The sequence below is a fragment of the Schistosoma mansoni genome, chromosome 6 (genome assembly GCF_000237925.1).
Source record: "Schistosoma mansoni strain Puerto Rico chromosome 6, complete genome".
Lineage (NCBI taxonomy): Eukaryota > Metazoa > Platyhelminthes > Trematoda > Strigeidida > Schistosomatidae > Schistosoma > Schistosoma mansoni.
Genome location: NC_031500.1, coordinates 13,043,669 through 13,115,757, shown reverse-complemented (window position 1 = coordinate 13,115,757; position 72,089 = coordinate 13,043,669). Strand labels below are relative to the sequence as shown.

Below are 72,089 nucleotides of genomic sequence, written 5' to 3'. Positions count from 1 at the left end.
AGATAAGCTGCTGCACCCGGTATGCCAGTTAGCATTGTATCTATTATTTGCTGAAAGATGGCAGGTGCGGTCTTGATGCCGAATGGTAGGCGGGTGTATTGAAATAACCCTCTATGAGTGTTGATAGTCAGAAGCTCTCTACTATCGTCATCTACCTCTACTTGCAAATAGGCATCCGAAAAGTCTATTTTCGCGAAACATGTACCACCATTTAGTTTAGCAAACAGGTCTTCAGGAACTGGTAACGGATATTGATATTCATCCAATGCAGCATTTAAACCCGTTGAGAAATCAGCACATATGCGGATAGTCCCATTGGGATTTCTAATCACTACAATCGGCGCGGCCCATGCAGAGTAATTAACCGGTTGGATAACACCAGCTTGCTGCAAACGATTAAGTTCCTGATCGACTAATTCAAGAGCAGCATATGGCACAGGACGTCTCGGGCGAAAAATCGGTTTGGCATCTGCTTTCAGGGGTAAATGAACTTTCACTTTAGTGCAGTGACCAAGGCTATTCTGGAAGACAGCGGCGAATTTTCCCTTCAGATTTTCTAGAACTTTTTCATCTGTCTTTTTTGCATATGAAGTGGTGTCTGATGATGGACACGATACGTTACACACGCTGTTGATGGGTATATCCATTAATCCAAGCTTTTCTAACATATCTAGACCAAGTAGATCAAGGTTCGGTCGTTCTGTTAGATAACATACCCCTTTACAGTTATTTCCATTGAAGGAAAATTCACACTGTAATTCACCAACTAGTTTCAGTACACCTCCAGATGCGTTTTTAGCCGTTTTCTTGGATGGCTTCATTGGCGGTTTTCCCAGCAAGTTATAAGTCTCTCTAGACACTAGAGTAATATCGGATGCTGTGTCAATTTGAAGACGAACCGCTATATCATTAATCTGGATCGTAACATACTTTCTCCGAATGTCATAGTCTGTTTGAAAGGCTGCTACCAGAGAAAGTGATTTAGATTCGGCTGACTTTATGTGTCGAGGACGTTTGTGCTTCTGCTTAGGCTGGGACGTACGATTTGGAGGACAATGACCTTCTTTATGCCCACGTTTGTTACACATCTGACATTTATGTTTCTTGAATGGGCAGAATCGTACATAATGCCAATCACCACATAACCAACATGCAGTCGTTGGTTTGCTTCCACTTGTTTTCGGTTCCTGAACTTTTAACCTCGTAATAGCATTGACACTACTGCAGGTTAAATTAGGATTTACCTGTTCAATCAACTGATTGTCGTGTCTGATGTTCTGTAGCCGCTTACACTCATCTGTTAACGTTCTGAGTGTGATGTTAGGATCTTGATCCAAACGAGTTAGAAGTCTGGTTCTAATCTCAGCATCTCGTGGTGACTGGAGAGCTTTGATGAATATAAGGCATTTAAATTGATCTTCTGTCAACGAGCGTAACTTGAACTTTTCACATTCTCTGTTGACGATGTCTGCTAGAACACCATATTCATCGGCTTCACGTTTCACCAAATTCAGACACTGATATCTAATACTAAACAATGAGGAAGATTCGCCGAATATCTCTGACAACTGCGTTACTGTCTCCTCGAAACTGAGCTCTCGAGGTAACCTTGGTAATATATGATCAGCATAACGTGCATGCTCATTGCTTCCCAACTTACGCATCAACAACCGAGTCTTCCATGCGTCATCTTGTTGACAGAATTCTATTCTAAATGTATCTTCCCGACGCTTGAACCACGTGAGAAATGTATTGCCACATTCGGGGTCATAATAGAATTCTGGGATGCTGCTGGCAACTGCATCACAAGAAGAAGTACTTGTAGTAGCATGTGAACTCGAGTAGTGTATGTTAAGCTGTTGCGTCAAAGTTTCTAACAGGCGCATTTGTGCGTCAAGTTGTGCTTGCTGTTGCTGTAGTATTCGGCTGAGCTGGTCATCTGATATAGGCATATTGAATGAATTTTCCTTTTTCTCCGTCGCCACTGTTATAATTGTATTTTTTGCTATATAAACGACCCAGCTATTCCTATTGCTTAGTATTCTTATACGATGACACTCGACAAGACCCCAAAATCAGAACACGTTGAACAGGAATGAAATTGTATTCAAAATAATAATGATAAGTGAACAGCAATCAGCAATCAATAGTTTAAATATCGTTCATATATTTATAGTATATGCATAAGAAGCTTATAGATTTTTCTGCAATAATATGCCCGGGCTGATCGGTTTAAAATTAACCAATCAGCGCGCAGCAACACCATCATGCATAAAACATGCTTAATCCAATCTATATCCCACTAACAAGTGATAAATGTGATATTTATCTGATCCTTGAGTTCTTTTCGTATGGTTCGAAATTTGCTTATAACCCAATGTGAACCTATTCATAAAATACGTAATTAAGACGTCAATCATTGGAACATATTCTTAAAAGCGTTTATATAACAAATAAATTTAGACATAATCCATGTATTAAATAGTTTTAATGGTAATAGATAAGATTATGGATCTAGGAAACAATTTGAGAAGAAAATATGAGTTAGTGAAATGGTAAAAAAGATTTATGAGGAATTTAGAAACTTAGGATCTAACGTTAGATAAAGATTCAATGCACCTAAACCATTGGGAGCGATTTTGAACCATGTTACCCAAAGTCTCTAACCACTGATTACGATAATCACCTGGACCCCAATCAAGAAGTATTCGCTTACCTACATAGCTCATTCCAATAGTCATTGTCGTCGTAGACTGATCCCATGTCTTGGTTTAGGCATCCCGAACTTTCTTCCAACCTACTATCGCACCAGCTATGATCGCGTGTCAAGTTATTCGGTGAATGAACATACGTAATACATGTCATGATCATTTCAGTTGATAAAAATTTACTACCTCGTCAATTGACTTGCCATTGTTACTGAATACTCTGCGTCTAACCTCAGAATTACTAATTTGATTAGATTGTATCAATAATATCGAATTATTGTATTGTGTGTTATATTTACAATGTTAATTTGCTTAACTTTTGGTGACCATCTACGTTTATCTTATTTTAAACATAAAATGAAAATAATGCACCATAGGTTCATTGGGATGGAAAAGAAATCAAACTTCAGGAAGAAAAATCTCTTCACCTGGGAATTTTAACAATCGATATCCTGGTAAATTGAATTATTGATATGTCATTGCGGTTTTTTTATCCTTTGGAATGAGTGATATATATATGTCAGATCCTTTGATGAATTTCAACAGAGTAAAAGCAACAAGGTTTGTAGAATAAAATGAATCCATCATTCTAGTTTACGACACCTTATTAGCTATTAAAACAGCTGGAGTAATATAATCAATAAATGAAGGTTTAATATACATTGATTAGTGAAGTTGAGATAGAGTTTTTTAACTTTAAAGGAACCGAAATTTATGATAATAAGAATAAGATACAAAATATGTAATCATACAGTGACAATTGACTCATCTAATTTGCTCCTCAACTTGTAGCTGGTTTGTTCTCTGTCAGAGTAGGATTATTGCCCATAGAGTCTCTTGAACGGATTTGGAGTATTTTGCGTGGACAACTGTTTATAAATACTTATAAATTCGTTCTTGATGATGGTTTTGGTAGTACTTTAAGTTTAAGTTCCATACAGTAAAACCGTTTTAATATTTATATGTGAAAATTGTATTTGAAATAATCCCAGCGATTGGAACTTAAATAATTCCAACGTAAACAACATTTTGGAGAGCATCAAGCATCAACAAAGGAAATAGAGTTCAACGACCATAAACTACTGTTTTTCTAATGTTTAGTTGAACGAAGACGTAATAACAATAAGTTTGAAATAAATGTATTCAGGAAATCAGCTCATCCCGAGAGATACTTAGATTACGGTTTGACTCATACATATTGTACGAAAGTCACACTGGTTAAAAACTTAATAAACTGGACTATTAATCTCATTACAGATGAGGAAGATCAACAAGTTGAACTGAATGGAACTTTGTCTACTCTTAGGGCTAACAATTACCCCAAAGAGTTTTTAAAGATTATTTGAAACGAAAGAAAACCTGAACTAAAATATACACCGAAAGACTGGTAGTCCGCTGCGGTCATCCCATACCGTAGTGAAACATCGGAAGAAAACATACTATAAGAGTGCATTTTTGGGCTAGTGACACCACAAGATCGACATTAGTGAAAGTTGAGGATAGGTTTCCAAGGGAAGAACAACATGATGTCTATGAGGTCAACTGTTATGATTGTAATACAGCGTATGTGGGAGAGACTTCAAAACAATTGGATGTGACGTTGAAGGAACACGAACAATGTGTGAAAATTTTTTTCAAACCCTCGGTTGATCTGCAAAAACTTGAGAACAGGTCGGCGATAGCGTTACATTCATTGGAAACAGGACACAAGATCACTTTTGAAGGAACCAAAATACTTCAGAAAGGTTTTAGCGCACATAAAGAAAAATTGACAGTAGAAGCGCTGTATATATGGGCTAATAAGTACAGCCTGAACAGAATGGATAGTATTCAACTAGCTACCACTGGACAAATGTTCATTAACAAGTAATTGAACCAATTATCTATCCAACCTGTTTATTTCACATGCATCGTTATTCTGACTAAAATTGATCTGGGTTACTTCAGCAACATAATCATGTGTTTGATTATTCTCATTTTGCATACACACTGATGATTTAAAAACAATTTTTAAGCCTTCAACTTGCACATTTATTTTTCATTTTTACTTTAATATCCTTTACTTTAATAACTCAATCTTGCACATACACACACAACCGCTCATTCATTTATTTTCACATGATTCGCATATAATTGACTCATGTTATTCTAATTACCAAAGTCAATATCTGGATATGATTAGATAAGTACAGTAAAGATCTGATTTGATTTGACTGTTAAACGCTTTATATTTCATTGATGATTTTGATTATTACCCTGAAGAAGTCTAGACACGTTTACTGGACGAAACGTTGAAATCATTTAAATTTCAATCGCTGAGATAATTTCATATATAATTTTCACATATAATGACTTCTCTATACTTGGCGTCCAACTTTTGTCAAACTATTCGTTCTAATATTGACGAATATTCGTATGTTTTAATGTTTGTGTTGAAAATTCTGATTTCGGTCCTGAGTGACAGTTATTTGGAATTCCAGATAATCATTCTATTGTAGAAATATCCGTTTTGCTCTGCCGATTTGTGCTTCCATATCTGCATCAGATTCTTGTTAACCAATGATACTTTTGAGGTATTTAAAGGCCTTTACCATCTAAGTGTGACTTAGTTAATGCTTACTGTGTTGTATTTCAGGATCCTGCTTTTTACCTTGTAAATGTTCAGGCCTACTTTTGGGAAATTCACTGTAACACTAGTTGGCCTCTTCTGCATTTGTTTCTGTATATGTGATAGGATGGTCATGCCATTTACAAAGTCAAAGTCATTCGGCCAAGGTGTCCACTTTATTTCATACCTTCCTTGAGATTTTAGGATCTTCATTATTCAGTCAACAACCAGAATGAAGAGAAATGGAGAGAGTAAGCAGCCTTATTTGACACCAGTCTTCACTTGAAATGCATCTTTCTGTGCATGACTTTACTATTTAGTCTCTCGTAGGAGTTCTGTATGGTAGTGAAAATCTTCTCAAGTACTCCGTAATATCGAGGAAGGTTCCATGAGGTGCTCCTATTCGCGTTGTCGAATGCCTTATCATAGTCAAGGAAGTTGATGTATAGCGATAAGTTCCATTCGACTGACTGTTCGGCAACGATCCGCAGTATCGCAATTTGGTCGGTACACGATTTATCATTACAAAGTCCGGCTTGTTTGCCTCGAAGCTGGGTGTCTATTAAATCCTTCATTCTGTTTAACAACATTGTTGAAAACTTTGCCTGGCACTGACAGCAGTACGATCTCTCTGTGGTTCTTAAAATAAGTAAAATCTCCTTCGATAGTCTGATCAAAAATTTTTTCTGGTCTGTCATTACTTGTTCTTCTTCTCAAGTCTTTCGAAAGAGAGTGTAGAGCATCTTCTCAGTTACTTCTGTATCTGACTTCAGCACTTTTGCACGTATGCCATATGGTTCTGCTACTTTGGTACTTTTTGTTCATTTGATGACCTTGCAGGTTTCCGTTATTGTTGGTAGAGTAACATCTATAGGGATGTCTGTGTATATTGCTTGTACAGTGAAACCAGTCGAGCCTCAGCAACGCTTCTCTTCAGTACCACTCTGATTCGTCCATCAATTTTTCATGAAATCTCATCTCTTTTGAACGGAAAACGAATGAAAACAGGCTTTTTCCAAACAATCAGTTATATGTGATTTTTAGGATGCTCTTTTTCATATTTCTTAAGGAATTTCTTTGATTATCCATTTTTTATAAGGTTCTTTTCAATAACTGTCTGTCCACCACTTATTTTCTTTGTTTGAGCATAGCATTCTAGTTAGATTAAAAAGAGTTTCAACGCATATATATATATATATATATATAATTGTATAGCTTGATGATAATTATGTGTTATACTATTTGTATTACATATCTAGTAAATTACTTCAGTAATCGAAACTCTTCATTCATTATATCTACTACTACTACTACTACTACTACTACTGCTACATCAAATAGTGTGCTTCCTGTCGTCACGTATATTTCATCATCTATAACCACCACAACCATCACAACAACAACAACAACTCCAACAGTAGTGAATTCATCAAACATTGATCAAATGAGTATCACCACTGTAACCATAAATAATCAATCCAATTTGCAGAGTTCAAATGTGATTGATTTTAAAACGAATACTTCAGTACCCTTACTATTGTCATCATCCTCAGAGGGTCGTATACAACAGAAAGTTTCTTCTTCTCTTCCTGAATCCAATTCTATTTTTAAAATTGATATTTACAACTCTTCGACTGTAACGAATTCAATAATAAATTCACAAAAATTGGAAATAAAAACAGAGGATGTTGATAAAGTTTCAGGTAACTATTTTTATCATTAATTTAACTTGTAATGGTTTGGAATTATCCTTTTATATTGATGTTTTTGTGACTGAAATCTGAATAATTTTGATTGAAATATGTTCACATCCTGTATAGATTGCCTTGATTTAGCCAGTATGATAGATGAAATGTGATTAGTAGTAAAATAGAGGTGTTAGCGGGAAATAAACCGGGTTAAGGCACGTTATATGCATGGTCGTGACGGCGCACGCTGATTGGCTAATTCTAAACCAATCAGCTCTGGCAGATTATTGGAGAAGCATCTAGAAGCTTCTTATGCATATACTATAAATATATAAACGTTTTTCGAACGATTGATTGCTGTTCACCTACCCTTGTTATTTTGAATACAATTTCGTTCCTGTTCAACGTGTTCTGATTTTTGGGGTATTGTCAAGTGTCATTTGTCTAAGAATACTAAGTAATAGGAGTAGCTGGTTCGTTTATTAGCAAAACAATTATAACAACAGGATACAAGTTAATTTTGGGGTGTAGCTACATCCACCTGAGCAGTCCCAAATAGAACGAAACGTACGTCCTGGGTTTCGTTGCTAGCCACCATCCATTGTTGTTATTTTATCACTTTGATTATTGTAAACAATATTCTTATTTTATGATATTGGCATCTTATTTATTCTAAACTCGTTATCAAGTATTAGCAAGTATTATAAATATATGATGCTCCTCTTCAGTAAAAAAAGATTTGTGTTATAACGTGTGGCCTGTGTGCCCTGTTAATATACGACGTGACGATGCCGCCAATTAGAGAGCAGTGATTTCTTGATCGGCCCAGTGACACATAAAACCTGTACGAGCAGTCTTGAGTACTTCTCAGTCCTGCTATCTGCCTTGCCCAACTAGTTAAGTCCAGAACACCAATAACAACCCTTGCAATATGAATCATTCTCAAGCATACTGGGTTTATATACCAAACAAACTGATCACATCGTACCATAAAATAAGAAATAACATTTGTACAAGATTTGGCCAAATGTGCTTGTGAATAGGGGGAACAGTAATTAACGGACTAAGGATAACTGAAGAATGATAAACCGTATAATAATAGTCCATCGGTCAAAATAAAGCTCATAATAAAAGAAACATGAATATGAATAGTTAAGTTACTTAGCAACTATACAATAGAAAATATACATATCACATTGGTCCATAAATAGTCCTCAAAGTTACCATTCATAATTTTCTTCGGGATATAACAAATTTAAAACAGTTGAACAGTTGGGATATGCTTTAGTGATTCAAACATTCATCTTCATATACTTACTAATGACTGATTTCTAGAAGGGATTCTTGGAGTTCCACTCAGAAGTCGTGAACCCAATGAAGTTCAACCATCTTTGAAAGTCGTGAACCCAATGAAGTTCAACCATCTTTGAATGTGAGACGGTTGCCCATCAACGATATTAAAAGAGGATTCTGTGACATCACGAATTGATTGAGATCAGAAAAATAGAAAGCATTATATAACAACTCAATGGTCTGAAAGTTCTGTGTCAAACCTCGATGATGTCATAGATGCTCACTACTGAGGGGCCCTAGACTAGGACAAAATAGCTGTTCAATCCTTCCTGGTTTCCGATGATTACCTAACTCAGACCAGTCCGTAATATAGATTGTAGACTATAAAATCCAACAATCTTCACAATATCCTTATAATAAGTTATTCATCCGCTTAGTTTAGATGAAACCGATGCATTATCTCCAGCTACCACCATTTAACAAGCATCGCTGGTAAATTGTACATAGATATCTGTACATGATCATTGACAATAATTTCAGTACTCGGTAAAGTGAACACCAGGTAGTTACGCTTACGAAGTATACGAACCTAATGGTATCTACTTAAAATATACGTGCAACACGGTTTCTTTTGCTCACTCCTAAATTTTCTGCATCCACTCCACTGGCTTATATAAATAAATAAGTAAAATGCCTTATAAGTGTGATTTGGTCTGTAACATGTATCAAGTCATTCAGCTCATTAGTGAAGAAAATCACTGAATGAACTGTATCCAATATATGCTTTCCTATGACACTACTGAGTAGTTTGGAGCCATTTACGATAGGACTGTTCGGCTTGTGTTCCTAAATCCTAGGTAATACCTTTTTCACTGTACCCCAAAATATTTGTTGTCCTTGCTTTGCGAAAACATCAACAGTGGCGAAATCAACGATTGTATTAACGTATCACTAATCATAATCTATTGTTCAGAATCATCTATAAACAAACTTATTTACTTATTTTTCTCTTTGTATTCTCCTCGTTCCTCGTCACCTTTCAAATATGAATAACGTTTATTTTACCATTTTTCTACCTAACAATTATTAAAAATAAGTTTTAAATTTGTATTAATACTAGCCAAGGGGTAATAATGTTTCCATCCCCTTCCTCATTTAATGTGTAGAAGTTTCCAATTATTCATTTATTCATTGTTCTAGATACGAAAATTCATGTTAACAACAACTGTGTTGTTATAGCACAAAAACATTTGTCTGATTTACACCTTACCAGTGGTGATAATAACAATACAATTGATAAGTTGAAAGAAGATATTCCAATTGATGAATCGACGAAAAATTCATGTATTACTTTATCCAATTCATCATTATTATTATTGCCTGAAGAAGAAAGAACATTAACCATTGCATCAATTTTGAAAGTTGATCAAGAAATTGGAAGTTCTATTAGCTGTGGAAAAGTTGAAGAAGGTTAGTAAATAACTATAATTTGTCTTTGTTTACTCATATTATGTTTTTGATGGAGTTTTGTTCTCTGAGCTGAAATAAGACAAACTATAGTACCACTAACTCAACTGATGAAGGGCAACAACTAACTGACTTCACAAGAACAAACAGCTTTGAAGAAACTCGGAACTAGAAAAGATATTGTCATCGTTCCAGCGGACAAAGGGTGCACCAAAGTGATTATGGACAAAGAAGAATATATCAAGAAAGCCGATAAACTACTCGAGGACAAAAGCACATACAAACCGATGGACTTAAATCCAGTCAAAAAGCTAGACAATCGTATTTCAAAGACTTTAAACAAGCTCGTCAAAGCAAGATCGAGGGAGAATGAAATCCAATGGACCAGTACGCCGAAGATACACAAACCAAACATCCCACTACGTCCAATTGTAGCTCTACCGGGAACACCAACGTACAATTTGTCAAGAGAAATCTCACGAATACTGAAACATTCAGTGGATTCGTCGAACCATTCCATCAAATCCGCCACACAATTCCTTGATCAGATTAAGAACATTCAAATCAACGACGACGAGCTAATGATATCCTTCGATGTAACGGCGCTATTCACTTCAATTGAACTAAGCTTAGCAAAAGAAACTCTATCCTTGCTTCTAATCAGTGACAAAAATCTCGCAAAATACACGAAGCTTCAAAGTCAAAATTTACTAGAACTCATAGATTAATGCCTAACAACATATTTCCGATTCAAAAACAAAATCTGCGAACAAACAAAAGGGACACCGATGAGATCACCAATATCAAAATTGGCGCAGAAGCAGTAATGCAGAGACTAGAAACCGCGATCTTACCAGTGATCAAGCCAAAAATTTGGGTGCGTTATGTAGACGACACATTCGTCATCGTCAAAAAGGATGAACTAGAAAACACCTACAGGCTGATCAACAACGTCTTCAATGACATCAAGTTCACCACTGAACAAGAGCCGAACGACAAGCTATCATTCTTGGATATACTAATCACCAGAACCGACACAGGTGAACTGGAGACTCAAGTGTACAAGAAGCCGACCCACACTGATCAAATTCTCAACTACAATAGCAACAACTCAAGAGCTCACAAAATCAACTGTATACAAACTTTGTTCAAGAGGGCGAGGACACACTGCAAAACAAATACAGCACGGAAAAATGAAGAAAAATACCTGAAAACCATTCTCCAAAAGAATGGCTATCCAATCAATTTCATCAAAAAATACCAGCCACACCCATCATCAGAAACGAAGTAAAGTACAGAAATCAACAAAAGGATCACCTTACCATACATAAAAGGTATATCGGAAACGACAAAATCCAGCTCAGAGAACAAAACTCTATCAAAATCATCCACCTGAGCTATAAATCTTCTCCACCATCTCAAACTCATAATATGTTTTTCAATATATAAGTTAATAATATGAACTAAATCAGATTGTTACCAATAATATTTACTCAGACATTGACAACAGCTTGAAGAACGATTGCTAACCAGAGTTAATTAAGTTCAGGTTTTCATGTTATAACGAGCTAATCAAGATTAAGAAAGGGACCTCGAGACCATTCTCCGTGTAATAGTTAATTTTAATGAACACAACATCATCACTTATATAATTGACTGTAGATTGTTAATAAAAACGCTCATTTATGAATTCGAAGATGAAATGATTATCAACAAATTTAGTGAAGTACGAGATGATATAATATGTCGCTTCAGTGTTTGGTAAAAGCAGACTATGGTACATATAAACTGACCGTAAACATCTAAAATACTGTAGCGAACTTTTTTTCATTAATTATGTTAAAACAAGTTATTCATTGATTTCATATTTTAATTAATTAATTCACTCATATTGACCGCTTTCTGATTGGTTGAAAGCTTCTCAAGTTCGACATTATAATTATAGTCATTTTTTTATAGTTTAGAACTATCTAGTCAGTAAAATCAACTACACACAATCAAACTGCTGAGGAGTCCCATACGAGGACGAAACTGTCGTACAGTGCTTTTAGATTTTCACTGACGGTATAACATCTATCGATTCATGATCTCAATCCAAAACTAAGGATCTTTAAGTTTTGCCCCTAAATATTTATTATATTTACAAGTTTTTTGTATACTAGGTTTAAAGCGACATTTACATTTTGAAGATATTACTGTACTCTCACTATTTAAAGAAAATTAGTCATTAAAAATCTATCTGCGAATAAGAATTAAATGAATAGTTATATAACAATACTAAGTTCAGCGATGGGATATCTTTCTCAACAAATTTGTTACCAAGCTGTTCAATCGTATATAAAAATAGTTTGAAAGCGTGAGTCAATTGAAGCTAGACCACCAAGAAAGACCTGGAAGCACTGGACGGCTGTTTCGTCCTATTGTGGGACTCCTCAGCAGTGCGCATGCACGACCTAGCCTCGAGTGATTCGAACCTAGTACCTACCAGGTTTTCCATGATGGTCTAGCTTCAATTGACTCACGCTTTCAACTATGAAAATACTAAATTTCCACAAAACCCCTTCTGTATATAAAAATGTTTGTTAAAGTATTATTTCCGTGAGGGCATGTGAACAAGCAATAAATATGATGATGTAATAGAAAGATTATAATACTAGATTATGTGATGTGAGTAAAAATAATAAGAGATAGCAAGCCTTGTAAACTTCATAAGTTAGCAACGGGTTGTAATATAAATGAAGCAAAATGATTAGAATGTTTTTGTTACAATAATCCAAGGCAATATAGGGATAAAAATTAAATGAAGTGATATCGGAAACAATTATGACTAAAATCATAAGGATATGAGACCTAATTAAATGGAGAGGGAGATATCTTCAAGTACGAGATGAAATAATAATAATGATAACAGTAATAATAATGGTTTAGGGCCTAGGTAACAATAAGGATAAAACGTACTTCTTTTGTATTCACAGTTGTGACTCCATATATGTGCCTGGTCCTACGTTGTAGCTGACTGACTGACTGACTGTGACTTCAACTCATGGATGACAAGAGCTTCTGCTGTTTATTGAGGAGTTGGGTAGGAATAAATCTAGGTAGATTTGTACGAATTGTATAAACAACCTTATAATTTGATCAACCTTCTAATTCAACGCTAGATTTGGTTCTGTTATAACGGTCCGTTTTCCTTTTTACACGAATGAGACGTTAATTTACCTTAGACGAATATCTACACTAGATTCCCTCCCAGTGTCTACTCTACAGGACTTCAACGCAACTCAGATCAGGAAGACGTGATTAGCCTGACAAGAACGTAAATATATTTCCACACCAAAAGCCGACACAATCCAGCAACAAACGGACAATCAATAATAATAGGGACAGGAGAATATATAACTTATTTGACACCTGTCACATTATCTACAAGTCTGATTAGACAAAACAACCAATCATTATCATTCTCGCCCACACACCAGGTCCCTAAGCTTTTCGATTAACCCCCAGGCTAAATCTACACAGCGACTTGAACGTGAGAGAAAACGAGCTAAGTATGAGAGAAATAATTTACTCCAAGGTTCGTTTATGTATAGAAAATCTAGGGTTTTTATAGTATTTTATATGGCCTTGTGTTCCCGGAATATTCTGGAACTCTACTAAACATAGTAGCAGTTGTCATAGATAATCAGCCCCCAACCCTGCAAGACTACCACGTATCGAGACTAGGACCATCACGAAATATAGGTTACGAGATGCTGCTAGCTAATTAACCTGAAGATAATGAACTTGCTGTGGGATGTAGAGGTCGTGGGCTCGAAATAGTGTAGCACACTCCCGAAGGACCCTATATAGGGACGAAATAACTGCTCAGTGCTCTGTGGTTTCCATTAGCTGCCTAGTTAAAGCCACCACATAATATAAACCATAAACCGAACGTTACTTCTTACATTTTTGCTGACCCATTGCTAAAAGAATCTGTCCAAATAAACTTTCAACCAAGTTTCTTAAAATTAATCACTACCTGTTTCCAATAAAATCTTGAAATGGCTTTCCTTTTACACCCATATGTTGTATATTTAACAAACCGTATTTTCATTGGTATTTTTTTGGACTGTGATGTTTTTTTTTCGCAGTTACAATTTATTTTGTATGCTATATATAATTGTCTTCGTATAGTCCTAAACACATGCAGCTATTTTTTCCCAATATAGGTGAGTGCTACTGGACTCCGGATCCTCCAGCCTCTCCTGAAAATAACACTACCCCACATCATGAAAATTATTCCAGTAGTTATCATTCAACTAGTGTATCTCCAAGTCCTCCACAACTATCAGTTTCATTACCATGCTCAAAAGATTTGCACACTACTGCCTATCATCCACCGCTTAGTATTCGCACAGAATTATCTTCAATGCTTGATTTTCGTCGATTCAATCAACCCAGAGATTCTCCGCTTATCTCATCATCTAGGTTAGAAAGCCTCAATGATGTCGATTAAAAGTTTAATAAGAATTTTTTTTTCTATTGTCTATTATAATCACCAATATTTAATTGCCTCCAGGTTTTCTTTATTTCAAAGAACTAAAACCCTCCTTACTTTTATTTTCGTTTTGACAAACCGGTGGGTTCCGTTGAACTTACACTTACGCTTGTCACATTTTTTTCTTATACTGCATTAAACTGTTTTAGTCTCTTATTTATCTAATCTATTTACTTATATAATTATACAAGAAAATCTATGATTTGAGACTGTATAATAATATTGTTTAGTTATTCATATAACTTATTATTTAATCGAGTTTAGCATTTGTTTGTTTGTTATTTTTTAATTGCAAAATTGATCAATTATCGTTTATTGATTTTGTTTTAACTACTGATATTATTTGTTAGTAATATATAATCTTTTATCTCATTTTATTTTGACCCAATACTTTATTTTTATCACATTCATTCAAAGGGATTAATAATATAAGTTGGTAAATTTATTGATTAGTGTTATTATTCTATTTAGGTATCTTTTTTTTGCTACCAAACTGTATGTTTATTTATGTTGTCATGTGCATTTTTCAGGTTTTTTTCCCCCTCCTCACAGCCTCAACTTGAAACTTTTCTGTGCTATTATGGATAATTCCCATAGTAGTATTAGTATTAGTATTGTTTATTCTAACTTATTTGTTATTTGACTGATTTTTCATGTTCTAATTTTATAATAATACATTTCAGAGCAGAGGTTTTTTACTTTGTTATTTTACTGTTGACATAGTGGAGAATAATAGAGCTACTGTTCATGCTGGTTGGAGTATTAAATTGCCATTCAGTGAGTAACGGGCTTAGATTGAGCTCCACGTAATTCGGTTTGAGCAGTGAGTTAGTACTAGTTGCTTTTACATGGATGTAGTTTAAAGTCTGGTATATGAGCTCATATTAGATTACTGGGTTTATTAACAGAACTCTTTAATTCAGTCCAGTATTTGTGAATGAAGTTATAGTTAGGGCATTGTAATATGTAATGCTCCAAAATATTTCAATATATAGGGTCGGAATATTCCATCTCTTAAAATTTTGGTGGCTCTATATCATCGGAAAACTCCAACTATCTATTTAACTCATTACCTACATTGTAGTGTTTTACTTATACACTTCGATTTATTCTAATGAGCATTGTATATTTACTTAGGCATCCTAATGTATCTGGATTAGTTTTCTTCGTGCAACATGGCAACCGGTTACTCTTTACCTGAATGTGTATTTCACCTATTTCAATAATTTGAACATTACTTCAACCTTATAGAAGTTATCATTTTCCTTAAATGTTATAAATTGTGATAAAAAATGAACATAGTACACGCGATGTCGAGTCACCTGGACTAATGGCCTCATTGCAACTTGATCGATAGAATTCGATCAACACGAGGGAGGACTTAACATACATAACATTGATCACTACCTAGTGATCAGTCAATTTTAAATACATCTCAGTCCCACAGGGGTTAAGTCGTAGCCTGGATAGCTCACTAGTAACGTCTCTCACTGTGATGCTTGGTGACACTGGATCAAGCCCACCAGGGAGAATCATTTTCCTCAGGACTACCGGCTTTAATTTGCTGACAAGTGGTCAACAGCATGAAATCTAGGTTTAGAGCCTCCTTCCGATTATCTCTAATCAGTACTTTACATGGAGCTTTCGCTACTTGTACCGGAATTATAATAACACTGGCATTAGAATTACCACTAATTACTATAGCATGGAAATACTCCGGGACTTTAGTGTAATCAAGTGTATCCAGGATTAAACTAGATAGACCTGATCTGAATTTTAGTGAAATATGTCCGAATTGTCAAATAACTAAAGTGTCGAATATTAATAAATCAGAGGAATAACAGAATAAGTTTAATAGACAGACAGATAAAGGCCTAATAGAAAGATATCCAGATGAGTGTTTAGAATTGATTGCGTAACTGGGCATAAAAACGCCAACTTAGTTGGTTTAATACATTAAACAGTAACATGATTGATAATATCTTGTATCCCAACATAGATATACAATTATTTGAACCTCGTATACCTTTATTAATCATCGAACTGCAGTCAGATAAGGGGAAAATTTGTCATAATGTATCAGTTAATGGATATTTTAATCAAACTTCATAAATATAGTTAACTGTTGGTGTTTTTACATTATTTCACTACATGAATTTTTTGTACAAAGATCTGGGTAGTCTGATGTATGCTAGGTTATGAGCGGGAGAGTCCAATTACTGCAAATCTCTAAATCCTATAGGCTTGTTCTGTACCTTCAAACATTTAGACCACAGTTCCTTTATATCCCTAGGCAATATATACTGTTGCCTTGTGATAGTCCATAATCTAACCAGTCACTTAGGATGTTAATTCACCTGGTTATCACGAAAGCGTAATCCAGGATAAATACTAATTGCGAAAAGTGTCTTCGACCTAATTTAGGAGGTTAAGTCATTCCCGTCCAACTCGAGTGGACTGCAATCATCAATGTATATCACCTACTTTGGTGGTGTGCAACAGTTTTCTAAATAGTTCTTTAAGTTCACAAACAGTCTGAAAATCTCGATCCAATATTTTACTTAAAAGTCTAAAATGTAATATTTATTCATTATTCCATCGGCATCAATCATAATATAAGTTTTCACATTAAACCAATAGATTAAATGATACACTCTTGAGATGTACCAGTAAATTACATAGCAGTATTTAACGACAGATTAATAAACCACAAAAGCTTAAGCGATATTTCGATTTGTAAAGTCAGCACACATGAAAATTTACTGTTAAACAAGTCCTCTGTTATTTGTGACAAACTTACCTACTTACTTACTTATACCAGGTACCTCTCGTGGAGGAGCATAGGCCGCACACCAGCCATTACCCATCCAACCCTATTCTAGGCAATCCTTCCCAGTTCTTTCCAGTTGTTATTCATCCTCTCTACATCTGCTTTTATTTTTCCAGGCGCAATGTGTTCTTTGGCCTTCCTCTGTTCTATTTTTCTTTCAGGATTCCAAGTTAGCACTTGCCTCGTGATGCAGTTTGATGATTTCTTCAATGTTTGTCTTACCCACTTCCAATGTCTTTTCTAATTTCCTCTTCAGATGGAAGCTGGTTTGTTCTCTCACACACTAGACTGTTGCTGATGGTTTCCGGTGAACGGATATTGAGTATCTTGCACACACAACTGTTTACAAATACTTGTACCTTCTTGACGATGTTTGTAGTAGTTCTCCACGTTTCAGCCACGTACAGTAGAACTGTTTTGATGTTCGTAATGATGATTGTGACTTTGATATTGGTTCGCAGACAGTTATTTTGAGTTCCATATGTTCTTCAATTTTGGGAATGCTGCCCTTCTTTCGCCGATCCTCCTTGTTCATCGATGATTCTGTCCATGTACGTGAATGTTTCCACATCTCCCAGAATTTCGCCATCAAGTGTGATTGTCTTGGTGTTCTCCGTGTTGTATTTGAGAATCTTGCTTTTTCCATTGTGTATGTTGCGGCCTATTGATGCAGAGGCTACTGCTACATTAGTTGTCTTCGTCTGTATTTGTCGGCGTGTATGGGATAGGAGAGCTAGGTCATCTGAGAAGTGCAAATCGTCCAGCTGGATCCAACGTGTTCATTGTATTCCTGTCAGCCGTCCTCCATGCATCACTTTGCACTGTAGTCTATCAGATGAATTCCGGATGCTGCTGACGATTTTCTCAGTACACCATGGTATCAAAGAATTTTACATGAGGTCATCCTGTCCACACTTCTCATAATCAAGGAAGTTGATGTAAAGTGACGTGTTCCACTCAACTGATTTTTCAAAAATGATCATCAGTGTGGCGATTCGGTCTGTGCATGATCGCTCCTTACGGAACCCAGCCTGTTGATCCCGAAGTTGGGCGTCTACTGAGTCTTACATCCGGCTCAGTAATACTTTGTTGAAAACGTTTCCTGGTACTGACGACAGTTTGATTCCTCTGTAGTTCTCACATTTTCTCAGATCTCCTTTCTTTGATATGTTGATGAGGTGTCCTTCTTTCCAGTCTGTCGGTGGCACTGGTTCTTCCTCCCAAATCTTATAAGAATGGAATGTGGGGCATGTTTGCAGTTGCTTCAATGTCTGACTTTAGTGCTTCAGCTAGTATATTGTTAGGCGCTGCTGCTTTCCCACTCTTGATTTGTCTGATGGCTGGCCATCCTGATTTCTTCCGTCGTTGGTAAAGTGACGTCTATAGGAATGTCTGTGTGTGCTGCTTCGACGTCCGTTGGATTTAATGGGATAGGTCTATTTAAGGGTTCCTCTAAGTGTTCCACCCATCTGTTTCTCTGTCCTAGAATTTCAGTGATTGTCTTGCCTTCTTTGTTTTTGAGCGGTCACTCTGGTCTACTATATTTGCCGACTAGTTTCTTAGTTATGTCATATAGTTGTTTTATATTTCCCTCTCTTGCATTTTTATCCGCTAATCGTTGTTAGGTCTTCCACATATTTTAGGTTGTCGGCCCCAATGTTCTTCACTTGATTGTTCGCTTCTATATATATTCAGTTTATGCTTTGACTTTTTCTGTTCTTGTTCGACTGTTGTTAATGTATGTCTTCCCGATCTCCTTTTCTTGAGTCTTGTCCAGGGTTTTGATAACTATCCATTCATTATGGTGATGTTTGTTGAAGCCCAGAACTTATTTACGCGTTGAGTTTAGTGCTTCTTTGATCCCTTTCCAGTTGTCATCAATAGTAATTTCTTGTTCTTTCAGTAGTTGTTGTAAGGCTTGGAACGTGTTGTTGAGAGTTATCTTGGATTGGTTGAGTTTGTTATTGTCTGAAACGAAGACTGTATTGAACCTTTGTAATGCTGTTTTACTAGTTGTCCACACATTGTGTAGTCATATGGGAATTAGTTAATATTTAGTTGTTTTAACGATAATAGTGCTTTCGTATTCAAACGTGACTACTGTTTTAAGTACATAAGAATTAATATAGATGATCTGTTGTGATCTGATAATGCGTACTAAATCACAATATCTGTTAGACTGAATCGTCTGCTTCCTATCTAAGTAATGTCGAACCTAATACAAGAAGGGTCATACTGACTGGTAGCAGTGATGTTCACTCAACATATTCTTCTGTATTAGACATCAATATAGAACCAAATACTCCCATTTTGAAACTAACCAAAAGGTGTTTGAGGTACGTTTTCGTAGTCAGCTGATCTCACTCGAATTTAGATAAATGTGCTGCGAGCGTGAATCTTTCATTTCAACTTCGTATATTACCTAGGCTAACCGCGTGTTTTGATGGAGGTAATAAGAAGCCAAATAAGGGTTGCGTTGGAGAGATTTATTTCAAGCATTTGTTTATCTAGACAGACATTCAGAAGGAGAAGTGGGAAAACGAAGCAGAGCGGGAAAGGCTAGTTAGACAACTAGATTTGTTCAAGTGTGACTCAATATTTATAGTCAAAGAAAAACAAGTTACAGATATGTGATAAGTAGGATAATCAACGCACACACATACACCCATATAAGAAAAGTTAGGTCAAAATGTGACTTGAAAAGAATAAATAAATCGATCTGTTCAGATCTAGGAAGATATACTCAGACGATACTATAAACAAGGAACTAGAGGTTGTTCATAATATGTTGGTTGAGATGGGTTATCCACAAGGTTTCCTGAAGAAACACTTGCAAGTAACAAACAGGAATGTAACAACGTCAAACACTAGTAAGGAACCTCTCATCCTGAAGCTGCAATTCAGTGGAGATATAGCTAGGGATGTGCTACGGGATAGATTGACTAGAGCAGTGAAGAGAAAATTTAATGCAACTAACCTCTGTCTACCATTCTCGATCCAATCTATGGTAATCCCTCAATTAAAGGATAAGTTACGTGGTTCTGCCACATCCATGTGTATCTACGAATTCAGCCGCTCGTATGGAGAAAGCTATATTGGGTACAACTAGACAACTGAGCTGACGAGTTAGTGAACTCCTCCATTCGTGGTTCAGAAGGGGTAAGCAGCTCTGTTTTATCATACTTGATCGATAGTGGTCATGTAGTAGACAGAAATATGTTGTTTAAAGCGATCCATCGTATTCCTACTTGTTTTCTTTATGCGGTTAGGTCTCGTCTCTTAAACATAGCAGAAACTGTAGGAATTTGATCTAACAATCCAAATATAAGCTTAATTGTCCACTTATCTGAACATTTCTTATTACATAGTCTTACGATTTTTATGGATGTTATTTCAGCATTCATATTTTTTTTAAGTCATTGACCTCTTTCTTACTATGAAACAGAGTCAAGTCTGTTACCACACTATCAATTTGTACTCTTTATTTATTATTTTTACTTGTGTAATCTATTCCATTAATATTACTGATCCATAAACTGCCTTGATTAGTTTATTAATTTCGTATATGCATTTAAATATCACTGTATATTAGAGTAAAGTCTGATGAGGATCTGATTGAAAACAACGTTGTTCGTCGACGTATGTTGTTCTAATAATTCGAATGATTGCAACTAGTCAGTGTTGTTTGGTATTCAATCATTAGAACAAATATTCACACAGAAACATTTGATCACACAAAATATTAGCTGAATATGTAGTTTTTGACTGAAATAATTTATCTTTCTCTATACTTACTTATATATATATATATATATCTAATAGTTGAAATCATGAGTCAATTGAAGCTAGACCACCATGGAACACCTAGAAGCACTGGACGGCTGTTTCGTCATATAGTGGGACTCCTCAGCAGTGTGCATCCACGATCCCGCCTCGCGAGACTCGAACCCAGGAACTATCATTCTCGCTCACGAGCACTTAAGCACTCGACCACTGATACGGCATCCAACGATGTTAATGTCTAACTTCAACTGATTCACCAAATTGAGCAACCGTCCATCATTTGTTTTCAGTCAGTTGATATCTCACAACAGACCTGGTTGTACTCCACTGGTCACTGCTTCTCACTAGAACTCCAGGAAATATCTCTTGAAGCCAGTCATGATTTCAACTATGAAATTACTGAAATCTCCACAAACTTCCTCCTGATATATATATATATATAACGATTGCGTCACATCCCACTGTGTTTACCAACTTAAATCTATGTGTGATCACACATACATAACGAGGATTAATCGTGATCTCAAAATCAGGGTGTGCAAAAATGTCACAAAATGGTTTGAGAAACAAATAGAATCAAATGATCCAATAAGAGTAGAGGATAAACATCCATCATCCTCTATTCACAAAGATATAATCGAAACAGGCCATAAGATTGATCTAAACTCGGCTTTTGTGGTGTTGTACAAAAGCGTAAAATAGCGCATATTAAATTCACTTATTATTATTTGTTTGAATCTTCCCATTGATGTTTAGGACTGAAATTGATCAGTCTCTTATTGGCATATATGAAGCGAACGGTACTGGATTTGAGTCCCAGAGTGAACATCAACTCTGAGATGCAACTACATCCAGCTAACGAGTCCCAGATAGGACGAAACGTACGTCTTGTATTCCACTGCTAGCCACTATCCATCTTTGCTTATAAAGCGTATACTAAGGTTTATTGAAAACTTAGCAATTCGATAATGAAACCCTCTTTCTGTATTTAAAACCAATCTGTTAACATGCTTACAGAAAGACAACATACTATACAATATTGTATCCATTTCATAAAAAACACATGACATAAGCAGTCATATAAAACATGTAAACCATCCAAGATTATTTGTTTGCTTTCCATACATAATAAAGTAAACAGATTCCTTATTGTGTACTTATTAAATAATCATGTTGATCAACGAATTCATTTATAAATGTATAAATTGAATCATTGTAAACAGTTTAAAACTAAACTATCAACTCAACATGTTTTATACCATACAAGTCAATTTTATTATTTTCTTGGTGCTAGGATACATTTACGAAAATCTAGCCTATAGATGGTATACACAAAACTCTGAATTATTAGCTTTACACAATGCATATAGAAGGAATATAAAATATGGTAATGTTCGTGATCAACCACAAGCGATGAGTATGCTTAAACTAGTGAGTAATTAGTTAGCAAAAAATTGTTTATGTTAGACATGGAGTCATAAATTGGCTGAAATGGCTCAGGAGTGGGCATTACAATGTGTGCCAAGACGAAGTAACATGACTATGAGGAAAGGTTCGAAATGGACATATGTTGGTCAGAGTATCGCTTTCGTTCCTAAAGTTAGACAGTAAGTTTATTTTAATAATTGCATATTGTTGATAACCAGTAAACAACTTGTTATCATTTGTGATAGTGTACAATTCTGTAAATGTATAATCTATGAATTCTATGTGACATTGAACTGTATTTTCTATTTCTCCTTCTGTATGTTCACTTTTTGATTCGTATTTGCAGAGCAGCATCTGTATGGTTTGAACAACACAAGAATTACAATTTCGAAAACAATACTTGTGAGGCAAATAAAACTTGTGCAGATTACAAACAAGTGAGTGTCGAACAAATATCATTTTGATTATTGTAAAGAAAAGAAATAATTATAACGAGTGTGGGACTCCTCAGCAGTGTGCATCCACGATCTCACCTGAGGGACTCGAATTTAGTCATTAACACTGTTGGATAACTGCTCAATGGTCTAGAGGTCAAACGTTCGCGCAAGACCGATAGGTCCTGGGTTCGAATCACACATATGAACACATTACAAAATAACTTATTATATAATTTAAAAATATAAAACAATATAGTGTATATGAAGATCTGTTCTTCCACACATGATAAACAACATTCAATTAAGAAGGAGGAATTATATTAGTATACAACAAAAAGAACGATTATTTTGATGAATCTGTTGTACCTGATCCGTTCACGAAATGTTTTATTGACCACCTTACTCATTGTTCTCCCATGAACAGAATTTTCTTTGTTAACGGATGTCTCTGATAGTATGAATTAAGACATTAGGAATTAAATGTTGAACATAATTAAATCTTTTGAATTCATGAGTTGAATACATTTGGAACTGAATAAAATTATAATCGACATAAAAGTTCATTTCTTTAACATTGTACAATTCTGGTTAACATTTCTTTAGCGAGTTAGATTTTCTACGGGATGAGGTCGCTAACCTCATGCCCAACCCTCCTCCTTTACCCGGGCTTGGGACCGGCAGTAACTCTAGGAGAGCTACAGGAGGAGTTATTGTACAATTCACTCATAACTTATCTATGTCAATTATTTACTTTGGTCATTATAATATAATAAATAAAAATACATAAATATAAAGCTTAGTGTTTGGTTAAATCACTTAAATGTAAATCGTTAGTTATTACATTGTCACTCCATCCAAATAGTTTGAAATGGAATAGTTTTATGTAGTGACAGTTATATTCTAATCGGTCTAACTCATATACCAAATAAAATTCTGTAGATAGTGAAATGTAGTTGATTTGTTGTATATAAATGGTGAATCGTGAGAAACGAACCTTATCACACGTCATTGTTTTGATTCAATCGAACGGATTAAATTGAGAGGACAAACCAGCTTCCAGCTGGTGAGGAAATTAGGAGAAGACATTGGAAGTGGATCGGATATACATTAAGAAAATCACCAAACTGCATCACGAGGCAAGTGCTAACTTGGAATCCTGAAGGGATGCAAAAACACGAAGGCCAGAGAACACATTACACCGGGAAATAGAGACAAATGTGGAGAGGATGAATGTTAGCTGGAAAGAACTTGGAAGGATTACCTAGGATAATGTTGGATGGAGAGTGTTGGTGCGTGGTCTGTGCTCTTCCACGAGAGGTAACAGGTGTAAGTAAGTAAGTAACCGACTAAATTAGTTAAAGTATTTTGAAGTATCAAACCTCAAAATTATTTCCTAACCATATTTATGCTGAAAATATTTTATATTAATCTATCTTTTACAGTTAGCATTCGCCGATACCACACATATTGGATGTGGTTATGCAATGTGTTTTAATCTAACAGGACTAGATAAAGTTTTTGTTGTTTGCAACTATGGACCAGGGTATGTAATTTCATGAAACATTTTGTACAGTTTTCACCGATTTATGTGATCTTCGGAAACTTTTCTCAATGTCAGAACTGTGTGAATGTGATAATATTAGGATACTATGTTTTTCATTGTTGTTGCCTTAGAGCTTTACATAACGGAATAAATTTGAATAGATAAAAATGACAACAGAAAGCATTTATTTGGGTTCCGTGCTAACATGACACTGCTCATTGTCGTTCATCTAAAACCCCATCGTAGAATAAACTTAGAATATATAGGTTAATCAGAGAGCACATCAAATTCTTATGAGAACGCATTTCCAAATTTACCAAGTTCGCTATACTGTACGACCACTATACTTTTCTGCTAATCATAACTAATTGAGGCTCGAAATAATTGAACTTTACTAGTCACGCTATCTAGGTAGAATTCGTGGAATACTTATCGAACATAGTCATCATGATGATAGAAAACCTTCAATGCATTAGTAAAAGCAATTCGGACTGGGTCAGTCAATTACTGATAACAGAGAGATATAACGGTCTTATTCAATGAAGTACACTGAGTTCCGCAATGAATGGATCACTTCAATCGGTCTTTTTATTTTTAAAGAACATGCTTTTCACAAATACACAGCGTTTATAATTGAAAACAAGTGTAGTATAAAACGTATTTCTATTGAATTCCATTTGTGCATAAACAAATGATTCATTATATTCTTGTTTTTACTTCTCTAGGGGTAAATATGCCAATAGACAACCCTATGATCCTATATATCCTGAAGATCCATACTACCTCCCATGAATTTAACCTGTTAATATAACTGATGATCATTTATACAAATCAGAATAATGTTTGAATGAAATTTCATATAAATATTTAATCTTTTTAACACAATATGGTTCGAGTTCATGATCTGAAAAAAGGGGGATTTTAGGGAAGATTTTAGTCATTTTATATAGTTGAATTCATGAGTCAAACAAAACTAGATCACCATTGAACATTTGGAAGCATTTGACGATCGTTTTGTCCTAGTATATGATTCCTCTGCAGTGGATATTTACGATCTCACTACATATGGGATTTGAACCTAGGACATATCGGATCTACCGGTATTCAATTTTTACAAGCGAAAATATCAAATTTATTTGTTTGACAAAATAAATCTAAGAAATTTTTTCACAATATTTATACAACAGGGGGTTGTTTGAAATGTTTATCATATTTAGCATGTGCTCACTAGTGACTGGTTCCACGAGGTATTTCCTGGAGTTCTAGTGAGAAGCAGTAAGAGGTGGAGTTCAACCAGGTCTGTTGGGAGATTTCAACTCAACTTCGTGAATTAGTTGAAGTTAGACATTAACACCGTTGGATGCTGGCCGGCTGAGTGGTCTATCGGTTAAGTGCTCTGGCGCGAGACTGGTATGATCTGTGCTCGGATCTGGCGAGGCAATATCGTGGCCGCGCACTGCTGAAAAGTCACACAATATGACGAAGTGACAGTCCAGTGCATCTAGGTTTTCCATGGTGGTCTAGATTCGATTGACTCATGACTTCAATTATACAATAGTTTATAATAAGAGTTATTGTTATGTGAATGTTTTAATTAGTAAAAGTTATGTGTATGATGTGAATATGTAAAATTTACTTGTATCAAGTTAACCTCAGTTTAAAATTGATTCAGTACAGGATGAGAGTCTATGAAAACACTTAGTTGATAGAGAATATAACTTGTTAAACCAAACATTATTTTCCACTGTCACAACATTATGATTGAAGTGTTGTCATTCCTGTTGACTAAATGAGTAACGATGGTTATGATATAATATGATTCGTAATTTATTTTCGTTCGAAACACTCAGTCAAACTTCACTGGATAACAATCATAATAAGAATGAAATTTGTAGTGCTCTAACAGAATTCAATTTAGACAACTAGTCAGACGATAGGAATATCAACTCGCTGAAATAACTTTGTGCTTCAGGTTATATATGAATATAGACAAAGGATAATATGAACAAATAAAGATAGACAAGAATTCATGCAGCATAGTCTACAACATTACAAATATACATGAAGAGGTTAGATAAGTTCGAACAGTAGATTGTATCAAGCTGCTTAATTAGTTAACGATAGGACTGTAACTTTGATTCAGTTCAAAGGATTCATTTATGACATGCTATATCAACATTATTCGTTAATGATAAAATTCAGCTTGATATATAAGGAGTAAACAGAGTTTTGATGTGTGGTTTACTTAGTCCTGCACCTTTATTCAGTGCTCTATTCTAATTTTCAAATTTGTATTTTGCATGTAGGTAATTCTAATCTATTTTTACTTCTCTAAGTAAAGATAACAATAGTTTATAATGATTACGACCTAATTAACTATTTAAGGCCATGTTGAGAAAGTAAGCTGAAGATACGACTAGTATTCTAGTTTGACAACTATTAACCAGTAACACCTATATTCGAATCGTTCCCCACTGGGCTAAAATCAAAATTCAGATGCGAAGAGGTAGGAAAGGTATATTTGATGCGTTATCAATATATCGAGAAGCGGTTACTCTAATCTGGCTAGTGAACACAAGAGCTGTCTCCCACGTTGAGTCGTAACGTTATCTGGTTCGGATGCATGACCGTATGCCTTCAGTAAACAAGTCCACTTGAAACAATGTGGTCAGCATCCAATGTCGAACACTTACAAAGCTATTGATTTCGGGGAATTATATACAGCTACAAGCGATTGAACAAACGAAATTTTTAACGATAAATGTTGTTTGAAATGTTCTAGTATCTGTTGATTTAATCACGCATAGTAGATGGAGACTTACAAAGCAGGAGCACTTCATTGAAAACGTGTATGAGATGCCGGTCTATGAACAAAAATAATGTAGACAATAATCATAGCTGTTTTACTGATGAACACATACCTAATATGAACTCACACATTTAGCCATATTCCAGTATATCTACACTTACTAGAAAATAATTCATCTTCTGTTCATTGCAATTCAACTGTCTGTCTCTCTGACAACTCATCCCATACATTATGTAAACATATAATCATTATCTAAGATAGACTTTGGTAAATCATTAGTGGTATAAACTCAAATTTATCCATCATACAAAATAAGAATACGTTCAATTTAGTAAACAGAAAATCGGTTTCTGTGTCATTACAAGTTTGTCACAAGTATCGAAAAATATCTCTGAATTGTTGCTTTGTCACACATGATAATCAACCAACGTGTGTTTTGAAATGATTAGTTTTGGATTTGTCATATATTTCATACACCATATTCAATTTGAAATATGAATTCGTACGTATGACTCTTTCAAATTCAGTATAACGACTTCTTTCTTTATTTCCATGACGAATGGTTATTCTGACATATGTCTACTATCTCTACATTTTGTTTGATTAATATATTTCCATGGTTTCCAGGTTTTCCATACTGGTCTAGCTTCAATCGATTCATGATCTCAACCATTAAGATTACTATAATATCCACAAAAATACCTTCTGATAATATATTTTTCTCGTGAAACTACTGTTGAAATTCTGAAGACACATTTCATCATACAGGAAACAGCTGTTGTGTTTGATAGTCATCTGCTTAAACACACTGAAAAGCTTTGCTTTTATAGAGTCTTGACACTCAGTGATACACAGTCATTACAGACGCAGCGTCGTTTATGAGAATACGAACAAACTGCGTACAATATGCAACCTCTCGTACATTAAGGAGTTCAAGAGAGTTGATGTAAGAGATATGACATCTGTCATCCGACGATAATGCACGGCGAAATTGAATTAGTGAACTCGTTCAACATCCTTCCGTACAAAATAAAACATTGCTGTTAATACTTAAACAATCTCTAATCGATATCCATTGCCTAATTTTCACGGTGGCGACACAATACGTTTATCCGTCGACGAACGCAAGCGTCAACGTACACTGACTTCGCATTTCATGATCATTATCAATAGCAGCACAGCAATGAATATCAACCGTTGGTGCAGTCATCATCGTACGACTGGATTATTTTTTATCCCACATGAACTCCAGGCATGTAAATTCTAATCTACTAATCGCTGATCGACGCTATTTACTTTACTGCGGCTTATCGGAACATATTTCTCTGTTCTTTATCCTCATGTTCAATCGGTACCACAGACCAATTTCTATTATATTCTACATTACTTATTTCCACGATTTATTCCGCTGTCATACCCATAAACGATTTATTACTCTATTTTCACGATATTTCGAATCGCTCATATGAACCTGTTATTTTATCATCCCGACAGTCACGACATAAACGCATGTTACATTTTTTCGTATGCTTACTAATGTACTCATAATCACATGGTAACATTTGCATTTCTGTCCTCATTTTGAGAATACTCATGTACCTTTTTACATAAGTATGACACTTTTGTGTAATACACTCACCCCTCATTTGACAGGTATTGTACTATTTTTTTCCCTACATGTTAACACTATTTACATACCGCTTCAGTGTTATTTTTCGAAAACAGACATTTTTTAATAAATGTGCTATTTTCTACAGGGGGGCTATGTAGTATCGGTTTATTTGTCAAGCCCATCTACTTTATTCTAGCTACTGGCCAAGCCAATTCACCTGTACATTGAGTCATCTTTTGATCTTGTTAATCATTCGCTTATTAACCTTGAGTACTTTTTATATGAGCGTATATGTGTGCACACTTCGTATCTTATTCATCATATGTCTGTCACTCATTTTTGTCCGACTATAAATGTTGATTAACGCTTGCTTAAATCGAGTTGGCTTCCCAGCCATCTCCAATACGCATTATCTTTCGCTTCGCTCTCGAGTTGGCTTACCAGCCATCTCCACTGCATGTCATTTCCGCCTCGTTCGCTTCCTTCGCTTATTCGCCTGTTCACTCTCTCGTTACTATTCGCTCAGGTGTTGTTAACTTTCTGACCTGAGTTATTCGACAATAAACTGTAGTTGCTGCTATCCTTTGTCTTCTGATTTTACGCGCCGTTAAGATTAGAATTATATCGACTATCGAAACGAACGATTAACGAATCGCGGCACTACAATATAAACAAATAAAGATAGACAAGAATTCATGCAGCATAGTCTACAACATTACAAATATACATGAAGAGGTTAGATAAGCTCGGACAGTAGATTGTATCAAGCTGCTTAATTAGTTAACGATAGGACTGTAACTTTGATTCAGTTCAAAGGATTCATTTATGACATGTTATATCAACATTATTCGTTAATGATAAAATTCAGCTTGATATATAAGGAGTAAACAGAGTTTTGATTTGTCGTTATTTAGTCCAGCACCTTTATTCAGTGCTCTATTCTAATTTTCAAATTTGTATTTCGCATGTAGGTAAATCTATTTTACCATTACTTCTTTACGGATAAATAGGTCGACAGACTACCCTACAATAATAAATATGGCTAAATTTGAAAAAATTGTATAGTGCCGAATGAAACTAAAGTTTAATAGTTGAATTCATGAGTAAATTAAAGCTCGACCACCGTTGTAGACCTGGAAGCACTGGGCCTCACATTCGTCCTAGTATGGGACTCCTCAACAGTGAGCATCCACTAAACTTAACATTATTGAGAAGAATAGTTTAAAATGATTACGATCTTATCAAATATTGAAGGCCATGTTGAGAAAGTAAGCGATTGAGCAAAGAAGATTTTTAAAGACAAACGTTGTTTGTTCTAGTATCTGTTGATTTAATCACGCATAGTAGATGGAGACTTACAAAGCAGGAGCACTTCATTGAAAACGTGTATGAGATGCCGGTCTATGAACAAAAATAATGTAGACAATAATCATAGCTATTTTACTGATGAACACATACCTAATATGAATACACACATTTAGCCATATTCCAGTATATCTACACTTACTAGAAAATAATTCATCTCCTGTTCATTGCAATTCAACTGTCTGTCTCTCTGACAACCCATCCCATACATTATGTAAACATATAATCATTATCTAAGATAGACTTTAGTGATATAAATTCAAATTTATCCATCAACGAAATAAGAATACGTTCAATTTAGTAAACAGAAAATCGGTTTCTGTGTCATTACAAGTTTGTCACAAGTATCGAAAAATATCTCTGAATTGTTGCTTTGTCACACATGATAATCAACCAACGTGTGTTTTGAAATGGTTAGTTTGTTTATTTTCGATGTAGAAAAGTGCTTCAGATTCCATTCTGTATATCAAACAATGTGAATTATTCGCGTGTAACGTTACCTTCATCTGGATTCAGTTCATTGACATCATGTTATATGACTAGTATTAGCGAAATCCATTCTTTATTTTGGCGTCCATAAGACTCAGATATGAATATTGACTGGACTTTATATGTATCGGTACAATACTAAAACTAACTTTCATATCAAACACGTTAAACATACATCACTGTTCTAGTCCACTTCTCTGAAATGACATGCATTATTGACTGTGATCGTCTAATCTGTGCATTTCAAATGCCTTATAGTGTCGTACGATCAAGTATAATTGATCGACTGCTCGTTATTTGTATAGTTAACGGTTTCTTACTGTACAGTTTGCTCCAAGATGGACACTGAGAAAATCATACTAAATTGGAAACCTACATTCCACCGAAATGTATGACGAACAAACTCACAACCATAATCATCATACACTCAAGCAGAAGGTGTCACATTCAGATCCACAAAACCATCCTGTTTATTGGCATTATTCCACACACGTTTCCACTAGTCGTAATAACCAGACAACATTCCGTTCACATTTTAAAGAGAGAAAGAAAACAGTACATTTGCGGGTAGCATTGTCTTTAATGTTGGGGATAAAAGGAAGTTTCAAGTATGTGGTGTTTGTTAGATGTGAACACGGTTTCAATTGTGATGATGTGTGAAGAATTTATGTGTGTTTTTATTGCATCACACTTTTTGTTTATTCGGGCAGAGGTATTGTTTTATGAGTTTGTACCTCTTCTTTTGAATTGCAGGTGTCCGATTTAGTTGTCTTTCGTTTGTATGATTACACCTTTGTTTCACGTATACGGGACGACATCTTCTTCCGTATCTCCAGCTATACCATTTTCTGCCATACTTTATAGTCCATTGTCTGTATAGACCCTTTACACTATACGGAAATTGGCGTGGGCATCCACCTCTGAGATGAGATGAGGAAAAAAGATGAACATTTTGCAATTTCAACAACGAATGGATAGTGGTCTCACAAGTCAATAGATGATTTGCAAACAGCATCAATCTGTTTTATGCACAAACACAACCTCTGTTTGTCACTCACACCATTTACTACTTCCCTCTCTCATGGACACGCATATGAATACTTATTATTATTATTATTACTATAATTATTAGGTTTATTCAATATTATATTTTCGGTATAATACAGAATTCTCAGCACAAAATCTTTCAACAAGTTTCTGTTTTTTATTTCTTGATCTATCCTGACGATAAATATTGAGTGATCGTCAGATGGAAGTTAGCAGTCCAGTCAATCGACATCTAAGTATTGCGAATAATGGACATAATGATGTATTGAGACAAACAAAATTAGATGAGTTTTCGAAGTATCTAGATGGAAGGAACAAGTAGCCCAGATATTCAAGCGGGCTGTCTAATACATGAGTTTATACAACAAATTTCGACTATCAGACTGTGATGTGGACTACATGAGATCGTTGATCTGTTACTATTTTAAGCGAAATAGGCACAAGCCCATGATTAAGACACCTGAATGATTTACTATTTGTAAATTTCCCAAATAGAAGTCCGTAAAAATTATACAGTCACTCAGTAAACCGGTTTTATCAGTGCACATTGACAAACTTCGGTTGATAGATTACTCCACTCGAACATTGTCAGAGTCCCGACTAGAGGAGAAGTGCTTTGATTTCCATGATTCCGTAACATTACCAACCTCTTTGATAGACACCTACTCACATTCAAATCTCTGACTATCAAACCGGACTAAACTGTTTGCATGTGTGGCACTGATGCACTGGAAAGAGGGACACCTCATCAAGATACCAAAGAAAGGAGATCTGAGCAATTGTGAGAACAACAAAGGCATCACACTACTGTCAGTACCAGGAAACGTTTTCAATAGGGCGTTGCTGAACCGGATGAAAGACGCTGTAGACGCCTGACTTCGATATCAACAGACTGGATTCCATAAGGATCAGTCGTGCACAGGCCGAATCGCGGCAATACGGATCATCATCGAACAATCAGTTGAGTGGAACTCGTCGCTATACATCACATTCATCGAATATGAGAAGGCGTTTGACAGTGTGGACAGGATAACATTATGGAACATTCTTCAACACTATGGAGTTCCTGAGAAGATTGTTAACATTATCCAGAACTCATACGACAGACTATAGTGCAAGGTCGTGCATGGAGTTCAGCTGACAGCTGCATTTTGCAGTAAGGACCGGAGTCAGATAAGGCTGTATACTCTCGCTCTTCTTCTTTCTTCTGGTGATTGACTTGATCATGAAGACTTCGACATCTGAGCGTGAGCACAGAAAACAACGTACAGCCCAGAATAAATTGGACGATTTGAACTTCACAGTTGATCTGGTCCTCCTATCCCATACACTCGAACAAATTCAGACGAAGACAACTAGTGAGTCAGTAGCCTCTGCATCAATAGGCCGCAACATACACAATGGAAAAAGCAAGATTCTCAAATACAACACAGAGAACACCAGGCAAATCACACTCGATGGCGAAACTCTGGAAGATGTGGAAACACCCACGTACCTGGGAAGCATCATCGATGAACAAGGAGGATCTGATGCAAATGTGAAGGCGAGGACCGCATTTATACAATTGAAGAACATATGGAACTCAAAACAACTGTCAATCAATATCAAAATCATAATCTTCAATACGAACATCAGGACAGTTCTACTGAACGAAGTTGGAACGTGGAGAACTACTACAAACATCGTCAAGAAGGTAAAAGTATTTATAAACAGCTGTCTACGTAAGATATTGAACATCCTTTGACGCGAAACCCTCAATAACAGCCTACTGTGTGAGAAAATAAACCAGCTTTCATGTGAAGAGGAAATTAGGAAAAGACATTGGAAGTGGTAGCACATACATTGAAGAAATCACCAAACTGCATCACGAGGCAGGTGCTAACTTGGAATCATGGAGGGAAGCGGAAGAGAAGAAGACCGAATAACACATTACATCGGGAAATAGAAGCAGATGTGGAAAAGATGAATGTTAACTGGGCGAACTGGGAAGGATTTTCTAGCATAAGGTTGGATGAAGAATGCATCTCCATGCTCCTCCATCAGATGTAGCATTCATATGTAAGTAAATAAGGTGTGGCACTGCTCACATAATCATCATCAAACACAAACTTCTCAGTAATGAAATATCAGTTAAAATTCATTGGTCTTGATAAGTATATGGAGTCATATCAAATAATGGTTCTATGTATCATCACTCAGACAAATGTCAAGATATTCTGGTAGAAATGATGATTCGGGTGATTTCCTATATCACTAGACATTCAACCACATGTATTTTCTTATCAGTGTCAACTATATTGATGATGATGTGAGGAAGAAACAAACAGGCAGACAGACAGAGGAAATATTGCAGCTGAATATGCGTGAAAATAGGTGGTTTTTATAATACAACAGCCATAGGAATCATGAGCTGTCGTTAGCGCTTATAGTGATGTCTGACATTTCACAGTCATCTCAAGATGGATTGCCTTCCAACAACTTGATGAATAAATGAGACGTGTACAGTGGTCCGTGCACATGTTTTCCGTTTATATACTCTTATTTATAGTAGAAAGTATGCAAACGTCTCAATGTTGCAATGATATTGCTGTGGATAAACAGATTAGTCACACGCCAATCATCTTTAAACATTAGGAATTAGGTTGAAATAAATGTTGATCATCTGACTGACAGTAGTTAATCTTGAAAATTATATTATACATTTTACAAAATATATGTTGTTCAGTGCACTGATCACCTTCACCTCATCATCTATACATGTGAAATGGAGGAATATGTACAATTGGAGGATAGATTATTAACAGTTAAACTCTTCACAATTACATGATATTGTGTCGTGTTTACAAAAGGAACACAGTGTGAGATAATAATGAATTGGAAGTTCATATATCAGTTCAGGATACCAATTTTAGTACAGTCACTTAATATTCTATAATTCGTTCAGCGCTTATTTGTAAGGATAGGTTTGTTGCTAGATGTCGGTGTTCAACGATGTTAATGTCTAACTACAACCAAACCATTACACTGTGCAACGATCTTCCACTGTCTTATTTGAGTTACAGCCTCACCTCCAACATCGATTGCACTCCAGTGGTCATGGCTTCATACTAAAAATCTGAGAAAAACTTCTCAAAGCTAGTCATTAATAAACACACTGTAATTATCAGCATGACTTTGTAGATGTTGTTAAGTATTTAACTCCACATTTTCAATGATGGTCTTATATTTATCCGTTCATGATTTTAGTCAAAACTCAACATACTCTATAACTCTCTGGTGATACCTCTTTTTGTCTCCAACAATAAAGACATAGTTACCCTCATATACTATTCATGTAATGTAAGAATTTCTCAAAAATTCAATTTTTAATATAAACATTAATCCCTACTGTTCATTTTTCGATATCGATTAGTTAAGGTTAACTGAAGGTGAATAATTTGAATACTGATTTGTCCATAAAAAAATTCTCAACCAAGTAGTAGTCAAACAAATTATTATTTGAAACTAAACAGTTTTAATGTGAAAAAGTATGTTTAATAACATATTTATTTTATCATTACATAGCTTGAACATTATTCTATCTTCGTAGATAATATCCAGTCACGGTTGTTGATTACATTTGATAGAGCTAAAATTATATTTGAGAAAAAAAAGTAGCATAAAGGAATCGTACAGAGATGATTTACATATAAAAAGAATAAGATATTAACATCATTGAATGCCGACTCAGTGATCTAGAGGTTGAGCGTCCGAGGGCGAGATCAATAGGTCCTGGGTTCACATCCAGTGTGGATGCGCACTGCTGACGAGTTTCATAATGGGAAGAAACGGCCATACAGTGCTTCTAGGATTTCACTAGTGGTGCAACATTGATTGATTCATGATCTCATACAAAGGAAGTGTCGATGGTGTTATGTGCCTTAGATGTGAACGTGATACTAATCGTGTTTATGTTTTCTGTTTTCAAATTTAGTCACTGCGGACAAAATGTTATCTCTCTAGAATTCATGTGTAATCAAATGTTCTACAGCCAGTGACTTATCATGATATCTCAAATATTGCCAGTTCCATTTATCTTAAAATGAATTCCTGAAATTAATTATGAACTTCAATTTATTATTATCTCACACTGTGTTCCTTTTGTAAACACTACACAATATCATTTAATTGTGAAGAGTTTAACTGTTAATAATCTATCCTCCAATTGTACATATTCCTCCATTTCATATGTATAGCTAATGAGGTGAAGGTGATCAGTGCATTGAACAACATATACTTTGTAAATTGTATAATACAATTTTCAAGATTAACTACTGTCAGTCAGATGATCAACATTTATTCCTACCTTATGCTAAATGTATAAAGATGATTGACGTGTGACTAATCTGTTTATCCACAGCAATATCATTTCAACATTAGGACGTTTGCATACTTTCTACTATAAATAAGAGTATATAAACGGAAAACATGTGCACGGACCACTGTACACGTCTAATTTATTCATCAAGTTATTGGAAGGCAATCCATTTCGAGATGACTGTGAAATGTCAGTCATCATTAACAGCGCTGACGACACTATGCCTTCTTGTATGTTGTGGTGTTCATGCAGCGATGGACAATGCCACCAGAGAGAAGCTGTTAAAGCTGCATAACAATGCAAGGATATCAGTGATGCATGGACAGTTGGAAGGACAACCTATTGCCACATCAATAAAACCATTAGTAAGATTTATTGTTCACATTCACATTTTAATGAGGCAAATAAAACTATTATATTGTCTGATCACTGACCAGAGTAACATGTGTAAAAAAATAAAACATGTCTCAGTTTTGACCAAGAAATCGATGTATTGTGAGTTCTACTCTATTCACTTAATGATAAATTCCATATAATTATAATTCTTTGGAATCTGACCTCTGCCTTCCCGGATATTGCACTTTTCCAAGGTCTACTGATCATGGTAGTAAATTAGTTTCACATAGAATTCTAATGAACACAATGTGTTAGTTTGTTCAGTTTCATTTACACCGTGACTGAAATTGAGATTTAACTGTTCAGCGGGTTCACTTTCCAAAATCAAACTAATTTCATCACCAGGGAAAATGCATATGCATTTTGATAAGACCACAACGATTTCACTGATTCGACATGCTAAACAACATCATTCGAACCGTTTTGCATTACGCCATTAAGGACTAACTAAGATCACGTTTTCACACACAAGCAATCCGTCTCATGACATTTTGATAGAAATATAGTTTTCGCAAACATGAAAGATCATTATATTGTTCATTAAGTTCTAGTTGATCTGTCTGTAGAAATGGAACATGGAGTTGGAGAAGAAAGCGCAAATGCTGGCTGACACATGTTACTTTGGACCGGATAGTGCAATAGAACGCAAAGTACCAGGCTTTACTAACGTCGGACAAAATTGGGCTGGTGCCAGTACAGTTGAAATGTGAGTGCCTTTTGAGTTTTAGAAGTATTCATCTAACTGTTAAAAAAGAATAAATTTTCAGACGACAAACAACTTTATCATTTGTCCATTGGTTCCCTTGCTAATCTCTGAATTCTTTTTTTCATTTCTCTGCTCATCACTGTTGTTATTGGTTGATATCGATGGAAGTGGGTTCCAACGATGGCTGAATGAATACAAGAATTACGATTTCTTCAACCGACTGTGTCTTGTTGGTCGGTGTAGTCACTACACACAGGTAAGAACAAGTGTGATTTAACCTGTCAGTAGACAATAGGCTTAGATTTAGCATAATTGACGCTAACACACACTAAGGTTTAATAATTTGGATGAGTAAATATGTTGTTAATTAAATCACTAGTTGTTTGTTTTCGAACTGTGTAGTGGTTGACCGTCAAGTGGAGACAGGAACATGTGCACACGATAGAAAGCTATTCAAGTACTTGTCGTCTGAACAACCTGTTCGTTCATGTTTCCTATTGCTGTTGTACTATAAAAACCACCTATCTTCACGCATATTCCTCAGAAATAATCCCTCAATCTGTCTGTCTGTTTGTTTCGTACAGATCGTGTGGGAGAACACTACAGATATCGGATGTGGTGTTGCTACATGTCCTCATTCCCCATTCAAACTAAGCATTGTGTGCAATTATGGTCCAGGGTAAGTCAATACTGAAGTATCTTCCTCACATCATCATCAATATAGTTGACACTGCTAAGAAAATACATGTGGTTGAATGTCTAGTGATATAGGAAATCATCCGAATCATCATTTCTACCAGAACATCTTGACATTTGTCAGAGTGATGATACATAGAACCAGTCTTTGATATGACTCAATATACTTATCAAGACCAATGAATTTTAACTGATATTTCATTACTGAGAAGTTTCTGTTTGATGATGGTTATGTGAGCAGTGCCACACCTTACTTACTTACTGATGCATGTTACCTCCGTTGGAGGAGCATAGGCCGCACACCAGCCATTTCCCATCCAACCCTATGCTAGACAATCCTTCCCAGATCTTTTCTGTTCATATTCATACTTTCCACATCTGCTTCTATTTCCCGATGTAATGTGTTATTCGGCCTTCCTTTCTTGCGCTTCCCTTCGAGATCCCAAGTAAGCACCAGCCTCGTGATGCAGTTTGTTGATTTCTCCAATGTATGTGCTACCCACTCCCTATGTCTTTTCCTAATTTCCTCTTCACATGAAGGCTGGTTTATTATCTAACACAATAGGCTGTTTCTGATGGTTTCTGTTCAGTGTATATTCAGTATCTTGCCCAGATAGCTTTTCATAAATATTGTTAACTTCTTGACGATGTTTGTAGTAGTTCTCCACGTTTCAACCTCGTTCAGTAGAACTGTCCTGATGATCGTATTGAATATTGTGCATTTGACATTGATTGACAGTTGTTTTGAGTTCCATATGTTCTTCAATTGTATAAATGCGGTCCTCGCTTTTACATCAGCATCAGATCCTCCTTGTTCATCAGTCATGCTTCCCAGGTACGTGGGTGTTTCCACATCTTCCAGAGTTTCGCCATCGAGTGTGATTTGTCTGGTGTTCTCCGTGTTGTATTTGAGAATCTTGTTTTTTCCATTGTGTATGTTTCGGCTTATTGATGCAGAGGCTACTGATTTATTAGTTGTCTTCGTCTTTATTTGTTGGTGTGTATGGGATAGGAGGACTAGATCAACTGTGAATTTCAAATCGTCCAATTTATTCTGGGGTGTACGTGATTTTCTGTGCTCCGACTCAGATGTCGAAGTCTTCATGATTCAGTCAATCACCAGAAGAAGGTAGATGAGCGAGAGTATACAGTCTTATCTGACTCCGGTCCTTACTGCAAAATGCAGCTCTCAGCTGAACTTCATGCGCGATCTTGCACTGTAGTCTGTCGTATGAGTTCTGGATAATGTTGACAATCTTCTCAGGAACTCCATAGTGTCGAAGAATGTTCCATAATGTTATCTTGTCCAAACTGTCAAACGCCTTCTCATATTCGATGAATGTGATGTATAGTGACGAGTTCCACTCAACTGATTGTTCGATGATGATCCGTTTGGCTGCAATTCAGTCTGTGCACGACCGATCCTTACGGAATCCAGTGTGTTGATATCGAAGTCAGGCGTCTACAGCTTCTTTCATTCAGTTCTGCAACGCCTTATCGAAAACGTTCCTTGGTACTGACAGTAGTGTGATGCCTTTTTTGTTCACACATTTGCTCTGATTGCCATTTCTTTTTTATCTTGATGAGTTGTCTTTCTTTCCAGTGCGTCAGTGGCACACATTCAATCAGTTTAGTTCTGTTTCACAGTCCGACATTTGAATGTGAGTAGGTGTCTATCAAAGAGGTTGGTAATGTTACTGATTCATGGAAATCAAAGCACTTCTCCTCTAGTCGGGACTCTGACAATGTTCGAGTGGAGTAATCTATCAACCGAAGTTTGTCAATGTGCACTGATAAAACCGGTTTACTGAGTGACTGTATAATTTTTCTAGACTTCTATTTGGGAAATTTACAAATAGTAAATCATTCAGGTGTCTTAATCATGGGTTTGTGCCTATTTCGCATAAAAAAGTAACAGCTCAACAATCTCATGTAGCTCACATCATAGTCTGATAGTTGAAATTTGTTGTTTAAATTCGTGTATTAGATGGCCTGCTTGCATATCTGGGCTACTTGTTCCTTCCATCTAGATACTTCGAAAACTCATCTAATTTTGTTTGTTTTAATACATCATTATGTCCATTATTCGCAATACTTAGATGTCGATTGACTGGACTGCTAACTTCCATCTGACGATCACTCAATATTTATCGTCAGGATAGATCAAGAAATAAAAAACAAAAACTTGTTGAAATATTTTGTGCTGGGAATTCTGTATTGTACCAAAAATATAATATTGAATAAACCTAATAATAATAATAATAATAATAATAATAATAATAGGTATTCATATGCGTGTCCATGAGAGAGGGAAGTAGTAAATGGTGTGAGTGACAAAGAGAGGTTGTGTTTGTGCATAAAACAGATTGATGCTGTTTGAAAATCATATATTGACTTGTGAGACCACTATCCATTCGTTGTTGAAATTGCAAAATGTTCATCTTTTTTCCTCATCTCATCTCAGAGGTGGATGCCCACGTCAATTTCCGTATAGTGTAAAGGGTCTATACAGACAATGGACTATAAAGTATGGCAGAAAATGGTATAGCTGGAGATACGGAAGAAGATGTCATCGGGAATACGTGAAACAAAGGTGTAATCATACAAATGAAAGACAACTGAATCAGACACCTGTAATTCAAACGAAGGGGTACAAACTCATAAAACAATACCTCTGCCCGAATAAACAAAAAGTGTGATGCAATAAAAACACACATAAATTCTTCACACATCATCACAATTGAAACCGTGTTCACATCTAACAAACACCACATACTTGAAACTTCCTTTTATCCCCAACATTAAAGACAATGCTACCCGCAAATGTACTGTTTTCTTTCTCTCTTTAAAATGTTGACTGGTTATTTATTTATTTACTTTTATAAACACATACATATTGTATAAAAGTACACCAGATACATATGCGGCACACGAAATAATGAAAATAGTAAGAGAAAGGATGAAAAGATAAGACGGACTGAAATGTACAACCAGGAGACTCTTTCAGTTAAGAAAGTTAGAACCACTCTTTATGTAGAAATAAAAGAAGGTTGCAGCAGGACCGCCACTGGCTTCTATTCTGAGCCATATCCTATAACGTCTCTAGCCACTGTGTTGCACCATCTCTCGGACCCCAGCCAGGGAGTCTTGAAGGTCCAACAGAAGCTAGCCCTTTGCAGCTCTCTTTCATGCCATGACACCATGTTGCTGTTTACTAAATAGATCGTATTCTTATTTCATTGATGGATAAATTTGAATTTGTATCACTAAATCCTATCTTAGATAATGATTATATGTTTATATAATGTATGGCATGGGTTGTCAGAGAGACAAACAGTTGAATTGCAATGACCAGAAGATGAATTATTTTCTAGCAAGTGTAGATATACTGGAATATGGCTAGATGTGTGTATTCATATTAGGTATGTGTTCATCAGTAAAATAGCTATGATTATTGCCTATATTATTCTTGTGCATAGACCGGTTTCTCATACACGTTGTAGGGCCTGTGAAATGTCACTGAACCCTAGCCAAATCATTCGGCAGTTGTGTCACTGAATAACGAACAGATCATCGATCGTTGTCAAGGTCAAAGACAGTCAACGCGCATCAGTCAATCATACGCCATGGACCGGCCCATGCGACAGTGGTTCTACTTTCGCTCGTATCTCCTTTAACTAATATATTCTTGTAATAACGTCCTTCGTGTTGTACAGTCTTCAGAGCATCCATGATCCCTTAATACGTCGATGGGGCAATCCACGTAAGGTGCTGGTCGCGAGGTTTAACTTCGAAGTTAGCTTATTCGTTACACCGTCCCCGTCTAACTCGAGTAAGCCTCCAATCATCCGACATAGATCATCAACGTTGATGGTCTACAATGTTTTCAATGAAGCGTTTCTGCTTTGTACTTCTACATCTACTATGCATGATTAAGTAAACAGATACTAGAACATTTCAAACAATGTTCATCTTTAAAAAATTTCCTTTGTTCAATCGTTTACTTTCTTAACATGGCCATCAATACTTAATTAGGTCGTAAACTATTGTTTTCATTAATGTTAACTTTATTGGATGCTCACTGTTGAGGAGTTCCATACTAGGACGAAAGTGCGGTCCAGTGCTTCCAGGTCTACAATGGTGGTTTAGCTTTAATTTACTCATGAATTCAACTATTAAACTTTAGTTTACTCGACACTATACAATTTTTTCAAATTTAACCATGTTTATTATTCCTATATATGTATATATGGAGAGTGAGAGAGAAGGTTGTAGGGTAGTCTGTCGATTTATTCACCCCTAGAGAAGTGAAAATAGATTAGAATTACCTACATGCGAAATACAAAGTTGGAAATCGTAATAGAGCACTAAATAAAGGTGCAGGACTAAGAAAACGACACATCAAAACTTTGTTTACTCCTTATATATCAAGCTTTTTTTTATCATCGAAAATAAACAAAGTAATCATTTCAAAATACGTTGGTTGATTATCATTTGTGACAATGCAACAATCCAGCGACACTTTTCGATACTCGTGACAATCTTGTAATGACACAGAAACCGATTTGCTGTTTACTAAATTGAACGTATTCTTTTTTGAATGATGGAGAAATTTGAGTTTATACCACCATTGATTTACCAAAGCTTATCTTAGACAATGATTATATGTTTACTTAATCTATAAGATGGGTTGGCTATGATTATTGTCTACATTATTCTTGTGCATAGACCAGTATCTCATACACGTTTTCAATGAAGTGTTTCTGCTTTGTACGTCTCCATCTACTATGCATAATTAAATATACAGATACTACAACATTTCAAACAACTTTTATCTGTAACGATTTCATTTGTTTTAGTCGCTTGTAGCTGTAAATAATTCCCCAAAATCAATAGCTTTGTAAGTGTTTGACATTGGATGCTGACCACATTGTTTAAAGCGGACTTGTTTACTGAAAGCTCACGGTCATGCATCCGAACCAGATCACGTTACGACTCAGTGTGGGAGACAGCTCTTGCGTTCACTAGTCAGATTAGAGTAACCGCTTCTCGATATATTGATAACGCATCAAATATTCCTTTCCTAACTCTTCACATGTGAATCCTGATTTTAACCCAGTGGGGAACAATTCGAATATAGGTGTTACTGGTTAATAGTTGTCAAACTAGTATACTAGTCGTATCTTCAGCTTACTTTCTCAACATGGCGTTCAATATTTAATTAGGTCTTAATCATTATAAACTATTGTTATCTTCCCTTAGAGAAGTAAAAATAGATTAGAATTACCTACATGCGAAATAGAAATTGGGAAATCAGAATAGAGCATTGAACTAAGAACACAATATCTCTAGCGTCAAGATTCACATTGGCACTCGCTGGAACATTCAGGAGTGAACAACTCTCATTACATAGTCATTCAAATGCAGTGCTAATAGGCGCAATCGGGAATTGTCTCACTGTAGAGTGTCGAACACGCATTTCTTTCCATTGAGGACTGATGTATACTTGCGTGGTTGTTTACACAGATATCAGAACACAATATCACCAGCTTCAAGAAACAACTAATTACTCATCTAACTGGAGAGACCTTATATACAATAGCTTGTACAAGTATGAATAATTTCCCGTGTTGACCGCAATCGCTCGAATCTCTCCATTGTGATCTGCAATGCATATTGTACGAATGTCATAATGGTTGAAACTTAATGAACAAGGGGAATAATCTCATCAAAGACAATGAAGACCAACAATTCGAACTGAATGGAACTTTGTCTTTTATCTATCTATCTATTCACTTTGGTTGCACATTTTCTTATTGATATTTTTCAATGTATAATCATTTGGCAACAACTCAATATTTTGGATAACGATAAAATGGCATTATTATAATAGACTCAGAGGTGCAGGCAATCAGTTTTTGACCTGTTCCCTTTATTTCCCACGTTCCAGAAGTTGGGTTCGCGGCACTTGAATTTCAACTCGAGACCCGCCGCATAACGAACTAACTGCAGAAGTATGCTCACGCTTTGAAAAAGCTGCCTGGGTATCACACAAGTGCTGTTTTTGAGGTTGTCCTCAATGCAAATATACCTGACCTTTACAATCGTCTCATGGAGGCGATCCTTAGACATTTCCTCCCTTCGAGAGAAGAAGGATTGAGGACCTTATTAACATGTCACCCCATTGGTGATGCTGAACCGTGCCATCAGCTCACGCGCCTGCAATCTTTTGCAAGAACCATGACAGTCGATTTCAAAATCGTTAGAGAATTATGGCTCGAATCTCTATCACATAGTATCCAACCTGCTCCTGGACACTACGATAAATGAAATGGCCTTCATAGCAGATAGGATTTTGGGAAGGACAAGCAACCGAGACAACTATATAATTGCCTCAACATTACATTCAAACACCGATCTCGATGCTAGTCGACCTATGGCTAATGGGGATAGAGATAAGTGTATTCACACCCATCTCAACTTCTGAGACCTATTTAACGCGCCAGAACCCTGTTTCCCCCACCCAGGTCACGTTCCCGTAAAGCTGTAACGACTCGCCCTAAGTGGGTACCCTCTAAGCCACGCCAAAAGGTGGCTTCGGAAGCGAGTTCGGGTTAGTGCTGGTTCCACCGTGCCTTTGAGACAGGTGTCCGTCATTGTCGAGCTCCCTGCTCATACAAGGCGGGACGCTCCTGAGCCGGCGAGTAAATACGGCCGTATTCGCCGGCCCTACACCTCAGGTTGGCCGTTTATTTTATGTGCACGTTTATCGCACTAATGCTACGCACCTAGTGGATACAGGTGCTTAAGTTTCTGTCGTACCTATCGGTAACAGTAAGTCTCAAGCTACGATGCTTCGACTATGCGCTGCGAATGGTCAAGTCATTCTTACCTATGGCACACGACAGCTTACGATCAACCTGAACAGTCACTGACAGTATTTGTGGACGATCATCACTGCTGATTTTCCCACAGCAAAACTCAGTATCGATTTTTTACAGCACTATGAATTGCTAGTCGATTCACGTAGGCTGCAGCTAATCGATACTTCGTCGAGCAGGAATATCGTGGGTTTTAAAGCTCACACGAACGCTTAACGAATCACAGGTATATTTCGTTCGCGTGACTATGTAATCCACGCTTTGTTCCAGAAATGCCCCCATTACTTTTATTAAGGCGGAGACAGTTGTTCACCGATCCCTAGAACGATGGAAGGCGCAGTACGGTTGTCCCTAACTAACCAAACAAGGACAATAATTCGAGTCCGAATTATTCCCCTTGCTGACCCGGCTGTTTGGTATCGAACGCATACGCACTACCGCCTACCAACCAGCATCAAATGGTTTAGTTGAGTGGTTTTATCGTCAACTGAAGAGTTTTCTCCGAGGACACGAAAACAACAATTAGTACGAAGCCATATCGCTCGTCTTCTCAGGTATCAGAACGAGCTTAAAGGTAGATATTCAATGTTCCACCGCTGAACTTGTTTACCGCATGACATTGCGTCTGCCTAGGGAATTTTTCACACCACAGAGCAGTAGCGATTTCAGCGAATGACAAAGAAGAGTAAAAGTGCCTAAGAAGTCCGAATCGTTCAGTCACAAACAGGCTGTTGATTGTATTTCGTACCTAATCTGAGATGTAGAGGTCTTCATAGTTCAATCCATCACCCGAAGAAAGAAAATGAAGAGAGACGACTGAAGTTTCTGGCAGCAGTCCTCATTTCGAATTCATCAGTCGGAATTTCGACTGCTCCATCTAGGTGCTCGGATAGCGATGTTCAGTGAGCTTATACACTACTGAAAAATGTGTTTCAATTGTTACATCACTTGGAAAATCACATGTTTGGTGTCTTAGAACAACGATGAAATGAAAATAAACTGAATGTTTTGGTACGAAGGAGGACTTATCTATTTTATCGCCATAAATGTTATACTCGTGGTATCCCAATGAGTGGAAAAACACAGTTTTCGAAATTTTCGGCGTTTCGACTTTGAATATTGCAAAGGAACAAGGCAAGAATAGTTGGTGAGATCAATCAAAAACAGGTTTGAGCAAGTCAATGTCATGTCATTTTGGTGAATGTGAGGTCTTCTTTCCCATTGAGGGTGGTTAGATTAAACAATATATAAAAAGCTTCAGCTCTTCACCTTTGCAGTTGAAAGAGCCTATTTGTATTATGTTGATGTTTTTATTGTCAACTTCATGGCTCTTGGAAATGGCATGAAGTGTCATTTCTTTATCGATCTGCAGTCTTTCCAGTTCCATGGGCTTACTAGGTGGTTACTTCGTGCACCTTAGATGTTCTTTTGTTCCAGTCAATATTCCACGAGATGACACTTCAATGTAGATGGAATCATCAAGAATTCCTGATTTGTTCTTTTAAACCGCTCAGACTTGTGCTAATTTAATTTGTTTAATAATTCTTTGAAGATCCGGCTTATAATGGGTCACAAAACGTCAGAAAATCTAAAGATTTATTTATTCTACTCGAATGTAATATTACAGATATAGTATTTAATTGATGATATTTCAAGGAACACTTTTTTGTCGGAAACTTGTTAGATTTTCTCCTTCAATAACGTAGAATACAATTTACGACTACGACACTCGAACGTTGAACCGTCGCAAATCAGAAGAAAATTTGAAGAAGTGTTTGATCGGTAAAAATCAAAATGTACAGAAAATCACGGATATTTATAAATATTTACATCTGTTAAATCAGCATTGTGATTCGTCCAATCCTCAAAGAGACATGTTATTTTACTATTCAATATTAGCATGCGACGTTGATATTCTAGAAAGTTCCATCATGTTGTGATGGAACGGAAATCCTTCAACTCCTTCAGTGCTTCTTGAGGCTTCACTGTAGTTCAAGGAAGCCGAACCAACGAAATTATCAAGTGAAACCGCGGTATTGACTAGTATAATCTATTTCGGCGAGTTTCAATTGTGAGTTGTTAAGTTGCATTATTTTCGTAACTAACAGCTGCAAACCAATTTATGACTATAACATACGGCCTAACTACACAAAGCGAGAATAAGAAGATTTACAGAACAAAATCGAGGCTTCTCAAGTGGCGTAAACGGGCCAATATAACAACTGGCAATATTATTCAAGACAATGTTTCCCATACAAGAACTGAGGAGGTTGTTTTGGAATCGACACAAACAACTGAAACGAACGCAGATGTCGATACATAGCATTTAGCGCAGTAGTTAGACTTATCACATGATTATTCAGTTGCTAAATTTGTTCATGATACTTGTTTGATAATGCTCCACAGTGAATAGGATGAAAAATTATGAGGCTACTGCTACATTAGTTGTCTTCGTCTGTATTTGTTCGTTTGTATGAGATGAGGGAGCTAGATCATCTGCATAGACCAAATTGTCAAATTCATTTTGAGATGTCCATTATATTCTGTGCTGACGCTCAGATATCGAGGTCTTCATGACCCATTCAATCACCAGAAGAAAAAGGAAGAGAGAGAGAATAGACAGCCTTATCCGACTTCGGTCATTACTTGAAATGCATCTGTCAGCCGTCCTACATGCGCGACCTTGCACTGTAGTCCATCGTATGAGTTCCGGATAATGTTGACAATCTTCTGAGCAAATCCATGGTGTCGAATAAGTTTCCATAATGTTATCCTGTCCACACTGTCAAACGCCTTCTCATATTCGATGAATGTGATGTATAGTGACGAATTCCACTCAACTGATTGTTCGATGGTGATTGGTTTTGCCGCAATTCAGTCTGTGCACGACAGATCTTTACGGAATCCAGTCTGTTGATCTCAAAGTCGGGCGTCTAATGCGTCTTTCATCCAGTCCAGCAACTCTCTGTTGAAAACGTTTCCTAACACTGACAGTAGTGTTGTGTGTTTGTTTGCTCACATTTGTTCAGATTTCCTTTCTTTGGTATCTTGATCAGGTGTCCATCTTCCCAGTCCGTTGGCACTTGTTCATCCTCTCATATATTCTTGAATGGAAGGTGAAGTGTGTTTGCAGTTACTTCATTATCTGACAATAGTGCTTCAGCTTATATATTGTCCGTTCCTGCTGCTTTGCGATTCTTTATTTGTCTGGTGGTAATCTTGACTTTTTCGATCGCCTGCAGCTCTTCTAGAGTTACTGCCGGTCCCAAGCTCGGCTACAGGAGAAAGGTCGGTTATGGTTTAGCGATGGCATATCGTGGAAAACTAACTCGCTAACAAACGCGGAACAGAAAAATACAATTCTTCTCACAAGAGTCCGTGTACTATCAATCGACGGTGAATAAGAGCACGAGTGGACGGTTAAGAATATACGTTTTTTATTAAAGTTATAAAAAGTTGTTTGCAAGATAAATGAAAGGAGAAGGTTCAACATTATAACATTCCTGTATTCACCTTAAGCCTGTCGAAATAATAAGGTACAAATACAATTGAAAAAACTATTGTAACCTGAGTGAGAACTCTGTGAGGACAACTGATATGTAATGTGGTTGTGTGAGAGTATTTGAGTCTATGATACTGAATTCACATGTGAGGACAATATCAAAATGACCAAAGGCATAAATATGACTGCGTCTTCGACCGAAACCAGATATCACAGAATGGTGCTCACACTACTGCTTGGCATTTGTTTCTTAGAAGCCGTCTTCGGGATGACCGCAGAGGAAGTGCAACTCATACTGCAAGTACATAATGAGCATCGAGCATACCGAAACCTGTGTGACAAAAAGGACATAGTACCAGCGGAGGAAATACTACAGCCTCTTGTAAGTTTGAGATGATGTGGAAGCCTCGTGCTTTGCACTATAATCTGAATGCGTTTCTTCACATTATTCATGAATACACAATTAATGCTTTTCTTTGGTTTCTATGCTTGTATCAGGAGTGGGACGATGAACTGGCTGCCGCTGCTCAACGTTGGTCTAAAAAATGCAATCCATTTGAAGAAGAACCGATTGGAAATGTTGGTAAATGGAATTCAGTAGGTCGGAATTCCGTTATTCAATCCGAGTTGGCAGAGTAGGTTTCCCAAATGTTGGATTGTTGTGATTGTGCATGTTGTAGAGCTGTTGCATATTGGATGGAAGAATCGAACATTTATAAACACAATACAGACTTCTGTAGTTCAACGTTTGGGTGCAATAGTTACAAGCAGGTATGTGTATACACAAATTATGTGACTGAAGAAACTGCCAAATATCTACATTAATCACTGGACGAGCTTTCCTAAATTCGTTTCTCTAAAATAAATCTAGATAGTTCAAGCAGAAACGGCGTACGTGGGATGCGGTTTTACTAGATGCAGACAATATGAATATCCATCAAGCATGTTGATCGCCTGTTACTATTCACCCAAGTAAGTTTTCAGAATTTTCATCCGTCAATGCACATTGTTTTCCATTTCGTACATTTACATAATCACGATTTCATGATTTGTTTTGTTTTGAACGTGAGTGGTTTAAAAGCGTTCCGATGATGTGCAATTCTCTTCATGCTTGCATTCAATTTGTCTCCTGAGTCTGTCAAGCATTTCAAATGTGGATATTCGACTCCCTTCTTACATTTTGCCCATAGATCTGTCTGGTATAAAGATACATTCGACTAAGTAAAACGTGTGTGCAAATGAACGACGGATAGTCATAACCTCTGTTTGTTTTGGTTGTTTCTATTTTAGAGTGAAGAGTGGTCCACCATACACTGACGCAACGAACAGAAGATGCAAGTATCTGAATGCGAATCTGAATAAAATAAAAGGCAAAGGGAAGTAGGAGTTAAAGGAAGAGAGGTGAAAAATTAAATCAGTTGTTTCGTTATATTTAATGACAATTTAATCAGTACTAATAATTTTAAATAAATAATGATGCTGCATAATGGTACACTCTTTCCTTACCAATTGTACAGAAAAACATTTCTTTTTTCAATAATCTATGTAAAAGCGATCGATAGTGAATAAGATCTTTGATTGACAGTTAAGTACTCGTCTCCCTGTTACTGTAAACAAACAAGTTTGTGTAGAATATTGATTGTTGTAATCTGAACATCGCTTACACAGTCTTGAAACATAGTAGACACTGGAATCACGATTGCGGATATGAATGAGTCTTAATAATAATAATAATAATTATAATTATAATAATAATAATAATTATAATAATAATAATAATACACATTCTGAAAATAATATTTACAGAATTAACACCAGTTTACAGGCATGATCAGATTGTTATAAAAATCAACATTTAATGTAGAGAGCAAACATGAAATATAAGAAAGTTTTATGTTTGCTGGTTTAGTAATTGATAAATAGTTTATATATTGCAGGCTAATGCAACACCAGGGAACTTGTCATTTATTCTTAAGTGGATAGCCTGATGTTCTGTAAGGTTATTTCTAGTGCCAAAGCGAGTTATTGATAATTATCTACAACTAGAGAAAGTAAGATTAAAGCAAAGAGAACGGAACAACAAAACAATGATAGCAAGTAAGAGGTTAAACACCAAAAGTTCCGACAATCTCACTTGTGGAGTAAGATACACTTGCAGGCGCTAGAGCATATAATACATTTTCAGAGGAGCAAAAGGCATTAATTGAGCGGACAAACAATGGGAGAGAGTTTAACATACGGATAGTTTGAGGTAAATAATTCCAGAGCCTAGAAAACTTACAGGCAAAGTAATTCATATAGAGAGAAGATTTAGAATATGTTTGTTTCGCTAAGGACAAGGAGTTACGAATGTCGTAATGTGAGGCTTTAGCGTATTGAATCGCCTGGTTGGATGTGAAGGAGAGTTTGTTAAGTATTTTGAAAAAGAAGATAATGTTAAGTTTGAGTCTCCTCTTCCATAAAGAGTCAAGCCCTAGTTTACTACACCTCGAATTATATGTCAAGACACTATCAGTTCCAAGAGTACGAAGTGTAAATCGTCTCTAAACTGATTCCAGTCTTAAGTTTTCGAGTTATGTAACCTATAAGGCGTTGAGACTTGGACGTTTGTTTCATTATCTGTTCAGTTAACGACAAGTCGTCGGAGTACCTAAGTCTTATATCTACTACTGAGTGTATCCTAAATAACATTCCACCATTTATGGTAAGATCGAGGTTGAGTGATGTATCACCGAAGCATAACCATCCACATTTAGCTGTATTGAGCTCCAGTTATCATTTTGAGCACCAATGTGCTACCTTGTTAAGCTCCGTGCTGATACAATTTTGAATATTGTTCAGCTCATTTGGAGAAAATGAATACACTACCTTAAGATCGTCTGCAAACATAAGGGACTTACCCACACTAAAACACTCACAAATATCATTAATGAAAACTAAAAAGAGCAAAGGACCTAAGACACTACCCTGAATTACCCCACTTCTAACAGGGACGGCATTCGACAATGAAGAGTTCATTTTAACTATTTGATGTCGATTGCTGAGGAAGGAATCAAACCAGGCTAGTAACGGGTTTTGGACCTCATAAGATGCGAGTTTACCTATGAGAAGTTGGTGGTTGACCATTTCGAAGGCCTTAGAAATGTCCAGGTATAGCACTAATACTAGATATCCTTGGCTACGAAGAGAATAGACTAAATTAAAGAAGTCAAAATGACATGTCATACAAGATTGATTTTTAAGAAATCCATGTTGCGAATCATCAATAAATTGTTCAGTCAATAAATAGTTGGATAGTTCGTCACTAATAATTTTTTAAATAATCCTAGAGATAACTGGAGTAATATTTATTGGCCGATAGTTGTTCATGTCAGTCTTATCTCCGGATTTGTAACGTGGTATGATTTACGCGGTTTTCCAACGGTCAGGATAAGAGCCTGATTTCATAGAGAGAGTAAACAGCTTAAGGAGAAGAAGTGGATTATCTGGACCACCATATTTGTAGAGAAATGATGAAATCCCGTCTGTTCCGTGACCTTTCGAAACCTTAAGCTTATTTATAACCTTATTTATAACTTCCACTATTATCTGGTGCAACAGGAGTTGCAGAGCATGGGGTATAGGTAAGAGCAGAGTTGTTAATATCTGAAGAAATAGAACTTTTTCGAGCTCGTTTTTGTGTCAGTCGAACCATTTTTCTTCAAGGGTTAACTGTATGTTAATATTGATTTATAAACTAGCATATAACGATTTATAAGCACTTTGTAATAAATACCGTGTGATCGTAACGCAAAATTCAAACGTACCGGAAAGGTATAAACATTTATGAAATAATTGTGGTTCATGTATTCATCGATCCACAAAATCAATGCAATGCAAACAAAAATCAAAACGTGAACATAAATAAACGTAAAGAGTAGACACAGTTCACTATCGCCCCACGGAGCAATATAGACAGTAAGGAGAGAATGAGACTTTTGAGAGACTGGTGCATGGATGTATTTTTGATAACATGGTTACAGGTAAGAGCATTTGCAATCAGCACAGCACTCACTAATACAAAGGTTGATTGGACATTTATTTTTGATGGTCTGTGATTCGAGATTGAGTAACAGGCTCAGGTGAGTAACAATGTACAAACGTTTATCAGATTATGGTTTGTACATATCGATAATTATTCAATACGAAATTAAAAATCGATACCTTTTAGTTGTCGAATTCTAACATTTACTTTGGAAATGTCTGCATACTGAACTACCTTACCCTGATAGTTTACTTGTGTGTTAATAGATATTTAATGATGACTGTCCATACAAATCATACATTCATTGATACGAATCAAATGATTAGTGAGTATTTTATATAATGAGAAAGATACAATACAAGTCCACTGCTATATATTTAACCATTGATTCGAAAATCAATCTTCCATGTAAAATGCAATTTTAGAAAATTAACTGAATGATGTCATGCAGTGATAGGTGCCTGGTGTGTCTTATTGTTATTTCCTGGAATGATGATAGTGACACCCAAGTACACTGAGAACCTTTAAACTGATTTTCATTAATTTTCAATGTAAGGGATTGCATGCACAGTAATCAATGTGGTTATAGGATAGGTTGAGTGAAACAATTTCGAACTTCAATTTGACCATTCATTGTGAATGTTTGTCCAACAGATCCGGAGTTATCAAGATAGAAATTAGACGATCCAGTCATATACATAACATAATTTCGTACACATCATGACATAACGACAACAGATATGAATGACAGACCACAATAATACTGTTGTGAAACTTAATAACCGGGTTTCAGAAACGAAATCCATCGGACTGTTACTGAGTAGCTGAGTGGTTCGCCACTTACCTCAGTACCTCGAACTCAGGTCTCAATTTCGCATGTGATAATGTAATTGTGCTCCTGTAGTTTGTCGAATGAACGTTTTTCTATTTCTGATATTTTGATAACTTTCATTGCTTATATATCGACTAACAGTGTAATATAAACTGTAGTATAATGAACTCATTCGTCAACTAATATTAAGAAAGGATAAGACCGATTCATTTACTTATCAAATTTCCAATTAAATAATACCTCAAAAAATAGACACATTTTATTTATTATCATCCCTCAATAAGCAAAAACAGGTGAACGTTGAGTTGTCGAAATCCACTAAACCATTGAGAATGATATTTCGAGTGATTTGATGAAAATCATAAATTATTTAGTCCACCACATGGAAAATATTCAAGGTGTTAATAATAAGGCGAGAAGTTAGTTTGTTATCATGAAAGTAATCGCGAAAAAGCATTGAAATGGTAACGAGAAATAATGATGACCATCACTTAATCTGTTTTACAACATTTCGTCGAAACCTAATGGTAAAGGTGCAAGAAAAAAGGCGATTATGAAAAGATCGGGAAAAAAGGGTCGAGAATGAAAAGACCGCATATTAACATGGATAAGTATGGAAAAGTGAAACAAATGTGTTAAGGATTTCGATTTTAGTTGTTTACTGTCTTTTGCAAGTACAAATAATCCAGAACGCAGTTTTTGAAACGTTTAGTGAAGAGTCTACTTTCATTGAAAACTGTAATTATTTCAAATTCGGTAGTATTTGTTTTGTTCGAATTATCCCACTCATATTATCTGATACTTCTATTCGGTAAGGCAAAGTTAAGAATTTAGTTAGTCTGCTTGATAATTAACTTCAGCTTCAACAGTAGTGAGGTCTAAACAATGAGTCTTTTCACTCAGTGTTGAATGCAATTCTCATTGGATATCCGCCACCTGGTAGTTTAAAAAAAATGATTAGGTTAAACATTTTATGATAATTTCCATAAGTATATACAGCAAAATATGGATCTTCCTCCACTAGATTTTATTTTGAAAGTGATTCATTATTAATTTTAATCATGATTACTTACGTGTGAAAACCTGTTACGTTAACCACATGGTTAACACAGAATATGATATACAACAAACTGCACTTGGACGTATAGAATACCAACAATCGCAAAATAAAAGAAGAAGCAGAAAAGTGATTGCTTGATAAAAGTCAAAAATGTATAAAAAATCTTGAGAATTTCAAGATAATACTGTTTGCTATCAAAAAAATTTGGCCAATCTGCAAGGATGACAGTTAGATTACCGTCTCTCTCTTCTTTACCAGTATTAACAATCGCCTTTAATGTTTATATTATTTGATGTGCTTTCAATCAGCTAGTAAACATTTAATCAACGTTCAAATTATGTTTGAGATCATTAGAAAGTTTTGCTCGCTCAATTCACGGGACTCATGTTCATTCTTACGTAATTACCATTTCATCCATCTATCTCATCCACTTTATATTATTTTATGTGTCTATGTGTGTCTATGTACACTTACACAGACCCATCTCAGTAGTATGTATTCTTTGTTACAGTATTAAGCTAAAATACATTTCGAATGTATTAAAACTTATAACTATAATCCTGTCTCATACTTTATTACATACGGTTTTAGCGTATTAACACATACCGATTATTCAACAAATTTCGTACTCTATTACTATGATCTACGTCAATCAGTAACTCCGCCTGTAGCTCCTCTGGGTGTTACTGCCGGTCCCAAGCCCGGGTAAAGGAGGAGGGTTGGGTATGGGGTTAGCGACCCCATCCCGTAGAAAATCAACTCGCTAAATAAACTCTAACCAGAAAAAATCATTCAAACCATTCAAACTCTGCCCTGGCAGTAGAAAGAATAATTATGACGTCTCATGATGAAAGCCGAGTTCCTTCGGAAGTCATGAGGCCGATGCACCTTCTTACAACCAGAGCGACAATTTTTATAGGTACATGGAATGTCCGGACAATGTCGGAGACCGGAAGAGTTTTCCAAATTGCTGCAGAAATGAGAAAATACAACCTGGAGGTTCTTGGAATCAGCGAAACACATTGAACGTGGGTTGAATAACAACGACTGTGTTCAGGAGAACTTCTGTTACACTCCGGTCATGTAGAAGAAAACGCCCCACATACACAAGGAGTTGCATTGATGCTGTCCAGAAAAGCACATAATGCGCTTATGGATGGGAAACTCATGGACCAAGGATCATCAAAGCCTCCTTCAAAACAAAGAGAGAGGGCATTACAATGAACGTCATCCAATGCCATGCGCCTACCAACGACTACGATGAAGACGCTAAAGACCAATTCTACGACAGGTTGCAGTCAATGTTCGAGAAGTGCCCAACCAAGGACCTCATCATTCTGATGGGAGATTTCAATGCCAAGGTTGGAATGGACAACACTGGATACGAAGACGTCATGGGACGACATGGACTGTGAGAAAGGAACGAAAATGGTGAGAGATTTGCAAACCTATGTGCCTTCAATAAACTGGTCATAGGTGGCACCATATTCCCACACAAAAACATACACAAAGCCGCTTGGATTTCACCGGATCACACTACACAGTATCAAATCGACCATATCAGCATCAACAAAACGTTCAGGAGGACGACGGAAGATGTGAGAACCAGGAGAGAAGCTGGTATGACATCCGATCATCATTTGCTCATCGCCAAGATGAAACTAAAACTCAATAAGCACTGGACAGCAGCGTGGACAACATCACACAAGTTTAACAAGGCCTTTCTTCGAGATGCTGACAAAATCAACAAATTCAACATAGGCCTCTGCAACAGGTTCGAAGCCTTTCATGATCTACTCAATGGAGAGGGAACTACCATGGAGAGCAACTGGAAAGGTATCAAGGAGGCAACCGCTTCAACATGTCAAGAGGTCCAAGTGGGCCAAAAGAAGCACCATCACAAGGAATGGATCACTGTTGGTACACTGGATAAAATTGAAGAAAGAAGGAACAAGAAGTCAGCAATCAATATCAGCCGAACCAGAGCGGAAAAAGCCAAGGCACAAGCCGAATACACAGAGGCAAACAAGCAAGTGAAGAGGAGCATCAGAACCGACAAACGTAAATATGTGGAAGATTTAGCGATGACAGCGGAAAAGGCTGCAAGAGAGGGAAACATGAGACAACTGTATGATACAACAAAGAAACTTGCTGGAAATTACCGTAAGCCAGAAAAACCAGTGAAATGCAAGGAAGGCAAAGTAATCACCGACATTGAAGAACAACGAAACAGGTGGATAGAACACTTCAAGGAACGCATGAATCGACCAACTCCACTGAACCCACACAACATCGGAGCAGCACCCACAGACCTCCCAATCGATGTTGGCCCACCAACAATTGAAGAGATCAGCATGGCCATTAGACAAATCAAGAGCGGCAAAGCAGCGGGACCAGACAACATCCCGGCAGAGGCACTGAAAGCAAATGTAGCAGCAACTGCCAAGATACTCCACATTCTCTTCAGTAAGATTTGGGACGAAGAACAAGTACCAACAGACTGTAAAAGAGGACTTCTGATCAAAATACCAAAGAAAGGCGATCTGAGCAAGTGCGACAACTACAGGGGCATCACTCTCCTCTCAATACCAGGAAAAGTCTTCAACAGGGTATTGTTATACAGGATGATGGATTCCGGCAAAGCAGCGGGACCAGACAACATCCCGGCAGAGGCACTGAAAGCAAATGTAGCAGCAACTGCCAAGATACTCCACATCCTCTTCAGTAAGATTTGGGTAAGAACAAATTGTTTTTGAACACGTAAATGGGGTTTCGGTGAAGTTAGTACACGTCCTTGAAGGCTTTTGTACTACACTACAAATGCTCACTTGTTATCAACCTTATGACCAGTCTTAATGAAATGTTTCGCAATGGAGGATGATGTCTCTCTATCCTGTGGTCTTATTTCACCATTGCAATTCATATGTTTCTGTAGTCATTAATTGTTGATCTGGATTGCTCCTTTCTATGAATGTGTTTCCGCACATACATGTTAATTTATAGACACAATGGGATGTGAAACATCGCTTATATGCTGTTTGAGTTTTTGGTGAAACATAGACATTGTTTTTTAAGTAATGACAAGTAGGACAGCATAAAATGTCATGTTGATGGCTAATACTATTCTATATTTTTTGTTTCACTTCCTAAGAATTTTATGGATTAAAATTTATACAATAATAATATAAGTTGATTGCTTGTGTACATTCTAGTCGAATGAAGAATATGAACCATGATCTTAAATGGAATGATGGAATGAAATCTCTCTCTCTTTTCTTCCATTTCTCGACAATCTACCTGAAAAATATCTATTCAGTAATTGAATTTGCGTCTCGAAGATTATTACTACATAATGTATTCACGATACCGTTGAATTTCAGCAAATGATGATAATCAGAGACAAAAGAGAAAGCAGGAGAATTTCAAAATAGTTCACGCACATATTGGATAATAATATTCGACCTCTTAAAACTCAAAATAAATTGATACATAATTACAATTTGTGTTGATTTTATTTGTGAATATTTTTCATATTTCTACATAAACAATTCGCGATCGAAGATAAGCGGGAATATCACGGATCATACCACTTACGTAGATTTCTGTGAAAATCATTACTTACTTCTGTTACCTCTCGAGGAGAAGCATAAGCTACCCACCAGCAATCTCAGTACAACACTATTCCAAGCAAAACATCACAGTTCTTTCCAGCTGCTATTCATCACAGTCATATCTGCTTCCGATTATCGGTGCATTGTTCAGTTTGGCCCCCCGCATTTATGTTTCCCTTCAGGATTACAAGTTGACATTTGCCACTAAATGCAGTTACATGATTTCCGTTATATACGTCCTATCCAGTAACACTGTCTTTAACTAATTTCCACATAAGATGGAAGCTTATTTTTTATCTCAGACATAATAGACTGTTATTGATTGCGTCCGGATATTGAGTATCATGCACACGAAATTGTTTTTAAAGACTTCTATTTCAAAATGATTGTGGTAGTTCTCCATGTTTCAGCTACATACAATAGGGATGTCTTGACGTTCGTATTGAAGTATGTGACTTTGATTTTGGTCGACAGTTGTTTTGAGTTCCATATGTTCTTCAATTGTAGGAATGCTGCCCTTGCTTTGCCAATCCTCGCCTTTGAGTGAAAATCATAGTAAATTAATATTACATTATTCTCAAATAAACTGTAAATTTCACAAATATTTTGTTCAATCAAAAGAATAAACGGGTTCTAATCAATCTGCATAACTATCTCGCCTTAAATGTTTTAACAGTTAATATTGAATTTGTTCTTGTTCAAACCTCCGTTGTATCATTTTATTTGATTTAGTTCATTCCTAATGTCACATTCTATTGTTTCAATTGACTTGAATTTCAGATCATGAATGTCATGAGTCCTTGTAACCTTGACTCTTTTGACACATTATCTGATTCACTCAAAACGTTCTAATTATTATTACAATTCTCTGACTGAAAGCGGCTGAAATTTCTCCTCATTTATTGCATTAAATTTACATGATTTGTTGGATCATGGCCATTGTTAATGAACATCATAAACAACATTGTCCAACCTCTTACTCAAAACATCTTTGACGTTCCCATATGAAACACTTTGAACGTATTTATGCTATAACTAATGTGAAAATTCATTACTGCAACACTTTACATTCCAAACACAACTTATTTCCGTGAATGGTTATTGTGATCAGAAGTTAACACAGTCATTGTGGATTTGCAACTGTGAAGCCTAATGATTAGTTAGATCATTGAAAGATTGTTGCGTGTAGAGCCAAACCAGTCAATTTGTTATCTATACTCGGTGATTAGTGAAAAAGGTAAACAAGGACTAACTTGTCGTAGGGAATGGTATTATCTGATTCCATTCGACAAATCCAGATAGATCAACTCGAAATGACAAATCTCGAAATAACATCGTAGAACACAAGAGATTTTGATATTATGCTCGGTACTGAATATAGTTCATATTATTTAGTCTCTTTCACTTATAATATACTGATATTACACATATTAGCTGTGAGTTTGAAAAATGTGGAAGCCTCAAGTCACCAAATGAAATTCCAGTTGTTTGCAACTATGGATCGAAGTATATGATTAGAGGAGGATTTATCCATTTTTATTTAGTAGCGGCCAGTATTCAGGGTAACCTGAACGATAGCGAGAATGGTACAGGTCAATTTGTTTTCACTAACACAACAATTTCTTTCAAAGCCAATAAGTTTTCTGCCAAACGATGCCTCTAAATGAATCATTTTACACTGGCAGTACGAAATAAGATATGATAATTTTTCTGTTACGACATGTCCCTGTTAAATATCACCTGACAAAATCGCTAATCAGAATATAGACATCTGTGACCTTGTCCTCATGCTAAACCAATCATTTGTTAACCAGCACGAACAGCCTTGAGTCATTACTGAGTGCTTATTAATTCTCTGTGTACAAGCTCTTAGCCCAATGCATCCCGTTTAGTTCAGAACAAAAATATCAGCCTCTACTGCATGTAGAGTATTTTTCAGACATACGTGGTTTATATACAAGCAGGTCGGACTGCAGCACACTATTAAATTAATAGTAATTATTATACAAAAGCAAGCTATATATATATAAACAGTCACTTAATATCCAATAAAATTATATGTAACAATGGTCGACAAATAATTCTTAGTGGTTATGATTCAATAATTCTTTGTTTGGATATAGCACCTGCGTTCTAATCACCTCACATAAAAATTGGTTTTCCTTCTGAACTACGTTGGATGTTAGAGGTAGTGACTCAAAATAATATCCATTTCATACTAAAAAACTTTAGCATCTATATGTCAAGGCTAAATACATGTAGCAAAACAGACAGTACTGTTATATCAGCGTCGCTTATTCTTATACTCAAAGGAATGAGAAACAACTGAAATTCTCATGACAAAAAGTACGAACACCAAGACTGGTACTAATGAAGAATTGTGAACTTCAATTCAAAATCAAAACAGTCATCAATACAACGGAATCATTGATTCATTCAAATACTACATCCTTCACAGCCGAAATTGGAGTGTAAATGTCTGTAATCGATTGTACGTCATCTTCTTAAGCCCACCTTACATCTGTCCGACAGTGTATTGGATGCAGACTCCGTATTATCTAGAATGTCTTCGTTAGTATTAGAATGAACAGCCGAAATCGGAACAGACTTACCTGATTCATGAAATTGTATACTATTATCAATTCAGTTGTGTAGTGAAATCACTGATATTTAGAATTTGCATCATAGACTGACCAACACTATCGTCGCCCACGAAATAATGTTCTGTCCTTACGTCGCAATGTTATAGCCATTTTGACTTTCCCGTTTTGCATTATCTTCTCAAATCTCAATTACTGTATGTGAGTATTTAAGGATACACGCTGATATACATTTTGAGGCATTCCATCATGTGAATTTGACTTGAATAAAAATTATGATACATATTGTTTTTGTTTTTCCTATTAGAATACACAGATAGATATGCATTGAAATGTGTAATTAACACATGTGCCTTATCTGGGCTTGATTTACCTGCAAAACAATCGAGTGGAAAACATTCATCTACCTCATGCTGATTGGGATAACCTTGTACTTCATTTGGATTCTCTGCCTGTGCAAACTCCATATCTGGGCAAACTGGTTCTCTGACTGCTTTGGGAAAACTTTCTATTCTCTTTGATTCGTCATACCACTGACTAAGGATTCTACTCAACAAACATTGTTTTTGATAATATTTAACATCTGATACAATAATATCAGAAATATGACCAGAATTCGACTCATTCGTAGCATAGTTGTCACATTCATTAGGAATAACATTGGAGATAAATTCATTGTGAGGATCAATGACACTTGATATGATATCAGAATTCGTTACTTCTGAAATACTTCTCTCAAAATTTTTAAGAGTTTCATTAGAGAATAATGGATCATTAAGAAAATCGGCATCTACGGAAACTGAATCTGGTTTTGGTCATGATTTGACTCACTCAACGTATTATTCTCAGACTTGTAAGAAATTTAATCAGAAATATGCAAATTATTACGTCAACCATATCTGGTACAGTAACATGAGAAATTTGATAAGGAGTTAGTTGATAATAAATTTTTGTCTCACAATGATTCTGGGTTTTATTCAACTCTGGACTGTTATTTGACGTTATACCGCTTCTAGAAGTCGTGAATAAGGACAAGTCATCATTAGTAACATCCACTCTAGCATCAGTTTAAGCGAAATGAACCATGGTATTACAAACTGACTGAATGTGTCCAGTTTAACCACATTTAAAGCATTTAAAATTACGAAATACACATGAATTATATGGGTGAAACTTGCCATAGAGCAAGCATTCACCGAACTTGTGCTCATCTTCGTGAACTGCGACGACTTAGTAAAGTAGTGGGATTCCCGATGTTCTGGCAAGTTATTTTATCGAATTTTTCTTCTTAACAGCCTTCCAAATTTGTATGCTTCACATGATCTGACAGTAATTTCTTGAGGGTTACACAAGGGAGTGAAATCGGTTTGTCTGGACGTGCCAAAGTCTTTATAAATTTGTATGCTTCTTTTTTCCATGAATGTAAAGAAATGGGCCACAATCTTAAAATTCTAATAATTCTCCTTGATCATAACCCAGATTTGAACCTCTCCATGTAATCCTCAAAAGCTATAAAATCTGAATGTATATCCAACTGTTCAAAGACAGGCTTCATCTCGACGCCAATGTGATAATTTGAAGTATTTGAATTATTGTATGAACTAAGAATCTCAGCAATAACGCAATTTAATCAAGAAGTATATGATCAGCACGAACGCATTAACTGTATTTGGAATTCAAAATAAAAACAGTCATCAATACAAGGGAATCATTTGATTCATTCAAACACCACACGAACCCATCCGGTAGAAAACCAACTCCCTGAAAAACGCTAACCAGAAAAAATAATTAAAGCCATTTAAACCCTGCCCTCCCAGTTGAAGGAAGAATTATGGTGTCTCATGATGAGGGCCGAGATTTTTGGAAGTCGATGCATTTTCTAACAACCAGAACAACACTCCTTATAGGTACATGGAAAGTTCGAACAATATGGGGGACCAGGAAGACCAGTCAATTAGCAATTTTAAATGAAGAGATACAAAATGGCAGTACTTGGAATCAGCGAAACCTATTGGACACAAGCTGAACAACAAAGGCTATGTACGGGTGAGATGCTGCTGTACTCTGGTCACTAAGAGTGAAATGCACCACACAGTCAGGCAGTTGATCTGATGAATTGGAAATTAGGAAATCATCAAACTGGACGTGTACTAAGTTCGCTGAAAATCTCATTTATGTGTTCAAAAAAGCAATTTATTCTTAACTTTAACCTACCCTGGCGGTACTGATTTATTATCCAGAGTGGTTTGTTTTTGTGTGCTTTATTAATCATTGTTACGACATACCTTTAGCCTGTACAGCTGATCTTTCAATCTTCAGTTGAAAATATCTTCACAGGTATACTACGTGTGATCAGATTGTTCGGAATATATTGCATATATATATATATATATATATATATATATATATATATATATATATATATATATATATATATATATATATATAAATCACATAATCCTGATCACCTTCTTCTCATTTCTCTATCGAAATTTATAAAAAGGGACTAATTATTATAAATACTATTTGTGTACACTACACATGATAAATCTAATTCAATTAGAGATTGAATTTGTTAAACATTACTAATCATATTACATATAAAGTAACAAACATAAAATACCAACTCAAAACAGATCTATGTAAACAAGTTATATAAACAGAAGTGGTAAGATTAATTTCAGGATTGTACTGATTGACGTAGATCATAGAAATAGAGTACGAAATTTGTTGCATAATCGGTATGTGGTAATATGCTAAAACCGTATGTAATAAAGTATGAGACAAGATTATAGTTATAAGTTTTAATACATTCGAAATATATTTTAGCTTAATACTGTAACAAAGAATACATATTACCGAATTGGATCTGTATATGTACACATAGACACATACGCGTCCAAGGTCAAGAGAAGTTACACATAGTATATATAAAGTGGATGAGATAGATGGATGAAATGGTAATTACGTAGAAATGAACATGAGTCCCGTGAATTGAGCGAGTGAAACTTTCTAGTGAATTTGAATGTTGATTAAATGATAACTAGCTGAGTAAAATCAAATCAAATAATATAAATAATGAACGCCACTGTTAGTTATGGTAAAGGAGAGAGATTATTATGTGTGTACATACCTTGTGGAACAGATCGTCACATTTTAAGTTGAGAAGGCCATTTGAGTTCTTATTCCATCACTCATTATCTTATTGAGATATAAACACAAGCCTTATCTATAAATAAGTCACTTTCTGTTCGTTATTTATTCTCGGTTGAATTATTTCAATAATTGAATGCTATCTTAAGCCAAAACATATATCCTTATTTACTAGTGTTTACTGTACCTACTAATTTTTGTGTGTCCAGCCTGACTGTTTTTATTTTCTAACATTTCTCCTTCTAGTCTAACCCTGTAGCCAATATTCCGAAGACGATGAATAAATGCTTGAGTAGGATAGTGAACATTTTGAGAGTGAGATGAGAAGAATATTTTGAAAAATGGACGGATAATTTGAGAATTTAGTTGGGACAGATTCCGAGAAGCATGACGCACTGTTCGTGGGCTCTGAAGGAACCGAAGCGTTTCCACCCACTCAAGACTGATGGGGATTTCTAGAATATGAACGCGGTATGCTACGATTGGACGGTAATAATATATATATATATATTCTGAAAATAATGATTACAGAATTCACACCAGTTTACAGGTATGATCAATTTGATATAAATAGCAACATTAAATGTAGTCGACAAATATGAGATTTAAGACTGTCTTATGTTTTCTGGTTCAGTAATTGTTAAGTATTTTATTTATTACATGTATCATTGCAATCCAATGCATCAGAAAGGAACTTTTAATTTTTTCTCAAGTGGATAGCCTGATGATTTATGAACGTATTTCCTTAAGGTTAATTCTAGTGCCAGAACGACTTATTGATAAATATCCTCAACTAAAGAAAGTAAGAATTAAGCAAAGAGCACCGAACAACAAAACAATGGTCTAGCTTCAATTGATTCACGCTTTCAACTATAGTAAATACTAAATCTCCACAAAACCCCTTCTATAATTAAAACAATGATTGTCAATATATGTCTGTCGGGGTTACCACTGTTCATGTTAGATACTATTCAAAACGAGTGAAGTTCGATGTAAGAGAACAATTGGTTATCATTCGTCATCAAATCTATTAGTGAAACATTCATATCGACTGGTCGAATTGAAGTTCGAAATTCTTCCACTCAACTCAACTTACAACCACATAGATTGTTGTGCACGCAATCCCTTACAATGTAGAAATAATGAAAATAAGTTTAAAGTTTCTCAGTAGGATTGGGTATCACTATCATCATTCTAGGAAAACACGATAAGACAAAACAGCATCTATCACAGTATAATATCATCCGCTTTATTTTCCTAAATTGCATTTTACATGGAAGATTGATTTTCGAATAACTGGTTAAATAAACAGCTGTTGATTTGTATCGTATTTCTTCTTCAACGCCATAAACTCCATAGAAGTTGATCCTTATACCTGACATCTTACGTCATTTTGTGAAGCGTGAGAGATTGAGATTAATACGTGTAATAGGCCTTTCCATGGTGAGTAGCTCGTAGGACACCAGGATTTACTACGAGTTTGAGAGTTTTATATCGCAGTATTTGACCAGTGAAAAAGATCTCCAGTTTCGCCTTATCTATGGCGTTACATAATATGAATTATTCATGAATCTAATTAAAGAGTAGAATTTTGGAAATTAACGACTGCACATAAATAAATGTTTCGATTGAGAGAATGTCTGATGTGATTGATTCAAAGCAATACATTTGATTATATCCGTATATGTATTATCCTCATTGTAATGTTATGATGAAATACACTATGATCGGTCGGAAACAGTAGTCAGACACGTGTGCATGACATAGTATCGTTATCCTAATCCAGAGAGGTTTATTCCTATTGCAGAGTTTGGGAAGAAGTATATGACATGTTTCGCACACACTTAAAAAAATAAATACACTCAATAAATTCCGGTAATATTGTAGTGGACGACAACTTGTTGGAGAAAACCAAGCTCAAAGTATACACTGACAATAAACCATCTTAACACTTCTTCATCCAAATCTGAGGTAAAAATTTGTCATCAACCTGCAAATATTCATTGTATCACTGCGAGGAACTGATGAAAACACATTTTATTGAACCATAGTGCGAAGTGCTAACGATTATTTTCAGAATGTGTATTATTATTATTATTATAATTATTATTATTATTATAATTATAATTATAATTATTATTATTATTATTTAGTGTTTACCTGAGTTGGCATCGTCATTCTAGTGTCTACAATGTTTCAAGACTGTGTAAGCGATGGTTTATTTCCAACAATTAATATTCTACACAAACTTGTTTGTTTACAGTAACAGGGAGACGAGTACTTAACTGTCAATCAAAGATCTTATTCACTATCGATCGCTTTTACATAGATTATTGAAAAAAGAAATGTTTTTCTGTACAATTGGTAAGGAAAGAGTGTACCATTATGCAGCATCATTATTTATTTAAAATTATTAGTACTGATTAAATTGTCAATAAATATAACAAAACAAGCGATATAGTTCTTCATTTCTCTTTCACTAACTTTTTCTACTTCCCCCTTGCCATTCCTATGTCATTCAGATTTTGCATCTTCTGTTCGTTGCGTCAGTGTATGGTGGACCACTCTTCACTCTAAAATAGAAACAACCAAAACAAACAGAGGTTATGACTATCCGTCGTTCATTTGCACACACGTTTTACTTAGTCGAATGTATCTTTATACCAGACAGATCTATGGGCAAAATGTAAGAAGGGAGTCGAATATCCACATTTGAAATGCTTGACAGACTCAGGAGACAAATTGAATGCAAGCATGAAGAGAATTGCACATCATCGGAACGCTTTTAAACCACTCACGTTCAAAACAAAACAAATCATGAAATCGTGATTATGTAAATGTACGAAATGGAAAACAATGTGCATTGACGGATGAAAATTCTGAAAACTTACTTGGGTGAATAGTAACAGGCGATCAACATGTTTGATGGATATTCATATTGTCTGCATCTAGTAAAACCGCATCCCACGTACGCCGTTTCTGCTTGAACTATCTAGATTTATTTTAGAGAAACGAATTTAGGAAAGCTCGTCCAGTGATTAATGTAGATATTTGGCAGTTTCTTCAGTCACATAATTTGTGTATACACATACCTGCTTGTAACTATTGCACTCAAACGTTGAACTACAGGAGTCTGTATTGTGTTTATAAATGTTCGATTCTTCCATCCAATATGCAACAGCTCTACAACATGCACAATCACAACAATCCAACATTTGGGAAACCTACCCTGCCAACTCGGATTGAATAACGGAATTCCGACCAACTGAATTCCATTTACCAACATTTCCAATCGGTTCTTCTTCATATGGATTGCATTTTTTAGACCAACTTTGAGCAGCGGCAGCCAGTTCATCGTCCCACTCCTGATACAAGCATAGAAACCAAAGAAAAGCATTAATTGTGTATTCATGAATAATGTGAAGAAACGCATTCAGATTATAGTGCAAAGCACGAGGCTTCCACATCATCTCAAACTTACAAGAGGCTGTAGTATTTCCTCCGCTGGCACTATGCCCTTTTCGCCACACAGGTTTCGGTATGCTCGATGCTCATTATGTACTTGCAGTATGAGTTGCGCTTCCTCTGCGGTCATCCCGAAGACGGCTTCTAAGAAACAAATGCCAAGCAGTAGTGTGAGCACCATTCTGTGGTATCTGGTTTTTGTCCAAGACGCAGTCATATTTATACCTTTGCTCATATGGATATTGTCATCGCATGTGAACTTTGTATCACCAGACTCAAAGACTCTCACACAACCACATTACATATCAGTTGTCCTCACAGAGTTCTCACTCAGGTTACAATAGTTTTTTCAATTGTATTTGTACTTTATTATTTCGACATGCTTTGAGGTGGTGGGATTGAGTACATATCAGTTGTCCTCACAGAGTTCTCACTCAGGTTACAGAAGTAAGTGTTTTTCATTTTATTTGGACAGCCGCATTTCACAGTAAGTTCCGGAGTCAGATAAGGCTAACTACTCTTCCTCTTTCTCCCTGTCTTGTGGTGATTGACTGGATCATGAAGACCTCAACATCTGACAGGAAGTATGGAATACAATGGACAGCTCAGAATTAATTAGACGATTTTTACGTCGCAGTTGTTCTGGCCCTCCCATGTCATACTCGCCGACAAATACAGAAAAGCGAGAACCTCGAATACAACACCTTATTCACTATCGATCGCTTTTACATTGAAGACAGAAATATCTTTCTGAAAAATTGATGAGGAAAGAGTGTAACATTATGCAGTATCATTTATTAAAGATAATGTCACTGAACACATTGGACCGAGAAAGGGGGTCAGACATGAGTAAAATTAGAAAGGAGTGCCCAGAACAGAGTGGGTTGCTGAATGTTTGTCAGTGGACTATGCTCCATTGGGCGTCACAGGCATAGGTATGTAAGTAAGTAAGCAAGCACTGATTTCATTTTGAATAATTATAACAGGACAACTGACCTGATGCCGGTTCTTTATTTGACCTGTTTGCAGCATCAGTCAAATTACGCTTGACGGAGAAGATTTGGAAGATGTGAAAACCCTTACATATCTGGGCAGCATCATTGATGAACACGATGGATCAAATGCAGATGTGAGTGCGCGGATCGGCAAAGCAAGAACAGCATATTTACAAGTGAAGAACATCTTGAACTCAAAACAACTGTCAACCGACACCAAGATCACAGTTTTCGATACAAATGTCAAGACAGTTCTACTGTATGGCGCGAAGACGTGCAGAACTACGAAAGTCATCATCCAAATGATACAAGTGTTTATTAACAGTTGTATACACAAGATACTTCGGATCCGTTAGTCATACACTATCAGCAACATTCTGCTGTAGGATAGAACAAACCAGAATTCCAGCAGAGGAAGAAATCAGGAAGAAGCTCTGAAAGGAGATAGGAAACAAATTGAGGAAATCACACAACTGCGTCACAAGTCAAGCCCTCACATGGAATCCTGAAGGTCAAAGGAGAAGAGGAAGACCAAAGAATATATTACGCCGAGAAATAGAGACAGACATGATAAAAATGAACAAAACTGGATAGAACCAGAAAAGAAGACCCAGGAAAGAGTGGGTTGGAGAATGTTGGACTTTGGCCTCTGCTCCATCAGAAGTAACAGTCGTAAATAAGTAAGTAATTAATTTCCATAATTCAAAATGTTTAGTGGAAATGTGGCCATTTTGAACAGAAATTATTCAGTATTGTTGATTATGAGAGTCATGATATTTGATAAATTTTGACAAATACTACATCCTTAAAATGGTTTTACGATAACTTGTATTATTTGTCTTCATGTGAAGATTGTAAGACTGACAAAATATGGTTTAATTCGTTACTAGTACTGCTCTAATAATGAACCTAGTCGTAAAGCTGTAGTCGTAAAGATTTCTAATTGTCGTCAGATTTCGCCCTAACAGTTATGAAATGCTCATCTTATGTGTATAGTATTTCCGTGAACGACCAGTTACTAGTCAGTGAAGGTCTTTCGTTTCACGCCTGTATGTTAATGATGGATAAAGACATTTGTCGACAATGTTCGTAGCAATGTAAATGCTGAATTACCCTCTCATAATTGTCACGTATCATATCAGTTTTGCACTTGTTCAAATAATGACCTCATTTAATGTCCTTCACTGAACCATAGTAAAGGAGAATCGAAATAAAAGTGTTAGACTAAACATGAGAAAGCATTGCTGAATACTCTGACATTTCTAGAGTTGACATGATACCTTGACCAACTGATTTTCATCTTTCAGCCTTGTTTCAATTGAGATTTACAGTTTTACGATTGCACTGTCTTTTCCAGTTCTTGTCATGTCCCTATAATGTATTATCTAGTTTACAATGGAAATGTAAATTCGAAGAAAAGAGTATCTTTCCGAAGGTAAAGCAATATAAAATCCACAATAATTTCGATACTCACCATATGGAAATATATTTACGTTCTAGTCAGGCTAATCACGTGTTCTTGATCTGCGTTGTGTTGCTGTCCTGTAGAGTAGAGACTAGGAGGGAATCTAGTGTAGATATTCGTCTGAAATAAATTAACGTCCCACTCGTGTAGAAAGGAAAACGGACTGTAACTACAATAATCATTGTGGTTTTGTTGTGCTTGGAAAACGTGTCAAAATATTTATACTTAACCATTACTCCGAAATGAATATGTGACCAATGATTGGTGTCCTTGGTGAGTATTTATAAATAGTCGAAAGAATGTGCCAATCAATTTTGATGCATAATGAAGTTGTTGCTGTGAATTGAAAATATCCTCTCGTCCTCACTGTTTGTTTCGTTGTGCGTTTTCATCTGTGTAATGCGTTTACTAGAATGATGCCTCGAAAGTGCGCGTCACTCTTGAAGTTCAGACCTTGAGATCGATAATAACACTTGGAAGATAGACGGTGACCCCGCCTAAATATGAAGTTGTTGGTCGTGGATATACCATCCATGGTATCTTCAAAGGACACGTGATATTAATGTGAGAATCAAGTTCACGATCACCATCAGATTACCCTTGATCTATTGAAGTAACGGAAAAGCTGCCACACAAGACAAATAATCACAAAACATAGGACGACAACAAGATATCACTGTGAAATTAGAAAGATTGCTGCTGACAAATGTACAACACTGTAAAAAATCGAAAACGATTTTTGTGGTTATACACAGTGAACATGTAGCAAATAAACACGATGGCTAAAGAGCTATTGTTAATGACATTGATTAGTAATCTTTGTTTATTAAATTGCACTTTACGTGACTGTTGCTCATTAATTTATCACAACTGGTCACAGCTAGGTCGCTGGATGATTTCAGAGGGGCACTGACCAACAAAGCACTGTTTTTAATTTTTTCAACAGTTGGTACTTTCATTGACCAGTTTTGGCACTTTGACGCTGATCAATTATTTCAAGCACATAGTTTCATTTATTATCTCAAAGTGAACAAAAACAAAGATTGGTGCAAAACAATACGAATTCATTTTGTTTCGTTAGGTTTCCGTCAGCTTCTTACAACCTATAGTAATGTTGAATCAATTTTTTTACAGATATTGGCACACTTATAAGTAGGAAGATGATTGGAGGTGAATATGTGTAACATGATGTAGCGAAGATTCCAATACAGTTATTAAGGCCATGAAAAGGTTTTGTTTCAGATAAATAAGTACAGTTTGTAAAGAAATGTCACGGAACATTGAGCTGGTGATAAGAACTCACAGAGTTAACAAACATGATTGTGCAATGAAGTAACTGAAAACAGATTAATGGTAACACAGAACTTTTCGGGTTGAAATTGTAGTATCGTTTGTCATGTTAAGCCTATATACTTTATTCTAATTACTAGCCAGTCAAATTGGCTTGATCAGTAGCTAGAATAAAGTATGTGGGCTAAACATGACAAACGATACACAAAATCAGTCAATTAAAGAAAGAAAAAAGAAAGGTGACAACTATGTAAACAAACCTCTGAAAGAATTGAAACGATGGATGATGCAATAAAAAGCATATGGTGTTACCAGAGCAGAGGAAAATTTTTACCACTTCTAATCTGACACGCAGATCTTGTTTTTTACATCTAATCACTATGGCTTTTACGATTTTCGGAAGATTGTAGGTCAGTTTTTCATTGTTCTTGTTGGAGAACTTCAGTTTATCGGCTTGACGTCCCGTATCAAGGAAATCTCGTTTCAATGTATTCACCTCATATTGAGTGTTCCATAACTTGGATAAGTTGGTACTGTTTATTTTGTGATAAACCACGTCTTGTGTGTGTAACTAATGCATAATATGTAGACAACATTATTATCGCCAGCTGTGTTGTGACAAAACCTCCGCCTGTAGCTACTCTGTGGATTACTGCCGGTCCCAAGCCCGGGTAAAGGAGGAGGGTTGGGTATGGGGTTAGCGACCCCATCCCGTAGAAAATCAACTCGCTAAATAAACTCTAACCAGAAAAAATCATTCAAACCATTCAAACTCTGCCCTGGCAGTAGAAAGAATAATTATGACGTCTCATGATGAAAGCCGAGTTCCTTCGGAAGTCATGAGGCCGATGCACCTTCTTACAACCAGAGCGACAATTTTTATAGGTACATGGAATGTCCGGACAATGTCGGAGACCGGAAGAGTTTTCCAAATTGCTGCAGAAATGAGAAAATACAACCTGGAGGTTCTTGGAATCAGCGAAACACATTGAACGTGGGTTGAATAACAACGACTGTGTTCAGGAGAACTTCTGTTACACTCCGGTCATGTAGAAGAAAACGCCCCACATACACAAGGAGTTGCATTGATGCTGTCCAGAAAAGCACATAATGCGCTTATGGATGGGAAACTCATGGACCAAGGATCATCAAAGCCTCCTTCAAAACAAAGAGAGAGGGCATTACAATGAACGTCATCCAATGCCATGCGCCTACCAACGACTACGATGAAGACGCTAAAGACCAATTCTACGACAGGTTGCAGTCAATGTTCGAGAAGTGCCCAACCAAGGACCTCATCATTCTGATGGGAGATTTCAATGCCAAGGTTGGAATGGACAACACTGGATACGAAGACGTCATGGGACGACATGGACTGTGAGAAAGGAACGAAAATGGTGAGAGATTTG

At 36.1% G+C, this 72,089-nt stretch overlaps 4 protein-coding genes across 4 annotated transcripts; 3 read left to right on the top strand and 1 right to left on the bottom strand.

The window, feature by feature from the left end:
- Window positions 1–22,121: 22,121 nt before the first annotated feature.
- On the top strand, window positions 22,122–22,809 carry Smp_070240 (venom allergen-like (VAL) 7 protein; the record flags this gene model as incomplete). Its single annotated transcript, XM_018798316.1, has 3 exons — window positions 22,122–22,348; window positions 22,385–22,524; window positions 22,692–22,809. The coding sequence occupies exons 1-3, from the start codon at window positions 22,166–22,168 to the stop codon at window positions 22,807–22,809; spliced, it is 441 nt and encodes a 146-aa protein (XP_018653270.1). The 5' UTR covers window positions 22,122–22,165.
- Window positions 22,810–36,114: 13,305 nt separating this feature from the next.
- Smp_070250 (venom allergen-like (VAL) 15 protein) lies at window positions 36,115–40,501 on the top strand (the record flags this gene model as incomplete). Its single annotated transcript, XM_018798315.1, has 5 exons — window positions 36,115–36,369; window positions 36,967–37,106; window positions 37,275–37,362; window positions 37,691–37,785; window positions 40,267–40,501. The coding sequence occupies 5 exons, from the start codon at window positions 36,115–36,117 to the stop codon at window positions 40,499–40,501; spliced, it is 813 nt and encodes a 270-aa protein (XP_018653269.1).
- Window positions 40,502–48,154: 7,653 nt separating this feature from the next.
- Window positions 48,155–48,981, top strand: Smp_193710 (venom allergen-like (VAL) 3 protein; the record flags this gene model as incomplete). The annotated part of the gene is given in 4 exon segments (XM_018798314.1): window positions 48,155–48,167; window positions 48,311–48,405; window positions 48,684–48,820; window positions 48,825–48,981. Coding segments are annotated over 4 exon segments (402 nt in total).
- Window positions 48,982–49,471: 490 nt separating this feature from the next.
- Smp_160250 (venom allergen-like (VAL) 23 protein) lies at window positions 49,472–67,165 on the bottom strand (the record flags this gene model as incomplete). The annotated part of the gene is made up of 5 exons (XM_018798313.1): window positions 49,472–49,571; window positions 66,317–66,357; window positions 66,558–66,648; window positions 66,694–66,764; window positions 66,947–67,165. 5 exons carry the CDS (start codon window positions 67,163–67,165, stop codon window positions 49,472–49,474), a joined length of 522 nt encoding a protein of 173 aa, XP_018653267.1.
- Between the last annotated feature and the right edge of the window lie 4,924 nt (window positions 67,166–72,089).